The sequence below is a fragment of the Dermacentor variabilis genome, chromosome 1, assembly GCF_050947875.1.
Source record: "Dermacentor variabilis isolate Ectoservices chromosome 1, ASM5094787v1, whole genome shotgun sequence".
NCBI classification, from domain to species: domain Eukaryota; kingdom Metazoa; phylum Arthropoda; class Arachnida; order Ixodida; family Ixodidae; genus Dermacentor; species Dermacentor variabilis.
In genome coordinates, this window is record NC_134568.1 from 220580340 (window position 1) to 220641201 (window position 60862).

General features: G+C 46.9%; 1 protein-coding gene across 2 annotated transcripts; it reads left to right on the forward strand.

Annotated features, from left to right (window-relative positions):
* The first annotated feature begins 6822 nt into the window (after positions 1-6822).
* Positions 6823-56071, forward strand: LOC142557539 (protein singles bar-like). Of its 2 annotated transcripts, none has more exons than XM_075669462.1 (4): positions 6823-7179; positions 50309-50500; positions 52277-52402; positions 53092-56071. In XM_075669462.1, exons 1-4 carry the CDS (start codon positions 7069-7071, stop codon positions 53164-53166), a joined length of 504 nt encoding a protein of 167 aa, XP_075525577.1. In that variant the 5' UTR covers positions 6823-7068; the 3' UTR covers positions 53167-56071. The 2 variants fall into 2 exon arrangements, with proteins under 2 accessions (XP_075525577.1, XP_075525586.1); XM_075669471.1 differs by lacking the exon at positions 6823-7179 and adding an exon at positions 33748-34217.
* The last annotated feature ends 4791 nt before the right edge of the window (positions 56072-60862 follow it).

Genomic DNA, 60862 nt, shown 5'->3' on the forward strand with positions numbered 1-60862 from the left:
GTCCTTAATTTGTTTTCGAGCTTTTTTAACCTACAAGTTTGTGCCCTGTATGTCAGCACTGGTAGAATGCAATAATTGTACACATTTCTTTTCGACGACAGTGGTAAGCTCCCAGTCGGGATTTGGTAATGTCTGCCGTATACGCACTCCAACCCATTTTTCTTCTACTGTAATTTTCCTTCTGATGATCACGGTCCCTTGTGAGTAACTGACCTAGATAAACTTACTCCTGCACAGACTCTAGGTGCTGACTGGCGATAACAAATTTGTGTTCCCTTGCCAGGCCATTGAGCATTACTTTCGTTTTATGCATATTAGTTTTCAACCCTACTCTTGCACTTTCTCTGTTAAGGTCCTCAATCATTTGTTGTAATTCGTCCCCAGTGTTGCTGAACAGGACAATGTCATCTGCAAACCGATGGTCGCTGAGATATTTGCCGTTACTCCTCACTAGTAACATTCCCAGTTCAATATAGCTTGAATACTTCTTCCAAGCACGCAGTGAATGCATTGGAGAGGTTGTGTCTCCTTGCCTGACCCCTTTCTTGATAGGTAATTCTCTACTTTTCTTGTGGAGAAACAAGGCAGCTGCAAAATCTTTGTAGATATTTTCCAAGGTATTCACGTATGCCTCCTGTACTCCTTGATTACGCAGTGACTCCGTGACTGCTGGTATCTGTGTGTCACGATACATTGTGACACATCACGGTACACAGCATTGTGTGGATTTCAGAGTTTCAACGACGGGTAAAGTGCTTACCTAAACTTAGGATTTTCGTTAACTCGCAGCGACTTTTATGCGATAGTCAAAGCTTTTCTAAAAGCGAAACAAACGATCGGCAATGTGACTGACCAACTTTTTTCCATGTATGGGCACCGGGAAGCGAAAGGCGTTTTTGCATGTACAGACACCTCGTGCGATTCACACGATATCCGCTGCTGGACAACATTATTTTTAGCGCACGACCTATTCAGAAGCGCTGCGCCGAGCGTTGGTGTTTCTTGGCATCCGGATCACAATCGCCCGTTGACTCACTACACCGTGTATCATTTCGGAATGTGAGCAAGGATGTCGTTATCAGGTAATAAATAACCTGATAGCTGCTATTGTTGAAAAAAAATAACGTCGTTTGAACGCTACTCGAGCTTGGTGCGCCCGCGTTTACGAAAGCGAATCATAGCTTTTTTTTTTTTCAGCGTGTACATAGTGGTCGCAGCGTACAGTCGCGCTCTTGCATACTGCGGCCTACCTGTTGTAGGGAGCGTCGAGGTCGGCAGACTGACGTGCTACGCCAGATACAATTCGGTACTGCAGTGGGAGAAAACTCCCTCCGCCAGATATGTGTGTGTGTGTGTGTGTGTGTGTGTGTGTGTGTGTGTGTGTGTCACAGCGCGTTTATTTGCTGTGTTCGTCTGAACTTTGCTAATAAAAATAATTGCTTAAAATTAAGCAGATAAAATCGCCACTCTCCCCTTCGTGCAATGCAAGGAAGGGCATGTCCCATTTTTTCTGCTATTTCAGCCTTTTCACATTGCAAACGCCGGCTCTAATATCCATGCTGAATGTACTTCAGGAATCGCGCCTTGAGCTATGCAACGCATACATTAGACCATGGAATATTGCCGCCTTATGCGTACCTGATTCCTGATGCGCACTGGTGTCAACTCTTAATTACGTACGTTGTGTGCGTATTTTGTATATGTTGTGTGTCTGTGAAGTGCGTTATAGGGGGCTGCGCGCATAATTTCATTTCTGCTCATGCCCATATGGAGTAACACGCTAGGGCTGCTGTTCAGTTTTTATTAAAGTCACTCTTTGTCTTTTTCTTACTTCAGATTTAGCTTCGAGAAGATGACGAGAACCGAAGAGGAACTTGCGCAGAGTTCCGCAAGCGAGCTTCGCCTCGCCCTTTAGTATAACCGATATGGTCGTTCTCTCGCGTGGAAGAAAAGCCGCGAACGCATGGTCTAGTGCCACCAAGGGCCGAGCGATGACGCGCGATGCACCTTGACGTTAAATTAACTCTGACTCGATCCGCTGGCACCCTATTTCACTAAAAGACTCTATATTTTAGCCGTGTCAGTTAAATTCTGTTGGAAAGGCCGCCTGCGAAATTCTGCTCATGACCTACTGACATGAGCGGATCCAGTGGGGATGTCCGGACCCCCCTCCCCCCTTAGAATTTGTTTACGCAGTGCCAGCGTGCGGCACGTGACAAACTCTTTCTTCCCAGCTGCTACTGTTCTTTTGCTCTGGAGAGACAAGAAATGTTAAATAATTATTGATGAGAGCCCGCCAGCACGGAAAAAGACTCATCGCCAGCAATCATCTCACTGGGATTTGATCCCGTGCCCTCGGGCTTAGCAGCGCAGCATCAAAGCCACTACACCACCATGGCGGATGTCTCGTTTGTGGTAATGCTATATTTCTTTCGCGATGTAGTACTCATCGTAGTTGTACGATGTATACTAGAGTCAAGGAGGCGAAAACACTCTCCACCTTTACTATAGAGCGCTTACGGATGCACTTCCGAATTCCACCGGCCGGTCAGAGGCGCTCTTTTCCAAGAATGCGATATATGAGTCGTGATCCCCCTTATAGAGGCGTTTGCAGAGATTCCGAAAAAAGCGGAATTCTTCTCTCCACTCATTAGGCACAGGACTTCTAGATTTTTTGTGCGCGCGATCATTATGCTTTGGGGCATAAAGTTCACATGAGAACTAGTGGGGATATCTAGAGTGTTTAGGTCTGTACTGGGGAATATATTTGCTCATACTGCTCAAAACAAGCACCGTAAACTGATCTACTTGGTCATGGATATTGGTTTTGTCTGTAATCAGTGACCAATCGGTTGTGGGCAAGAAATAATATAAACCAACATAATCACCACTCTTGAAAGCAAAGCGAGAGGTTTCATTTATGCCACTGGAAGAGCTCTGCCTCAGGGCTGACACAGAGGCAGTTATCTTTAGTGATGGATGAAACTCATCGGGAGGCACATGGGAAATGTCAGAGCGAGAGACATCTATAACTTGAGCATTCGAGATGCAAAGGTCCAAGACGTTGCCACATGAATTGGCGATCAAGTTATGCTGCTGAAGGGAACAGAAGTCTAGAAAGTCCAACAACTGGCTGCATTTCTTCTCTATGTAGTGACTGAAGTGAAAATTTCTAAGCGTATTCCAATCAATTCCAGGTGTATTAAAATCACCAGGAAGGATTACTCTGCGCTTGCTGTGAGAAGATATTACACTTTCACTGGAAGAGATGACCTCATCGAATTTATTATTATTATTATTATTATTATTATTATTATTATTATTATTATTATTATTATTATTATTATTATTATTATTATTATTATTATTATTATTATGTTGTTGTTGTTGTTGTTGTTGTTCCATGATAGCTTGCAGTGATATAACCAAAATGCTTAATTTTTCCCTGCCTCCAGTTTTATTTTGGCAGATGCGTCTTCTCTCGGCGTCACCATGTTTACTTCACTGACGTGACGAATGGAGTTGTGCGATAATTCTCAGCCTTGTAGCGGCAGGTAACTAAGTATAATATGTAACTGTTTTAGGAGTGATATAACATAAACTATTCCAAACTCTTTCTATTCCATTTCTGCAATTAGCCCTCCACGCTTGATCAAAATATTTCAGGCCACCCCCACTTCGCCTGTCGGTCATGCGACGTCACGAAAACCGCGAAATCTTCCCATCAGATATGACGTGTACTCACTGATTATGCATTATTGGACTGAACAAAAGAAAACGAATTAATTCCGATTATGTGCCTTTTTCGTCATTGGCCCTCCGCTATTAGTTAAAAGCTTTTAGACCACGCTCACTTTACTTGCCTATCACGTGGCGTCCCCAAACCGCGAAAATTTACTACGTCAAAGTGGCGCTTAGGCATTAAAGATGCAATAATAGCCACAGACTGCCCCGTTCCGAAAGGAATAGAAGATGGCTGCCCGCCGATCGCTCAGGCACTATCTAGTCGGAGCTGCCGGGTAAAAAGGGTTTATTTGCGTATAATAAAAATATGATGTAGTAGTATAACGTTGTCGAGCCCTTTCGGCACGTATACGACGTCGCTCTAACTTTCCTTCGGTGAGAATCCATTTTAGCGGTATTAATGCGAAGCTTTTTTGCCGAGTTCCAGGCACCTTTTTGTACGTGTCTGACCTCTAACGCCGAACGCGTGCAGCTAAGGAACGGTGCAGCTAAGTAGTGTGCGAGTTTATCGTTTCGAGCATAAGAGTTTCATACAATAATTTCTAGAGCGAGCTGTGGCGCTAATGTCTACGTGAGCTGTAAGCAGGGCGACTCATCCAGCTTGTAATTGGCCGTTAGGTTAGTACATGGATTTGCCTAAACTTTGTCCTTTTGGCTTCAATCGGCTTTGTCACTTTGTAAGCGCATTATGTTCAACAAAGTACCCTGTTATAAATAATTAATTAAGCATTAATAAAATCGTCCGACGACAGGATTTGAAAACATGATCTTTAGAACATAAGCCTGATATACGTGTGCGTCGACAAGCTGCATAGAATCCCCCTTTCTCGCGGGTGCAAGCCTGCGCGTTGAGACGCTTGGCGCGCTTCGGTCCGCAGTTGCACCAGAAGAAACCACGAAGAAACCGGACCCGTGCATCCGGGGCCAGTAGGGGGGGTGTCATATACGTCTGAAGACACCCGAAAGTTGTCGATATCTTCGCCTTCCTCGGCTACACCCGGGGGGGGGGGGGGGAGGTGACAGAAGAGCTATCGGCCCCGGGTTCCAGACGACCTAGCTACGCTACTGTGGATATCCGAAGTAATTTTGCCTCGCGAGGAAATTTTGGCGCTTTGGTACTTTTATTATCTGCTACTAAACGGAAGCGGAAATACAGTATTGCAATAGGATCATGTGTAACTAACATTGCATTCGCTAGACAGAAGACGTCGTAAAACTGAGTTAAACTGCTTGACGGAAGGTAGCAGGCATTATTTTCACAAATGAATAAATAAATAAAGCCTTTATTATAACAAATATAGAATGCAACGCAATATGTTTGGCTCCAGAAATAATTTCAAAGTTCTCGCACCATTCCCATGCACGTAATCATGCGAGAACACCCTTGTGTTAAAATGCTGTTTTTACTGTTTCCGCGAAAAAAAAAAAAAAATGGGGAGTGAAGCCACACGCCGATCCTGTCACCGCGTTGTCACTCTATAGTGCCTTACCTTGTTTAACTAAACTTTGCAACGATTTTGCTTTTGACAGAGAATCCAGTCTTCCTCCTCCCCCTTCCCCCCCCCCACCCTTTTAAAGCGGGCGCTTTCGGCTGCACGCTGGAAGATACAACAAAACAGCAGCTGATGCCAATTTTCTTTTCGAATGCATTAACAACGTAAGTAATGCTTTTCTTTATTACGTATACTGTCTAATTGTCTAATTGTCTAAGACGCCGACACCATCCTTCTCATCCGGTTATCATCTACTTTCTCTGCGCTCGGCCCCAGCGAAGCCCTCTCCACTATACTTCGTGCTCCTCGCCTCTTGTCAGACAATTAGGGAAGAAAAGCCTGTCAAGGTAGGCATGCTAGGCAATGTCAAGGTAGGCAAAACAAAGAAAAGGGACCTATAAACTAGGTCAGCGTTTGACTGGGCTCTTCAAACAACGATGCGATTCACCGCCCAATGCTTGCGTCTTACGTAAGTTTGACCTGAGGAGATCGGAATAAACAGATTGGAATAGTTTTACATTATAGGGCCCTTGGTCGACTAACGCTGCCCATGCATTCAGTCAAGTGATCTTATTTTCTGTTCCTACCGTTCTTGCGAGCATACGAGTCATGATTGTATTTCGCACTTTACTCATTTATGAGATGTGGTGTAGGATGAATTTGTATAGAGCATCGCGTCCATTGGAAGATATACCTGTTCTGTCTCGATGCAGTATCCTGTTTGGCGTCATGTCCGACATCCAACAGCCGTATTTCTCGAAAATTCGTACTTGATTCGAATAAAAAAATCCTCTACAGAGGAATTTATCTTTATTCGAACAGGCTAGAATAAAAAAGCCTCTGTTCATGCACCCTAAACGAGAAGCTTTGTGAACCTGGCTGCCAGATTTTACCGCAACTTGTCTGCACTCTATTCGCAGGACTTGGGTTCTCACATGAAGCGTGATCTGAACAAAAAATCTTTCCCTTTGCTAAATTAATGCACGCCCCGCATCATTCGTTTTCTCGCACAACTTTGTTTTGTTACATGGCGGCTCAAATTGCTTATGCAAATGCCTCCTAACAAAACGCGGAACCTTCCGAGCACTTCCGTCTGTACGACGAATCTCTCTCGCGCCTTCATGCTGCGCAAAGCCGGCTGCAGCTGCGCCAGCGATGGCGCACGCATTCCTACGGAAGAGTGCGGACGCCTGCGCGCCTCGTGCATTTCCCGCTGGCATGCACAGGTGTGTCGCAAGTGCCGCTAGTGTCGTTGTCGCTGGGCTGTGGTCGGTGACGTAACGCGGCGGACCGCGCCGGCTGTTCGCGTCGTGAGTCACACCGAGACGGGACGCACGATCGCGGAAGAACAAAGTGGGGCCATCTAGCAATTGCAGCGCGAGTCTGCGGCCTGGTTTGCCGATGCGGTTTCGCCCCTGCGTGGGCGGTATCTCGTTCTGCCCAGAGAGGGCCACACAGGCGCGCGGAAACGCTCGCTGCGTTCAGAAACTACAGCGGTGATATGAAAAAAAAAAGAGAGAGAAAGGAAAACCTGAGGAGGAGTGTCCCAGAGCGCTCGGAAACGCACGCGCGCGCAGGAAAAAAAGAAAAAGAAACTCGAGGAGAGCCTCCGGAGAGCACGCAGGGTAACCAGTCGCCGGCCGGCGCGCAGTTTTCTGGGAGCGACAGACCGTCTCTAGAGGCTAAAATCGCACTTGTGAGAATTTCGAACCGAGGCTGAATCGCAGGCAGCACCGATACGCTACTTCGCCTGAGGTCCGCGCAACGCTGCTAGCCCATCAGCTTTCCATTTTAAAGCGAGGTCGCCCAGTTTTCACGTCTTTCAATCAAGATGTCGCACACTGTGACGGTGACGAGAGTGACGACCACAGGCAGCTCGCCGATGGTGATCAACACGGGTTACGCCTGTAATATCCAGGGAGCCCTCAAGGTCCTCGAAACAGTGAGTGTTGGTCACCGCTCAAGCATATGATCGCTCAAATATCAAGGTGCCGAAACATTTCACTTTGTACGTGAACGCTGAAACCAAAGTGAAATACATTCGGACGAAACGTCGCTATGACTTGCTTAAGTAGGGAATTCAGGACATTTCTTTCGCTTTAACCGCGGCACCGTGTAGTTACCAAAATATGCGTAAACAGCGAAAGCTGTAGGAACGGTGCTCGGTAAACAGGTAAACGTTAAGCGATATGAAATCCGAAACCAATTGCGCGGGAAGAACAGTGGTCACGTGTCGGGGCGTGGTTCTGAGTTCTGCGTGCTTGTCAAAGCGGGTCTGCATGTCGACATTTATCCGTTAGGTCTGGTGCTACTGAACTCTGCGCATCTGCAATGCAGTGAGCCCACTGTGGCAAATTAGATCGCCGTGAGTTGTAGTATACTGGGCGCGGCATGGTGGCACAGAAAAGGTCAAGCGAAGCGTCAGACGCAACGGAGCGGCCGCTCGTCTGCTTCCATTTTTAGCAGACGAAAAGTGGAGCGCGCAGGCTTTCGGACAGATGCAATTGATTCGCGATGCTCCCGGGTCCTAAACTGGCAGCGCGCCCATAGGCTTGTCAGAAAGAAGTACTGGCTCCCCGGTGGCAGTTTGAGCTCGTTGCACGGGGAGCTTCGCGGTTCAGCTTGAATTCAGTGCAACACTTGCATTCCTATTGCACCTCGCGCTTATTTTCTACAAATGTGCAGCGGCAAGCGCTGTCGTATGATCTCAATCCCGGTTAGGGATAGTCAAATCAGGGCTTTGGCGGTGACAGCGCCGAAAGGACGGAGGGAGAAACACAGTCAAAGAGACACGCTTGCTGTTTGAACCGTGACTTATCGTCCTTTTAGCGCTCGCTTAATTGTAATCACTGAGGGGGTGGCAACGGGGTCATCTTTCGTAGTTGTTCACGCATAACTGCTTTTATCATCTCCAGCAGGCCGTTGGAGAAGGTAAGCGTTATCTGTTTATATGCGGGAGCAGTGCTGTCCTTATACGGCCACTCATTTTGTGGCGCGCTCGCCGGCTCGTGCTTTATGGCATTCCAGCATGATAGGCGCGTTGCCGGTGTTTTGATGAGGGTATGACGCATAGCGCAGGAAAAACAAAATCGCGGTTACTTTTACGTCACTGAGAGAGCCGCGTTAAGGAAACAGCTGTGTGCCGGCTCAAACAACTGTTTTCTTTACTTTCATGTATACATAACGGGCATGTGTTCACGATTCCAAGCAGGCTGATAGCTGTAATGGCGGTTGATTGAAACGAAAGGTTGGACATCGAGTGCCATTACTTTATCTTAACTATATCAGCTACTATAATGTACGCCTTCTAAATGGGCCTAATTAGCCAAATAAGGCAACTCGCCGCAATTGTTCTTTGGAAAGAGGGAACTAGCTGCCATCTTGTGCACTGGTGGTGGGCGTGCCATGTTTTGCAATAGTTTCGTAGGCGTTGGCTTATTTTCGTCGCGGTTTCTGCTTCAGAGTTACGTCATTTCCTTTTTTGAGCGAGACCGGATACCCATGATAGGGGTCGAGCCCCGACGGAGTAGATAAGAGAGCGATGTTTCTCAACGCTGACTCTTCAAGTGGCTAGGGTGTCTGCGACTTAGGAACAATTTCTTTATTTTTGTCCTTTTTTTCTTTTGTCCTTGAAGGAAATATACAGAAACGAGAAGCAGTCAATACAGACGTGCAGACGGATGTGAAATCGTTCCATGAATATTCTGTGGACGATAAACGTAAGACACAGCATGCAGCTAGGATGAGTGTCCCAGAATATGTGTAAAACGTGGGGGAGCGCTCTTTTGGCGATGTGGACCAGCGCACCCGACGGAAAGCGAAGTTTTAAAGAAAATAGGCCAGCCGTTTAGATGTTTTACCAAGCCTTGTACTACATAGTTTCTCAATACTTTCATGGTTTCGCGGGGGTTAAAATGTGACATCTGACATATTATCATTATTGTTACATAGTCCAGTGACTGCCATAAAACCGGTTCAAGTGCGTTTATTCCAATCGCATGGTAACATTATGGGAGGTGGTGACAAAATGATCGTTTGCTGAATTTCGGGCCCAACTCTGACGCGGCCTATTCAAATACATGTAAAACGCAAAAATGTTTTTCTGAGAGAACCCCTGTGCCGATTTTAATGAAATTTGTTGCATTTGAGAGAGAATGTTAGATTCTAATGACTGTTGGAAGCGAAATTTCGATTTAGATCCTGAATTTACTTTAAAAGATTTTCAAAAATTCGACAGTTTGGAAAAAAATAGAAGCACGCAGTTTCCAAATTCATAGCTATGCATCAAGAAAAATATCGCGGTTCTGTAACGGCATCCATTAGATCATTCAAAGCGGACAAATTCGATATGTCATTTTACTTCTTACGTGAATTTGTTACTTTGGTTACAAGGGTTCTGCAAAATCTGTATTTCCATATTACTACATTTTTTATATTCATGTGTAACATATCAATTTTGACCGCTTTAGATGTACTATTAGATGCAATTCACAGAATTGTATTATCGTTTTTCGTTGTTGAGTTACAGAGTTGTAAACTTGATAGTTTCATTTTCCGAAAATTTTCAATTTTTGCCAATTTTTAATAAATAATTGACGACCTAACTCAAAAATTCGAAACCAACAGTCACTATATTTTAAGTTTTTCCTTTAAATGCAACAAACCTCGCCAGATTTGGTGCAGCGGTTGCCGAGAAAAACGAACTTTCATTTTACATGTATTTGTATAGGAGCACGCGAGCTAAAGCTTCCTCTTAAGTGCCTTCCGTAAGATTTCTATTGCACTAGTGAAGAAATAACGGAATATTTGGTCTGTCCGCCGCGGTAGCCCAGTGAATATGGCATTGACTTGCTGAGCTCGTGGCCGCGCGTGCGATGGGGCGAAATGCAAATTTCTAGGGGGGGGGGGCGAAATGCAAAATTCTCTCGTAGTTCGATTTAGAAGCACGTATAAGCACCTCAGGTGGTAAAAATTATTTCAAAATTTCCCACTACGGAGTGCCTCCAAAATCAACTTGTGGCTAACTTGACCCGTATGACGCCAGAATCTAATTTAATTTTAGCATTTGTTCTCTAAAAAACACTAAAATGGTGGCGCCGGACGATGATCTTATCAGCGTGTTTCAAGTTGATGAAGATACCGATGCATTTTATCAGCAATAATCAAAACCTAATGTGTCACGTGAAAAACCTTACATATATACAGGGTGTCCCAACTATCATGAACCAAGATTTAAACATATGCAAATGCCACGTAGCTGGACAGAACAGGGTAATTTTGTTTGCCGTCGCTTGGAGATACTCTGATCTTTTTTCCATTCCGCCTAATTAGATCATTAGCCTTAATTAGTTAATACACTTCTTAAATATTGTAATTAGATGAAAAGGGTCAATGAGAAAATTGTAGAGTGCCATGAAAAACTGCCGATACAGCTTTCTGTTACTTAATACGTGCTACATAAACGTGTTTTTCCGAGCCTGAAAGAAGCCGTCGAATACGCGTAAAAATTGCCGCGCGACTGGCCGCTCGAGGCACTTTGCGTGCATTCGCAGGCTTCTTTCAAGCTCAGAAAAACGCTTTTATGTAGCACGTATTGAGGAACAGAAAGCTGTATCGGCAGTTTTTCATGTCGCTCTACAATTTTCTCATAGACACTTTTCGTGTAGTTTAATACTTGAGGAGTTGATTAATTCATTAAGACTAATTATGCAATTAAGCGGAATTAAATATATAATCTGAGTATCTCCAAGCGACGGCAAAAAACATTACCTTGATTCTGTCCAGCTACGTGGAATTCGCATATTTTTTATTTCTCGGTGCATGATAGTTGGGGCACCCTGTGTATTACTTTGGTTGAGCGAATACTTCAAGTAATCCTTAAAAACAGTGCAGCATAGCGTTAAATATGATTAAATTTTCCGCGACGCATTATTCGTGCCAGTGTACATAATAAACTTTGCTATAATTACTTTTAAAAAATTCTTATTAACCTACTTTAATTACTTTGACATTCAGTTTGCGGCGGTCAGCGCTCAAGGCATGTCCAGTCGGTAGCAGTCCTACTGCCTACTTCGAGGTATTCGTTCCTAAAATCTGCCAGGAAAGACATCGGTGTTCCACGTGATTTTGTCAAAGAAAGCTTCCCGGAAGAATGCGTTTCTCCGCCAGTTAGGGGATGAATCTCTCGCCTCTGTATCTTGTAATTGTTTGCAGTTCTTAATTGAATTAAAGAAATGATAAATATTTGTAGTTCAATTAAGAACTACAAATAATTACCCCTATGCTGTCCTTCGTTTCATTGTTTGTTGGCTTTCTTTATCAGTTTCCTTTCTTCTCGTTCATTACACAGCAAAGGTCTCGAATCCGGCAGCTTTGATGCCTTCAGGTAGCATGTGTGGGTTTATTCACCAGTTGCCTCCACTCTAAAAGATCACGTACTGCATGACGCCAACGGTAGATAGAACGTTTTACACGCACTGCCAGGATCGTGAGTGGTGGCGAGAGAGAGAGAGAGAGAGAAGATAGTGGTGGCGCTGCCTAACAATCTAAGTGGTTAGTTCTAGCAGACAGACATGGGTATACCCCAGAAAGTGGATCGGAAAACAGCGCCGCGGTAGCCCAACCGGCAAAGGAATCGCAGGGGTAACGTGAAGACGGGGGTTCGTATGCCACCTGCGGCCAGCTGCTTTTTCATACACATTAGTTACATTTTTTTATCATTTCATTAATTTCTTAAAAAATTGCAATTTCCCCTATGCATGCTGTCCTTCGTGGTGTCATTGTTTGTCGGCTTATGATTTGAATATATATATATATATATATATATATATATATATATATATATATATATATATATATATATATATATATATATATATAACGTGCAGCGTTGTGAGCCAGCACACTGAAAGTAGACAACCGGATGAGCGCTGCAGGGTGTTGCCGGCGTTTGCGATTGGTCCATTTCCCCTTACTTAGGTTGCGCTGGTCGAAAATGGCGGCGGCGTGCAAAGGAAGGTTAAAATGCTTGACAACGGATCTTTAGCAAAGAATAGTTGGAAAAGTGATGTATATGTGCCGAGAGCGCTCGATAACGTTATACTGCCAGGCAAAAAGTTTATTATGCGCAACTAAATTGACGCTTTCCGGCAGCTCCGAGCAGCCAGTGACACAGCGATCGGCGGGCAGCCGTCTTCTGTTCCTTTCGAAACGGCGGTCGCCGGTTATCACAAACAATTCAGTTTTGTTCGGCATAATAGTGCGTATTGAACGCGTGCAGGCCACTTCCACGCGGTGAGTTTTTTCGGCTTTGTGACATTGCGTAACAGACAGGCGAAGTGGGGGTGGCCCGAAAATTGCTTCAGCAATCGCGGAGGGCTGATTACAGAATTGGAATAGAAAACTTTGGAATAGCTTTACGTTGTAGCACCCCAGCCTTCGACGTAGTCTTCCAAAAAGTTAGTCGTTCTTTTTCTGCGTTCGATTAATAGAAACCTACAGCTATGGCGGCGTCTGTGCTCTGCAATCACGATATTCTGCATTCCTAACAATATGCTTATTCCAGAAAGCGTCTCGCATAGCTTGGTACTAATAACTGAATTAAAATTTAAATTGTAGGGTTTTACGTGCCAAAACCCCGTCTGACTAGGAAGCACGCCGTAGTGGACGACTCCGGATTAATTTTGACAGCCCTTGGGTTTCTTAAATGTGCACCTAAATTTAAGTACACGAGCGCTTTTTTTTTTTTTTTGCGTTTTGACCCCATCGAAATGTGGCCGCCGCGGTATAGATCGAACCTGTGACCTCGAGCTGAGCGGCGCCATAGCCACTATAGCTAACGCGGCGGGTAATAATAGAACCACGGTATCCTCAAAAATGCGAAACAGTGACAGCAATGGTGTCAACGATAGTGTCATCTGCAGTTAACTTTAGCAGCGGCTCGCAAACAACTCGCACACAGCTATTGGGCTGAAGTCGGGCATTGCACTGTAGGTGGCCCGTCTGACGCAAAGGCACGGTGGTACCAGCCACGGCCTAAAGGCCGCAAGATAAATGAGCTCGGGTGATCGGAGCCCGGCAGGGGCAGCCCGTATCCTGGCTTGACACTAATAAAGTTTGCGTGGCTAAACAGTAATAGAATACTGGTCGAGTTCGTGATCTGTAGCACAAGAAAATACGCACGCATGGGAAAAATGGGGACGGCAAATGAGTGTTGTCTCTCAACTTCGCATACTTTTTTTTTGTGTTATGAGTTCTCGTGGCTTACGCATTGTCATCTTATCAACACTATCTTGCATAACTCTAGTTGTTCAAATAATTTATGCGATTTTTGGTCCATTGTTTCTTCATAAATTGTGAGAGACGCGGCGGATTTGTACTTGTATTCTTTTCGGTATGTCTTTTAGCATGGTTTTACCCTTCGTGATTCACTGTGCAGCTTTGGGACGTTAAACCTTCTACCCGGTTTTGTTATACCGCAAAGATGTGCGAACATCGAGGCTGTAAGTGTTTCTTCTCGTTCTCATTTTGTATGCGCTCAAGATTTGGAATAACGTCTTCAAATTTCTTCTTTCAATTATTTTTGACAATACGGTGTCGCAAAGTATGTCGCGACGGCATCCCCGAAGTCCTGTATAGTGCCATTCCGAAGGGCTGGATCCTGTATAGTGCCATTCCGAAGGGCTGGAGTTGACGCGACAGCGCCATCAGTCGCACTGCGGGGTCAAACTCCTTGTATTCCAGATATATAGCGTGGCTCGTTGCGGGCAGGCGGCGATCCGTCGTCGAAGGAGGGAACACAGGCTGATATCGCGTCGCTCGCTCTTTCCTCGCGACCCGATCGATACAGCATACAGGCAACACATGCGCGATGCCTGTCCGTTGGGAACAGCGATCGACTACGGCGTCTCGGAAGAAGCTTCTTGTGCAGGACTCCTGCCCGCGTTGTCTGCCATTATGCGTTTGTGCTTGCCTGTGCTGCTCAATGCAAATGCACTCTGTATAATGCTTTGCAGACTGCGAATATTGGCAGGTCCACATTTCACATTTCGTTACCTGGCTGTTGACCGCTATTACGGCTATATTATTATTATTATTATTATTATTATTATTATTATTATTATTATTATTATTATTATTATTATTATTATTATTATGTCATATGGCCGACCTTGTTTTTGTTGTATTTACCCTGTTTTCTACATGCTGTTATTTTGGAGTATGATAGACTGATTGATCGATTGATTGATCGGTTGATTTCTGTTCGCGGTGTTCGCGTCGCGCACCCGCTCCCCTAGTCTGGGTCACCATGCGTAGGCACCAGTAGTTTTACCCATCGACCTCTCCTGGCTCTACATGCGAATAAGGCGCGCCATAGAGGAGGCGGTTGCTTGGCAGCGAGTGAGTGAGAGTTGCTCGGGGAAAAAAAAAATAGTCGGGTAGCACCGTGCCGGCGGACACCGTATAACTACCGTACGTAACTTCCTCGTGTTGGAATCATTTCGTTAGATGGTTGGTCCGCAGCGGCCGAGCGAGGCGACAGGTTCAGCTGGTCGTTGCAAGGCCTGCGGCACGTATACGTAGCACAGCTCAACTCTGACGCAAGCGGCGTTCCTTCCCTCCGTGCATATAGAAAGTTCGAGGCTAAAGCGTGTGGGAACGGAAATCGCGGACGGCGGCTGGCGCGGATGCACAGCGCAGCCGCCGCCCGCGCATCCCACGCGTGGCCCGTCCACGCTTGGCGGCGCCGGCTCGCGCGTGGGCCCCTTGCCGCCGAGGGTCCCGCGCGCGACTCGTTGGGCGCGGCTACAGCGAAAGTCGGTCTCGGGGTGCCCGCGCGCCCATCGCAGTCCCCCGCTCTCACTGTCGTTCGAACCCGCGCTGTGGTCCCTGTTCGAACGTCGGAGACGCTCAAGGGGCCACGAAACGCTTTTCATCTGCGCTGTGCATTTGTCATGTGGTTCCGTCGTGTTTTCCCTTCTCTCGTCGTTTGCAAGTCCTTTGCATAGTGCGGATCAATCTAGCTCGTGCAACATCCACTATGCACGGCCAGTCAGACTTGACCACACAGCTCTCTCTCTCTCCCTGTCTCTCTCTGTTGCTTTTCTCGGTAAATGGCTTGTTAATGTGCTTTACGCCGCCTCACTAAAAAACACTGCCAGTGATGGTTTTTACCGTCCGTGAAAAAAGAGCAGATGTTCTGGCGCAACAGAAGCGGGAAATGGAATATTGAGACGAACTAAATTAAAACAAAACATAACAAAAAATTTCCATTCCGCTCCCATCTAATTTCGGCCGTCGCGACCGGGAATCAAACGCGCGACCTCGTGCTGGCAGCAGCAGAACTCCACGGCCACTGAGCCACCGTGGCGGATAATATTGCAATGAATTGAAACGGCCGGCACTGGAGGAGTGCCAGTATAATTCGTGGCTTCCTTGATTACTTTTGCGTTTTACAGAATTAGTGTATATCTATTTTACGCGTTGTTGAACTTGTACACGTACCGTGCAGCCGCGTGTTTGATAAAGTGGAAGCTTGGACGAGTTGGTCATTCCATATCGACATGTCTGCACAGCGCAAAAGACTGGGAAAAGAAGAAAGGACACAACACTGGCGCTGACTTCAACAAAGCTTTATTTGCGAAACCTCCAGAACTTAATACGTTAAACATGTGCAAGAAGTAATACACACTTTTGCATGATGTCACAGATATCAGAAACCCCTATCGCATCACAGCGGGAAATGGGGTGACATTTTTCTTGCTTACCATGACCGACTTCTTGCTAGCTGCCTTGATAGCACAGTGGTTGTAAATGTTTTCCGGTTTTTGGATGGCTTTTTGTTATTTCGTGCTTGTGAAGGTCAAGATTTTGAGCCTGCTGTTTCAGATGTACTTTGCCAATTGAACCAGTGTTTGTCGCCACTTATCCAGACGCATGAACTATACCGGTGGATGCCTCGTTAACGTTTTTAGATTTCCGACTTAGTATCTCTAGAGGTCACATGTGCTGGATGTATGAACCCCGCGGGAACAAGCCACTTTTGTCTTTATCCGTCGGCCCATTCCAAGCTGGTTAAACGGGGCATTGTAACTATTTGCTTCACAAATGCCCTAAATAAGGCTTGCTTCCACTCTTTAGCGCACAGTCTCATTACGCAGGCCTCGCATCTGACATGTGCTAGGTAACCCCAAGCTTCGGTTAGTTTCAGTAGCAGAAAATATATTAAAGAAAATCAAGCTTGTAGACGAGGCACCAGCAGACTGCGCTGCCAGAGACAACAAGCGAGTCACGGTGCTATCGTATACTTGCACAAATGTCGCACAGCTTGAAGAAGATAGGCAATAAACTAGGGGCCCTATAACGTAAAACTATTCCAATATATTTTTATTCCATTCTCCTGACGTCAAATTTGCGTAACCGCCGACGCAAGCATCGGGTGGTCACCAGCAGGGTTGTCTGAACAGACCAATCAAACGCTGTCCTCGTTAATAGGAGGTCACTTTTGGTTGCGTGAAAAACGAATCTGAGCGAGTCTACACTGAGCGGCTTATCTTATCTAATTGGCTGACAAAAAGTGAGGAGCACGCTCAAGTGGAGATGGATTCGATGGGGCCGAGCCACCGCACTGAAAGTCGATAACCGGATGAAAGAGGTGGTGCCGGCGTCTGCGATTGGTCCGCCTTCCCTGAGACTTGGCTTGCGGTGGCTGGTCGAAAATCGCGGCGGCATGTAACGGAAGCTTACGAATGACGCTGAAATGGATCCTCAGCAAAGGGGAGTTGGCAGAACAAAGGTGTAAACGTGCCGAAAGTGCTCGAAAACGTTACACGGCCACGCAAGAAGTTATCCATGCTCTCCGGCAGGTGCGAGTAGCCAGTGCCTGAGCGATCGGCGGCAGCCATCTTTTATTCCTTTCAGGATGGGGCAGCCTGCGGCTATTCAGAAGAAAATTCAGTTTTGTTCGGCCTATTAATGCATCTTTAACGCGTACACGTCACATTGACGGGGTTAGTTTTCGCGGTTTTGGGACGTCGCGTGACAGGCAGGTGAAGCGGCTGCAGCCCTAAAACGTTTGACCAATAGCCGAGGTCTAACGGCGAAAAGGCGTCGAATCTGACATAACTATTTTTCTTTTGTTCAGTCCAATCATGCATAATCAGTGTGTACAAGTCATATCAGATGGAAAGCTATCGCGGTTTTCGTGACGTCGCGGGACAGAGAGGCGAAGTGGGGTTGTTTCAAAAAAGTTTTTCACCAATCGTGGAAGCCTGATTGCATAATTGAAATAGAAAAGTTTGGAATAGTTTTACGTTATAGCGCCATAGATGTTAAAGTTGTTGTTTCTGCTCCGGAAAAATTATCAATGCTCTGCAGGCATGTAAATGCTCAGTCCACGCGACGAAATATTTGCAACACTACCCATGGGAGGCGTTTTGGAGCATGCGCACTGGGTGCGGTTTACTTGTTTCTGCTGGCTTACGGACATAATTACGTTGGTCAAACGGGCAGATGTTTAAATGAGAAATTGAAAAAGCATTTTCACAATGGTCAGGGAGCCGTTCAAGGTGATCTTGTGATTACCTGCCCTTGGGTGCTTGAATTTGAAAAAAAAAAAAACTGCGTCGTAATCTCCAAATACCGAGAACAGCTTACCCGTGAAATCATAGAGGCTGAAAAGATCCAGCGGCTGGGTGACCTATGCATCAGCATGTCGCCTATTGTCCTCACCAAAAACGATATCAAGTATTTGGCTGTGATGCAGTAGGGGATCATGAGATGTGTGACATCATGCAAAAGTTTTTATTGCATTTTGCGCATATCTAACGTATTTAGTTCTTGCGGTTTCGCAAATAAAGTTTAGTTCAAGTCAGCGTCTGTGTTGTGCCTTTTCTTCTGTCCTAGTCTTTTGCGCTGTGCAGACATGTCGCGTATTGTTAATAGAACTTTGAAACGAAAAAAAAATGATAAAGTGGGAAAGACAGAGGGAAGGAGCGTTGTCATATGCGCATTTTTCTCCACTCTTGCGACCCATTCACGTGGTTGACTAAACGAAGAAAAATATCCGTGGCAGGCATATTCGACTTGTTTTCTTGGTGATACGTGGCGTGACCTGTTCTGTGACGTACATGTATGTGGTGGCTGGAAAAGTGACGCCTAGTAATTCGACCGTACGTTACGAGCGCGCTGTGAAACCCGCTTCGGTCCTTTCCTCTTGTGACTCACTAGTGCAAGCTGACCCCCATGTGTGTTTTCATACTTGACAACTGAGTAAGCAGCTTCTTTTGTAATAAACAGGTGATAAGATATAAGCCGAAAAGGGCGTAAGGAGAGGTCCCCGCAACTCAGTGCAGCCAGAAGGACGCGTTCCTTCGTTGCTCAGAAGAGCGCAAGTGCTACGACTTTCCAGGAAGCGAGCCAAGCATCCGCGTGCGCTCATTGAATTTATAGCCTCAAGAAGTTAGATGAGAACGGGTCGAATTCGTACTTGTACATATATACTTACTTACTAGCGCCTGTCCTCAGCTTCACTCCCGCTGTAGTACAGTATGCGTCCTCTGAGTAATTAGACGGGCGTGAGTTGAAACGTATAGCTGCATCTGATTGTTTTAAATTATTTGTACGGTTAAATTGCTTTCAGCATTATCTGTGCAATTTTGATCTTAAATATAAATTTGCACCATTCGAAGCGCACTGAAAGTAAGTCAGAGTTTTCGACCGTCAGGACGACAAAAAGTAAATGCAAGCACCGAAATTTGGTCACGAAAATAACTGTAGAAAATTATCTTTAAATTTTCACCCAAGTTTTCGCCAAGGAGAGATAAATGAGGACACTGATCCCCCGGTAACTCTGCAAGACTAGAACTAAGCGCTGCTGTGGTATTCGGCTGCAAAGTGCATAATGAGAAAGTAAGCATAAACACAATACGTTTGGTGCGCTTTTGAGATTTGAGCGATGATCGTGAATGCGCGTTAATTGCCTTATAGACGGCTTGCAGTGACGTTATCCTAGCCGCCATGTTGGAGGACCAGCGCGGTGAGAAGCTGTGTCCGTAAGGCGACGTCACATGCAAGCTAAGTGTAGCGGATACCTTCGCTGAGTGCGCACACTTCTTGTGGAGCACAGTAACCATACACGGTACACACAATGGTTACGTCGGTTGACACGACCTTTGGTGTTAGCAAAAGTAACCAACACTTGAAAATATGTGCGGTGTAGCTTCTATACGGGGGGGAGGGGGGAGCTGTGATGTGAGAGAAGGTGAAAATCTGCGTGCTCACTCAAAATGTTACCGCGATGGCATTTACGGGGAACACACGCGCCGACAACCTGTAACAGCACGATTGTAGCTCACGGCCTCAATTAAGTGACGGACACCCGCGAGCGCACGGCAGGTTGGTCTTTACGAGACACCCAGACGAGAAGCCGCACGCGGCCGCATCCTATCGGCCTTCCCACCGGCCGCGATGACGCTTCGCTCGTCGTCATCACTTCGTTCCTCGATGGAAGCGTCATGCGACGTGCGTGCCACTGTCCTTGAGAGCGGAGCGAAAGGTCAAGGGAGGCAGAAGCGCCGCGCAACACGCAACGGCAGCGGGCCCCTTCGAAGAGCGAAAACACACGCAACACAAAAGTAAACACGCACATCGTCCCGGAACGGGGCTGACAGCAGGTGTGGCCGCGCGCGCGAGATTGCGATGGCCGCGCCCTTCTTGGGCGAATCGCCGGCTTCGTCGCGCGGCGAGCGCGGACGGCTGCTGTTGCTCGCTGGGACGGGCCGACGCCCTGGAATCGTGCTTCCCTTTAGGGAAAAGGGCATCGCGGTCGATAAGGCCGCTGCTGCGATTGTTGCCACGGGGTCTTCGCGGCGGATACGGCGGCGAGTTGTTGGGCGATGTCGCGCCGTGAAGCGACGTCGGGACGCTTTTTCCTAATTTTACCTCTGCCTTTCACTTCGTCGATGAAAGGCTTCAGTCTGAAAGGCCAACGCTCGCGGGTCAACATTTAGGGCAACGAACAAGAACTTCTTATGCGAGGGTAACCTGTACGTTGCTTTTGAGCGCAAGCGGATGCACTCGCCCGCTCATTGCAGTGGGAACGGATAGGGGTTTCATATTTTGATGCGAAAACATCAAATAGCCCATTGAGCGAGAAAGCCGGCATTTGTAGCAGGGAAACGGCACCTAAATTCCCATTGGCTGCGACGCAACGTCACGTGCGCTCCTCGACGGAGCAGAGCAGGAGAAGGGGCCGACACCTTGTAGGGCGCTGGCGCGCCAGGTGTTACGTGATGGGAGAGAGTATTGTTGTGACACCCTTAATATCGCTTTCCGAAACCTGTATTATCCGCGCGTTCCTTGTCCGTGCGTGCTCTCGCCTGCGTTCCAATTGCGTCTTGGTAATCGCTATGAAGAAATGAATGTTAAAAAAAAGAAATTTGAAAAGAAAAACATTGGTGGTAGCGGGTTCCAAACCTACGACCCCACGCTCAGAAGCTGAGTGCCTTACCCACTGGGCTAAACCAGCGCCACCCACATAGCAGGCCTGTGCACACTGCTGATGTCGTGCTACTTGGACCGAAATTTGCACTGCCAAGCCCGGCGTGACGAAACCGGTGACGTCAAAATCACCGCGGCTAGCTTGCTCGGGGGCGTCCTCATTACATTTCATGGCAGCCGAGCAAGGTAGCGTGACGTCACGAATCGAAGTGCACTGGCTTTGTGCCATCTAGGAGGCATTGGCCAAGCGTCTCAACGCGCTCGCTTGTCAGCGAGGAGTTCATTACTCGAAGGACCGTTCAGCAGCGTTCAGTAGGACGTTAATGTCCAATTGTGAAGTTGTGAATGCGAAAGTCGTAAGATGTGCTTAGGTGTCCTCGTATTTTCTTTTTTTCTAATGGTATGAGTTTCCCATATGGCGGTCGGCGAAACCTCGATTTCTGGCGTTTTACGACTGCCGAATTCGCGGTTGCATTGTGAAAATTAAGGCCTGAAAACTAACTTTTGCGAAGGGAAAGCTTGCGGGAATATCAATAACCCATAGACGCTGATGAATACGCGACAACGCGTGCACATATTTTTTAATTTTTTTGTCCGCTCAGGTTCTTAACCATTTATTTAATTGGTAATTCTTTTTATTTGGGGCCTAGCGCTAACGTTGATTTCGGGGGAATAATAATGTCTATATCGGTAAAAAGTTTCTGGAAGACCTAAACAACGTTGATATGATGTCAAAAAGAAAAAGAACGAACATTCTCAGCCTGAACGTGCTTCTTTATTAATGCACTCACTGCACTAGCTAGGAAGACGCTACTGTCGCAAGAAAAGAGAGAAAAAAACTGACAACCCGTTTTCTGCTTTCGAGTCATTTGTGACATCTGGTGACGCCAAAGACTTTTACCAGGTTGACCATGCAAAACGGACGCAGACCGTTGGCAATCTCGTCACGGCCGATGTGCCATCTCTAGCGCATTTAAAACGACATCTCTGACTCTAGTCGGGCTCATTGTGACGAAATCGCAATAGTTTCGAAGGGTCAGGCTTCCGCACCCCTCCCCCTTCGCATTAATCGGTGAGTGTAGTGACTACTCTTCTTTATGACACCTGACCAGGCGAACGTTCGTAGGATGCTTGACTATATTACATCCGTTCTATGCAAAGAAGGAAGCCCTTGTCCTGCAGATGCTCTGAAAAATATGAGAATCAGCAATAAATAAATAAATAAATAAATAAATAAATAAATAAATAAATAAATAAATAAATAAATAGGCGATATAAGTACTCTGAGCTTCTGAGCAGGCTGAATATATTTCGACATGACGCAAGAACGTTTCCCTATTATAAATCGGCGAGTGTTTAGAACAATGGCATCGGATGGCCTCTTTGGTACTACGACACCCTTTCGGCTTACAAAGGTTCCCATCTTATTTTAATTTATACGTTTTTGTCTTTGCTCAAAATAGTGAGCTTTGATTTAATTGAATGTGTGCCAAGCTCTTTTATTGATTTTTCATGGCAAACTGGCCACCGTATGTTATTTGAAACTCTGTGCTGAGTTCGATTTCAATCTGTGTCGAGTTTTTGTAAGGGCTGTACGACGTAAATCAGCCAAATGAAATTGCAGGAGCAGTAATTTGAGTACATTCTACACTAACAGCCTCCAATGGATGAAATCGCAACACGAAGACACTTTGCGCGCAAAGTAGTGATAAATAATATTGTTACGGTTAATGTTGAACCGGCTTTATTTAAGGGACGGGGTTGATGGTTACTTCAAGATGGCGTCCCGAGGCTGCGCCAGCTAACGTCTTCCTCCTCTTCTCCTCGCCCGGCTCAAGCCGTAACAATCCCCGGTTGCCAGACGAAGCCCGCTGGGCAAGTTCAAATCACTCGGAAAGTGTAGGGTGAAACCGCTTAAGACGAGGAACATGTACTAACTGGGTCCGGCTAGACCGACGACCAGCGGACGTCAAGCGTGCCACCACGTACGTCAAGTCACTCAAGCGATCTGCAAGGATGAATGGGCCCGTGTGCTGGGGTAAAAACTTTTCGCATAATCCACGTTTACGTTCCGGAATCCACAACCACACAAAGTCTCCTTTAGTGTAGGAGACAGACAGGTGTCGGCTGTCATAGCGCTCTTTCGATCGGTGTTGCGAGGCCGCAGTACGAAGACGAGCGATACGCCGGGCTTCTTCGGCAAGACAAAGCATCTTGGCAACAGAGTACTCGCTGTGAAAGTCAAACGGTAGTATAGTGTCAATGAAGCTTAGCGGTGGACGTGCGTAAAGGAGATAAAAAGGACTGTAATCAGTCGTCTCATGCTTTGCAGTATTATAAGCATAGGCGATGAAGGGGAGTACGTCATCCCATTCTCTGTGATCGGAAGATACGTACATGGCCAGCATGTTAGTTAGAGTTCTGTTCGTACGTTCGACAAGCCCATTTGTCTGAGGGTGATAAGGCGTTGAATGGCGGAACTGCGAACTGCAGAGACGAAGCAGTTCTTCTACGGCGTCCGCAACGAACTGACGACCGCGATCGCTAATGATGACACGGGAGGGACCATGTCGAAGAATAATGAATCGAAGCAAAAACGTTGCAACGGACGCAGCTGTTGAAGATGGTACGGCCGCCGTTTCCGCGTAACGGGTCAGATGGTCGACACATACGATCACCCATCCGTTGTCGTTGGAAGATCGATACCCACTTGTTCAAATGGCAGGCGAGGCGGCGGCAGAGGTTGGAGAAGACCTGGCGGAGCGGTCGTAGGGCGCTTGTAGCGTTGACATTGTTCGCAAACTGGCGACATAGTGCTTGACTGTGTCCCGCATTCTGGGCCAGTAAAAACGCTCCTGTGTCAGGTTCAAAGTTCTGGTGAATCCTAGATGGCCAGAGGTCCCATCGTCGTGAATGGCACTCAGTATGTCCGTTCGCAGACTCTGCGGCACCACCAGAAGGAAGCGTGCGCCTTTAGCCGAATAATTGATTTTGTAAAGCAGGCCGTCACAGACACAAAATCGACCGGTGGCTCCAGGACGCGATGCGGCTACCAATAGTGGTTCCAAACTAATATCATTTTCCTGCACTACTTTGAAAGTCATCGAGTCTGGGAATGTAGAAGAAATGGGAGCAAAACAGTCATCAAAATTGTCTTCGTCACACTCCGTCGTCGTCAGAGGAAGGCGGGAGAGACAGTCCGCATCTGCGTGGCGACGCCCAGACTTGTAGGAAATAACGAAGTGGTACTCCTGCAGTCGAAGAGCCCAACGTGCCAGTCGTCCACTCGGATCACGGAGATTCACCAACCAGCACAACGCGTGGTGGTCAGTAAAGATAGTGAAGGGGCGTCCGTAGATATAGGGCCGAAATTTGTAGACAGCGAAAACAGCTGCCAAGCATTCTTGCTCGGTAACAGTGTAATTGCGTTCCGCCTTAGCCAAAGAGCGGCTAGCATAAGCCACAACGTGTTCAGCTCCTTGATGACGTTGCACTAGCACGGCACCGATGCCGATGCCACTGGCATCAGCGTGCACTTCCGTAGGTGAGGATGCATCGAAGTGACGCAATATGGGCCCTGACGTTAGTAGAAATTTTAGCTGGCGGAACGCGTCGTCGCAAGCCGATGTCCAGTTGAAAGGGGCGGCTTTTTGGAGAAGGCATGCTAGGGGGTACACCACGTCGGCAAATCTTGGGACGAAGCGACGAAAATACGAGCACAGGCCCAAGAAACTCCTCAACTCCCGCACTGACTTCGGTGCTTCGAAGGAGCTGACTGCCTCAATCTTCCGTGGATCTGGCCTCACACCGTTTTTGTCGACCAGATACCCAAGTACTAACGTCTCGGTCTCCCCGAAACGACATTTCTTGGAATTTAGGATTAAGCCGGCTTGTTTGACACAATCCAGAACAAGACTGAGATGGCTGTTATGCTCACTCAATGTTCTGCCAAAAATCACCACATCGTCAAGGTAGCACAAATAAATTTCCCATTTAAGTCCTCGGATGATAGTATCCATGAATCGTTCGAATGTTGCTGGCGCGTTAGAAAGGCCGAACGGCATAACGTTAAATTCATAAAGACAGTCTGGTGTCACGAAGGCCGTTTTCTCCTTATCGTCTGGGTGCATGGGTATCTGCCAATACCCTGATCGCAAATCCAGTGATGAAAAGTCGACAGCGGAATGTAGACAATCGATGACATCATCAATTCTAGGAAGCGGATACACATCCTTTTTGGTGACCGCATTCTGTTTCCTGTAATCCGAAAGGCAAAACCGCCACGATCCATTCTTATTCTTTACTAAGATTACTGGCGCTGCCCACGGACTAGAGGACTCTTGAACAACACTTTTCCGCAGCATGTCTTTCACCTGTTCAGCAATAACTGTCCTCTCTGTTGAAGAAACGCGGTAAGGCTTTTGCCGAATGGGGTGTGCAGATCCGGTGTCAATTCTGTGGCGAGCATGAGAACGCGGGAGTGAAGCCTGCTTGTCGCCTTGTGTGAAATCGAACATAGAAAGATGTGCCCACAAAACTTGTGCGAGAGCGTAGCGCTCATGTGAGGGCAGCGCCTTGTTGATCATCCGTAGGATCTGCTCTTCAGAAATGCTTCGGTGGGGATCGCTATAGTATGAGACTGCTCCTCCTCGCTTAGAACTGTAATGGAGCTGTAAGTAATCTCGTCAAATTCAGCGAGCTTCATATCACGCGGGAGAACAGCAGGGACGCAAGAACAATTGAAAGCGCACAAATTTGAGGCGCCATTCACTACTCTCACGAGAGAGCGTGGTACAAGTACATCTTTCTTTGCGCAGCTCGACGTAAGTGGCTGGACTTGCGCGTCAAACAATGAAAGATCGGCAGCAGCGTCATTGACAGAGATACGTGACAGCGACCAAGGCGGTAGCAGCAAATCATTCGAAACAACACAATAGTTTTTCTCTGGTAAGGATGTGTCGGCAAGGGTGGCGAGAAGCGCGCTATTCAAAGTAATTTCGCCTGTGCCACAGTTAACAGATACACCACAATCCTGAAGAAAGTCAATCCCGAGAATCACATCATGAGTGCACCGCGGGAGTACGAGAAATTCTGTTTTAAGATCTACTCCTCCGAATAAAAGACTTGCAGCACAAATACCAAGGGTAACTAGGCACTCTCCACTGACACCACGAAATGTCACACCATCATTCCACGGGAACGTAACTTTCCGACCCAGCCTCTCCTTGAAAGTCACACTCATGACGGAAACGGTAGCACCAGTATCCACTAATGTTGTTGCAGGTATACTATCAATTAACACGCGCACTTTGTTCTCCACCATCATAATAGGCAGAGGACTATTTCGCAGAGGCGCAGACTGTCCGGCGACCTTACCTCCATCGGCCGCGCCGGCTAGTTTCTCGACGGCGGTGGTGGCGTAGCACGTCGCCGTGGTGACGGTGAACGGCGTTGGCGACTGGTTGGGCGCGTCAGGCTGCGGTCTGAAGCTGGCGAGCCACTCGTACTACATTGGCGGAAGGTATTCCCGGGTGGCGCGCCTGTGGTGTTTGCAGTATCAGGGTCTGTCGGCCAACGGTCGTCATAACTGTCAGGTTGAAAATTAGGCCAAGTTGGTGGTGGGCCATATGTTGTTGTCTGTCGGCGCCGGCGACAAAAACGAGCAATGTGTCCTGAGGCGCCACAGCTGTAACACACAGGCGATGCGCGACCGACGTGGTAAGCCTCGGGGTCAACCCTGGGACGCTGCGAATAATAAACGCGATCTTCTGAATTCCGATTCGTGGTGGTAGCTCGATGAGTTCGGTGATCGTGCATCATGTCATCGGGAAAGGTACGTCGGTGCTGTCGCAGCTGATCGACTCGACAGTCTGCAACGCCTGGCATGGCCGACAATGCGGACACAGCAGATGCATGTTCTTGAGGTTGGTTGGAAGCGCAACCAAGCTGTTCGACATCCGCCCCTTTGGTGTGTCGTTCAAGTTCTTCGCGGACAATTTGCCTCATAGTTGCCGCAAGGTCAAATTGAATATTGTAGTTGTCGTTTTCGTCAACGCTTGCCACCGTTGTGACATTCGCTAACCTGCCGAAATTTGGCGTGATACGGCGCAGCTTCAAGGCCTCAAATGTGCGGCAATGCTTGATGAGTCGGCGACCGAGGTGAGACTCTCCTTTCCGATTAAATAATTGTCAACATCCTCGGCTATGCCTTTGAGAAGGTGTCCAACTTTGTCCTCTTCGGACATTCGAGGATTGACCGTTTTGCAAAGCTTCAGGATCGCCTCTATGTACGTAGTACAGGTCTCACCTGGGACTTGAGCGCGCTGAAGCAATGTCTGCTCCGCCCGCTTTCTTTTCGTGGTGGAATCTCCAAAGCACTCTGTGAGGTGAGTAACGAAGCTGTCCCACGTTGTGAAGGTATCTTCATGGTTCTCGAACCACACTAGCGCAGTGTCTGTGAGGAACAGAACCACATTGTCGAGCTGAGCCGTGGAGTTCCAGCCGTTGTACTTGCTCAAACGCTTGTAGTGGGTGAGCCATTCCTCCACGTCCTCGCCGAATTTTCCTGAGAAAGGACGGGGCTCCATCTGATGCATCCAGGCGCCGGTTGTTCGCACTGGAGCAGCCAGAGAAGGCTGTTGGTCGCCACTGTGGAACATCGGGATCTCAAGTGGTGTCGGAAGCAGTCGAGCGAGGTGTCAGAAGCAGTCGAGCGAGGCGTCGGCTCCGGCGTGGCACTTGCTGCAGCAGCTCCGTCGCCTTGGTCGAAGTACCCCGCACCTCCACCACAAAACTGTTACGGTTAATGTTGAACCGGCTTTATTTAAGGGATGGGGTTGATGGTGAAGTCTTGTCTTGTCTTGTCTCGTGTCCCAGACAGTGGCGCATACCCACTATGGGGGATTGGCCAAGAAGCAGGCGGTTTTTCGTATGCTTAGCAGTAAAGCCAAACTAGATTTAAATTGTTGAGCGTGAGACTAGAACTGTAATTTAGACGTGTGATGAAAATATTGTGAAGAATTTTGATAAAATAAGTTAACGTAAATAAATGAAATAATAGAAAATATTGATAATTTGAGAAAGTCAGCAAGGTACTCTTTTGGTATCTCTAATAAAATTGTAAATTGCAAGAAAAGCATCCCTGTGGCTTGATCTCAGTGAGGTCGCACCAAAAGAAAGACTGGTTGGTGAGGTTAGCGATAGCCCAAGTTTGATGAATGAGTGTACTAATAATTTTCTTTGTCTTACAAAGCGGCGGCAGGATGGAAAATAATGTTCGATAGTTTCAGGTGCACTGCAAAAAGAACATAGAGGGGACAAAGCGAGACCAGACCTGTGTAAGTAAAAATTTAGAGGAGGTATACAACATCTCAATTTCGTAAAAGAAACTTCCAATTGTCTTGAATGACGCCAATTATTATTCCATGGGAAGCCAAGATGGTGGAAATCAGAAGACGGTGTTAGTATGGATGTTGCAGAGTTTTGGGATATAGCGAAATTTCTGTACCTAGCCGCGGTGACATAAGCTGATGTCGGCAAAACAGATATGATAGGGCCGTTGAGGGATGCTCGTGCGAGTGAATCGGCCATTTCATTCAAGTGTAACCCATGATGTCCCGGTACCCAAAGCAAACATACTTTCCGTAAGTACGGAGGTACCATCGAACGAAAGGTTCTTTGAATTCTTGTATCTAAAGATACAGGCCGCCATTGGAATCTGAACCTGGCAACGTTTAACGTTAGAACGCTATCTAGTGAGGCGAGTCTAGCAGTGTTATTGGAGGAATTAGAGGGTAGTAAATGGGATATAATAGGGCTCAGTGAGGTTAGGAGGACAAAAGAAGCATATACAGTGCTAAAAAGCGGGCATGTACTGTGTTACCGGGGCTTAGCGGAGAGACGAGAACTAGGAGTCGGATTCCTGATTAATAAGGAAATAGCTGGTAACATACAGGAATTCTATAGCATTAACGAGAGGGTGGCAGGTCTTGTTGTGAAACTTAATAAGAGGTACAAATTGAAGGTGGTACAAGTCTATGCCCCTACATGCAGTCATGATGACCAGGAAGCCGAAAGCTTTTATGAAGACGTGGAATCGGCGATGGGTAAAGTCAAAACAAAATACACTATACTGATGGGCGACTTCAATGCCAGGGTAGGCAAGAAGCAGGCTGGAGACAAGTCAGTGGGGGAATATGGCATAGGCTCTAGGAATAGCAGAGGAGAATTATTAGTAGAGTTTGCAGAACAGAATAATATGCGGATAATGAACACCTTTTTCCGCAAGCGGGTTAGTCGAAAGTGGACGTGGAGGAGCCCGAATGGTGAGACTAGAAATGAAATCGACTTCATACTCTGCGCGAACCCTGGCATCATACAAGATGTAGACGTACTCGGCAAGGTACGCTGCAGTGACCATAGGATGGTAAGAACTCGAATTAGCCTAGACTTGAGGAGGGAACGGAAGAAACTGGTACACAAGAAGCCAATCAATGAGTTAGCGGTAAGAGGGAAACTAGAGGAATTCCGGATCAAGCTACAGGACAGGTATTCGGCTTTAACTCAGGAAGAGGACCTTAGTGTTGAAGCAATGAACGACTATCTCATGGGAACCATTAAGGAGTGCGCAATAGAAGTCGGTGGTAACTCCGTTAGACAGGAAACCAGTAAGCTATCGCAGGAGACGAAAGATCTGATCAAGAAACGCCAATGTATGAAAGCCTCTAACCCTACAGCTAGAATAGAACTGGCAGAACTTTCTAAGTTAATCAACAAGCGTAAGACAGCGGACATCAGGAACTATAATATGGATAGAATTGAACAGGCTCTCAGGAACGGAGGAAGCCTAAAAACAGTGAAGAAGAAACTAGGAATAGGCAAGAATCAAATGTGTGCGTTAAGAGACAAAGCCGGCAATATCGTTACTAATATGGATGAGATAGTTCAAGTGGCTGAGGAGTTCTATAGAGATTTATATAGTACCAGTGGCACCCACGACGATAGTGGAAGAGAGAATAGCCTAGAGGAATTTGAAATCCCACAGGTAACGCCAGAAGAAGTAAAGAAAGCCTTAGGAGCTATGCAAAGGGGGAAGGCAGCTGGGGAGGATCAGGTAACAGCAGATTTGTTGAAGGATGGTGGTCAGATTGTTCTAGAGAAACTGGCCACGCTGTATACGCAATGCCTCATAACCTCGAGCGTACCGGAATCTTGGAAGAACGCTAACATAATCCTAATCCATAAGAAAGGGGACGCCAAAGACTTGAAAAATTATAGACCGATCAGCTTACTGTCCGTTGCCTACAAAGTATTTACTAAGGTAATCGCAAATAGAATCAGGAACACCTTAGACTTCTGTCAACCAAAGGACCAGGCAGGATTCCGCAAAGGCTACTCAACAATAGACCATATTCACACTATCAATCAAGTGATAGAGAAATGTGCAGAATATAACCAACCGTTATATATAGCTTTCATTGATTACGAGAAAGCGTTTGATTCAGTCGAAACCTCAGCAGTCATGGAGGCATTACGGAATCAGGGTGTAGATGAGCCATATGTAAAGATACTGGAAGATATCTATAGCGGCTCCACAGCCACCGTAGTCCTCCACAAAGAAAGCAACAAAATCCCTATAAAGAAAGGCGTCAGACAGGGAGATACGATATCTCCAATGCTATTCACAGCATGTTTACAGGAGGTATTCAGAGGCCTGGAGTGGGAAGAATTGGGGATAAAAGTTGATGGAGAATACCTTAGCAACTTGCGATTCGCTGATGATATTGCCTTGCTTAGTAACTCAGGAGACCAATTGCAATGCATGCTCACTGACCTGGAGAGGCAAAGCAGAAGGGTGGGTCTGAAAATTAATCTGCAGAAAACTAAAGTAATGTTTAACAGGCTCGGAAGAGAACAGCAGTTTACGATAGGTAGCGAAGCACTGGAAGGGGTAAGGGACTACATCTACTTAGGGCAGGTAGTGACCACGGATCCGGATCATGAGACTGAAATAACCAGAAGAATAAGAATGGGCTGGGGTGCGTTTGGCAGGCATTCTCAAATCATGAACAGCAGGATGCCACTATCCCTCAAAAGGAAAGTGTATAACAGCTGTGTGTTACCAGTACTCACATATGGGGCAGAAACCTGGAGACTTACGAAAAGGGTTCTGCTGAAATTGAGGACGACGCAACGAGCTATGGAAAGAAGAATGATGGGTGTGACATTAAGGGATAAGAAAAGAGCAGATTGGGTGAGGCAACAAACGCGGGTAAACGACATCTTAGTTGAAATCAAGAAAAAGAAATGGGCATGGGCCGGACATGTAATGAGGAGGGAAGATAACCGATGGTCACTAAGGGTTACGGACTGGATTCCAAGGGAAGGGATGCGTAGCAGGGGGCGGCAGAAAGTTAGGTGGGCGGATGACATTAAGACGTTTGCAGGGACAACATGGCCACAATTAGTACATGACCGGGGTAGTTGGAGAAGTATGGGAGAGGCCTTTGCCCTGCAGTGGGCGTAACTAGGCTGATGATGATGATGATGATGATCTAAAGATGCAGTCAGTGCTGCACATACAGATAGCGAGTCGGTCACAATAACAGCTAATGGGTCGTTTTGTGGAAGTTTTCGTAACGCTAGTATAATCGCTAATAATTCTGCTTGAAATATAGGTGTGAAATCGGGAAGGCGAAGCGAGTAAGACCACTGTAGAGATTCAGGAAAGATCCCCACTCCCGCCTTCTCATTGCACACAGAAGCGTCAGTGGCTATTACATTTTCAGTGGTTAGTTGGTATAGGTGGTCGTGTAAGATATTAATTAAATCTCGCCTTGGTAACAGTTTAGCATGATTCAGAAATATGTCCTCGAACTCAATTTGGAGGTCTGTTAAGTCAAGATGGCGTCCCGAGGCTGCGCCAGCTAACGTCTTCCTCCTCTTCTCGCCCGGATCATGTCGTAGCAATATGATAATCGTTTCCCCGTTTCAGACGCATTAATTTCGCATATATCAATTACACGGGAAAAAAATTAAGAACGCCGCTCAAAGAATAAGCTTTCATTGGCATCCGCAGCAGTGATAGCTGACCTGACGACATCAACGACGACGATGACGAATACGGCGTGACAACGGCGGTGAGGACGACACGGAGGACGACACGACGGAATCGGGATCGAATCCCGGTTATTCGGCCCGGGAAAAAAGATGGTGATACCAGGGTCCTTCAATGAAAAGTATTAAGAAACCTGGTGATATTGTAAGTTTCAGTGGAGACTATAGTCCAGGCTTCATTGTTTCTCAGTACACGTTAAAGATACTGATTCTGCACAAAACCAGTGCAATTCAGCAGGCATACCCTCAAATGTCCTTTCATTGGAGTGATGCAGGACTGCAAGAACAACAACGATAAAACGTTGAACGTAGTTATACATGTCGACAAGGATGGAAACTGGGGCTGGTTGGTTCGACATTGTGAATCGTAACGCAGTGCGAAGGACATGTCTTCCTTTCGTTCGTGTCTTTCATGTATGCTTTACCATTCGTAATATACTTCATCGAGCCCTATACCTCTGATGTCTCCTTCTGATATCACTGAACAGATGGTGTGACACCAACAATATATGATATTTATCGGCACCATGTCGAACCTTCATAGATGGGTTATGTATCAAACATAACTGCTGAGGAGACTGTAAACACTCCAGATTGATGATACGGTTCGAATTACAGCTGACTTGGGAATGAGAAGACACAAGGCATTACTTTACTCGATACATGGCTGTAAGTTTGGATACTTACTTGAGCCACTTCATTACTCAGTAGCGCCGGGTCAATTGAAAAGTTTTGGTTATTGAGCATTTTGTAATCGAGTATGGAATTAATCTTAAAAGAAGAGAGAGAGAGATGAAAAAGGCGAAGACACAGTAAAAAAAATGCGACAAGGAAAGCGCAACAGTTGGCCATGGCTTCTTTGTCGCATTCCTAGTCGCTGGCCCCGTCTCTCTCTCTCTCTCTCTCTCTCTCTCTCTCTCTCATCTTCTTCTTCTTCTTCTTCTTCTTCACTCTGATTTTACATTTTATAACATGGTACACCAACTCCCTACACATCAGCACTTAATAGAATGGAACTCGGGTGCGTTAAAGTCAGTTGACTAATTATGAACCTTAATGACATTCTTCGCACAAACCAATTTTTGCGTGTGCATGTTTGTCTGCTTCTTTATATGTAAACCGTAAGTATTGATCACCATTATAGTCAACATTGTTATCCCTCACTCCTCAGTTTTATCGTTACAAACCATGCCTTTCACCTGTGCTGTATGGGACTGAAAACACTTCATGTGGCTAAATCTCCTCTACGTGGATGGGACCAGTGGTTTCCAGACTGCGGAAATATGAGACGTCTGCGCTGGCCGCCTCTTGCATATAGTTCGTGCACGTGCAGAAACATTAGGTGACGTGTACGCTATCAAGGCGCAGGCCAGTAGCTTACAATGTCGGACGATCTGCGCGATTGACCTCGGGGATTTCTTCGTGACCCGCGGTGTCTCGCGCCCTCTATAGACGGCGGTTATTCGCCTGCTGCAAGAAGCATTTTCTGTGGCGTGTGCGGATGCCATCATAGAGGCGGCCCGGTCCGTTCGCGCAATAATCCCTCCTTGCTAGCCCGTTGCTGAGCGCAGTCGCTGGGCGCCGCTCAACCTGGGCCACTTTGCGCGGGCCCGAGTCGAAGCTGGCCGCTGCGTCGTCGTTGGCGGCGCCAGGTGCGCCGCAGATGTCCAGGCGCTGTCAGGCCTCCGCGGTCCCATGCAAACAACGAAAGCGAAAGCTGCCGAGGCGCGCTCTTATTCTGTGAAGCAGAAACAATAAGCGTAGCTCATTCCGCCCTCGCTGTTGGCGGGGTGAGGAGGCGACATAGCGTCGAGTTTCGCAAGCTGCATGCACGCATGAAGTGGCGGAGCGGCGCTCCGACGTTTGACCTTCTTGCGCCGTATACGGCGGGATGGGGGCCCTCCCGCGGGTGGGAAAGCAAAAAGCGCATACTCATCCCTTGAATGGCTGCCCTGTTGCGAAATGCCCGCAGCCAGAGAGGGGAAGTGATGGCGGGAGGGGGGCAAGTATGCACCGCTCTCAAGTGCGCCACACGCGGGCACCGGGCGAGGCGTTGCCGCTTGGCCTCCTCGCGCCTCGCGCGCTCCATACCGGACCTGCTTGCGGAAGTGGGCGCAGTGTGTTTTGTTCGCCGTTCGTTTCGAACGTTCTCGTTGTCGGGACGCTTGTGCATCGTTGATCCCCATTCGCCGCAACGATTCCACCGCTCGGTTCGCGTAGAGCGAGGAAGAAAGAACTGTCCCCACTCGTTTAAGCTGAGTCAAGCCGTCATCCGCCGACATGTCGCACACGCGCACCGTGACCAGGATCAGCGTCAAGAATGAAGACTGCTGCAGCATTCCCGGACTGCTGCGCGTCTCCGAGACCGTGAGCGGCCGCTCTCTCTTTTCTGTTCCTCTTACGGGGCCTCGCAGCCGCGGGACCCACATGCGCGCTGGGTCCAGTGGTCGCGGCTGTGACCGCGAGTCGCGCGAGGGATTTCTGACCGCACGAAAGAAATCGCTCACCGGCTCGCGTTCTGGGCCGTGCTTCTGCCAATGTCTTTTCCTCTTCTTCGCTTCAGTCCTTTGTTCTTATAGTTCAACAAGGGTAGCAGAGGCCATTGGACGAGTATGCAGGATCAATGTATCGATGCTTTCTAGGAACCAATGAAGCTCTTTCCTAGCGAGGCTTATGTTACTGCATTTCTTTGAAGATTGGTCGCCTTCGAGCGAATGTTCTTTGTTCTGTCGCGAGCTGTCACTTTCGCCCGCCTCCTCCACTTCTCCAATATGGGCGAGAGGGAGGCTGCTGTTCGTTATAAAGTTTCGATTTCTCTATTGACTGCTCTCCTACATGGTTTAGAGGTTAAAAAAAATGTCGGGCTATTTAACTCAATTACCAAATGTATTTTTGTGCTTCTTTCTAGATAAGCTTCTGTCTAGCAAACTTGGTACGTTTTTTTTTCTTTTCGGAACGTACGCGATGAACCCATTGATGGTGCAAACGCAATGAACCTGAAGGCTCAAACGAACCAAACAGTCGCATTCAATCGGGGTAAAATTTCAGCTGTTCGCGCACATACAACCATCTTCAAAAGTATAAGAGGCCGCTCCTCGGGTGACACGATCTGTCGTCAGGCCCTATCGTCGGAGTCTTCTAGCGAGCTTGGCACTCCAGAGTTTACGAGGTTGTCGAGTCTCGTCACTCTACGAGCCTGGCGCTCCAAAGTTTAGGAGGTTGACGAGTCCCGTCACTCTTTAGTCTCGGGCCAGTGCTTCGCACCAATGAACGATCTGCCTGGCGCAGCCCCCGCATGCAGCCAGACGAAAGATCTGGTCACAGGTAAAATAGCTTCAAAACTCTTGGCAAAGGCTGCATTTTTGTCCTCACATCTTCTCCGTTTTAGGAGAGGCATTAGCCAGAGGGAGGGAGGGAGTTTAACTAGCGCGGTCGGCTACGCTCTACACTGGATGAGGGTGAAAGGGAAATATAAGGTTAAGCAGGGGGGGACAGGGCTTAATCCAATAAGCAGAGCAAGTGGAATCGGTGTACGTGGGGCCACCGTGATGGCCGCTTCCTGTGATGCTCGGGAAGAGTTCACCAGGAATCACCTTTGTTTGCAACATTAAGTTGGAGGCTCCGAAGCGCAACTATGTAATAGACATTTTGAGAGGGCCGATACTAGAGGCCAATACAATCAACAGCAGCAGGTGAGTACTGGTACACGAAATACAAGCAGCCAAGGTAATATATATGGAGACAACGAAGTGATCGTGCTAGGGGTTAGGCAAATGCCGTTGCAAGTACGGCGGGTGAACGAATCAGTAAAAACGCGGTTTACAGTGTTAGTTACTGGGTGCATGTATGCAATTGCAATACGTACAGGGCCATCATACTTAACATGCTTCTGACTCGGCAACAGAAGCTAGAACATATAGCGCATATGGTACTTGCGTGCTTACAACAACGAGGAAAAATAAAGACATAGGAGAATACAAGTCAAGAAATCAGTGTTTCACCTGCACGTATGCTACACATATATTTGAATTGGTAAGGAGGAAGTTGAAAATTAACATGTGGATCTAGTTGATAAATATTTTAGTTAGGTCAGCGAGTATAACAGACACATCTTTTAATAAATCCTGGATTGGTTTGCCTGCAGTGGTGGCACGCCTAGCATCGTATTCCAGATGGGAACGATGAAAAATGAAATTATTTGCACAGTGAACGCCAAAGATACGCAAGACACGCACCAAAAAACACGACAAACTATCTCATTGAAACAAGTTTATCTAAGTAAGTTTAAAAGTGCGTTCGTTGCTCGCGATGCGCAGGCAGCGTTAGCTCATGGGCCAAGTGAGTACGTGGCGTAAGTCAAGGGATGATGACATTCTTTGTCGAATATTCAGCGTGGACATTAGGGATGTTCTTCCTAATGTAAATAGCTTGCAAGCGCAGATTAAGTGGCCGATGTCTACCCGTCGTTTCACGCAGGCCACAATGGCGGTGGATCTTTTATTTTAGTATTTAGTATTTGCAACATTTAGCCGAATGCGGTGTAAATATGCCCGATTGCGCCTGTGAAGGCCACACGGCACACGAAAGTGGTGCATTGGATCGTAATTGCGAATTGATCCGTGCTGCTGCTCTGAGTGGGTCCAGATACCACGATGTGTGCGCCGCAAGTACTGCACTTTAGTCCTTACGGAAAAGAGGTACGGACCTTTGGGGTTCGCGCAAAGTGTAATTGGTTAATACGTTAATTGTAGCACAATTAAAACTATATCCTCCGATACGTGAAGCGAGGGCGTGTACTTATAGGTGCAAGGGGTCATGGTCTGATAAGGTAAAGTGCAATAATAGAGGTTGTACTGGAAATACCGAAGGTTACGTGTCTCCGTAAAAACGTCCGAATCTTGTCAACGCTGCCTTTTGCAGTTCTCGTTTCTTGTAGTTGCTAGCAGACGTTCATCATAGTAGCGCACCCCCCCCCCCCCCCAGTACGTTAAATAAATAAATAAATAAATAAATAAATAAATAAATAAATAGTTCATGAGCAATGGCACTGGCTAACACTCCCGTGGTTAGTTCTAGTAGATACACATAAGTACCCCAGGAAATGGATGGGAAAACGGCGCTGCGGTAGCTCTATTGGTAAGATCATCGCACACGTAATGCGAAGACATGGGTTCGTATCCCACCTGCGGCCAGTTGTTTTTCCATCCACTTTCATTTCCATTTATTTGTCATTTCTTCAGTTAAGTACTGCAATTAATTTCTTCTATGCTCTCCTTGGTGTCATTGTTTGTTGGCTTCTCATGATATGACTAATAAAAATCAGGCCCCTCGGTTTCCTTTCTTCTCGTTCATCTATATATAAAATATAAAATTCGGTAATGCGATATTCCACTCACTGTGCTATCGTTTTACACAGTACATACGATAGCAATCTCAAGGTCAAAAATGAAAACGCCGCTGCAATCGCCACGCTGGAGCGCCAGGCCAACTCCAATGTTAAGCGTTGCCTCACAAACGACTACTCACGCCCCCCCCCCCCCCTACCCTCTCCCTCCCCCCAATGTTCTAAACAACCTCTCTTGCAGTGTCCCTCGTGGTGCTGTATATCACTGCGCGTTCTGATAGGTATAGTGAGCCAGAACAGAAAAAGGTGCCGACTCAATGTTCGGGCGCTCATTGGACCGCAATGAGAAATCGTTTCCCCGTAGAGCCTAAAAAAAAAAAAAAAAATACCACCGAAATGTCGTGCACCCTACGCCTAGGCAGCTGCTGTAGTCACGCGCAACTAGGCCTGCGCACTTTTGACAAAGGCTGTGCGTCAGGTTCCACAGAGTTGACCTTTTCTCTGTTTCTTCATTTGCAACCGTTGCCTACATTTGTCTTTATCGCGATTTAATGCAATCTTATTTTTGGCGACACAGCTCTGAAATAATATTTTGTTGAAACCACTGCTGGCAGCTCGTGAAATCCCACTTTCTAAGCTGATGGCTGGTTGCAGGTGTTTTGTAGACGCCTTTCGAGTGGTTAAGAGAAACCCTCATTCCAAAGGAGCTTGGAAACTTAAAGAGTGTTGCTATTGAGGTATTAATGCTATATACGGGCACTTTGCGTTCGTATTCTTTGCTTTGTATGACCCTGCGCTTGTGTTCCCCAGTCCTCGTTCCAAGTGGTGCGCAAATAACATTCATCATGAATTGTAACGAACTAGCCCAAACCAGTACCCTGCTGTATATTATACTGCAGATATATTGTATAACAACCAATGTGAACGACATAGGTTTTGTACATGTTTCTTTACATTTTTCTCATTGCCCTAGGTTTGCGCGGTCTCTGCTCTCATCCGTGTCCTTAGCGCCGTTTTGAGCGCGGAACTTAACCAACTAGCCGAAGCTAACACTTTATTGGTTTTTGAATATATCAAGTGCCTCGTCCGAGGTAACATAACAACTGGGCAGACATACACGTATGTAGTGTAAATACTGAGCAAGTCCAGTGAACTGGGAGTTTCGAGGCTGTCTATACCTTTTACTTTTCTGAGTTGTTTCTTTCCTGCGTAGCAAGCGCTAGTATAGCATACCTAGTAAAGATTAGAAAATATCTTCGACTGGATTTTTGGTGCTGCAAAAATAGCCGACTTCTGACCATTTTCTTCGTCGAGGTCGCAGCGTCCCGGCATAAAATTAGGTTAACTCTGACCCGGCGTCTCGCCATTGCAAAAATACTTCTCTTCGAACGATGTTTCGTCTTCAGAGGCAATTCTGCAAGCCGCGGTACGATTTATGGCTCGTTCAAGCGCTTTAAACAAACACAAATTCTGGCTGCGTGTCTGTGTGCTGTGGGCACCCGCGAACCGAGCACGGGTGCCCGCGACCTAGGTCAGTCGCCGCGCTTAACGCCGCTACGTCCTCCTCGGTTCGCGCAATGCCCGGTACGCGTAGACTGCTGCTAAGCCGCAGGGTTTGGCGGCAGCGCCTGGGCCCGCCACCAAAATGGAGCTGCGCCACGCATCCGGCCGCCCGTCTTGTTCCGCTTTCAGAATAAACAGGCCCTGGTGGCCTCGCGCTGCCGTCGTACTTTCCTGACTGATAAAAAAAAGGAAGAAGTACAACAACATCAGTGTTGGCGCGGCCGCTTCCACTGTCCGTGCCTCTGTGCCGGCTCCGCTGGCTTATTCATCTTCCACGCAGTGACTGGGCTGCATCCTCGATCGCCGCTCTCCGCGCGCATAAACAAACCGGCGTGCTATATTCATCAGGGAGTTAGCACTAAGTGCACGGTGTTTTAACCGAGCTTTACCTTTACGTCGCTTCGCATAAACTTGAGAAAATGCTCTAGTCGCAGCCGAAGATGGCGGTATCTATGCATGATCCGAAAATTGAAAAAAAATAAAAAATAGGAAGGAAAGAAAGAAAGAAAGAAAGAAAGAAAGAAAGAAAGAAAGAAAGAAAGAAAGAAAGAAAGAAAGAAGGCTGTTGAAACAACAATACCTTGATTTGGGTGAGTTGTGAGCAAGAGTGTTGAGCACTGTACGGTTGACAGGAACTACGTCACGAATATCATTTCTGCTTTTATCTTTGCCGTCCAAGACCGCGTTTATGTCTACACCCGTGTAAGTAATTAAGTAAGTAAAATAAGTAAGTACGCAAAGTAAGGTAAGTAAAGTAAGTAAGATAATGTAAATGAATATACGGCAAAATCTGTCCTCTTTCAGCGTATATGCTTTTTTATTTCTCTCAGGCTCGCTCTTTCCCCCCTTCATTAGCGATTTCGGTCAGGCCAGCGCACGCCCACGAGGCACGGATGTTTGCATGCTGGAGCCCTCGGGCTGCGGGCAGCCGCTGTGCCCGAATGCCTCGTTGCTTCTCTGTCACCCGGAAACAGCCCAGAGGGCCCCGTAGAATGACTTGTCAACGGTAATCAATTACTATAGGGAGACGCAAAACGGTTACATTTTCCGCGGCCACGTAAGTGACTGGCGCCAGCCGTCGTAAAAGTGGGGAGGGGAATGTGTAATTGACCTCGTTGCCCGTGCGTGGCCAGCTTAATGCCGTTCCTTCTACCGAGACGGGCCAGCCTATCTCGGGTGGGCCCCGAGGCGGGCACAACACGGTCACATCGCCGGGCTACGCCGAATGTGTCGCGTTCTGGAGCGCCTGCAGGTGCGGCCATTTAGTTGTACTCCTCACAGCAGCCGATCGCTCGAAATCTATGCTTGCCACCCTTTGCGTTTGCATGAGCACTTTCCAGGCCATGCTGTTGTCTCGTGCGGCCTGACCAGCTGCATAGAACACAACGGCAAGGCAATCCACGCGAATGCTCCTATGCGCGTATACTTCCTCGTCAAAAGTTGTCATACCACTGCGCGCGTGACCGGGGCTGGTTCTGGACCTCGCAGTGGGGCTCTTAATGGATCTCCAGCACTCCGAAGATCCGGAGTACTAGAAGTGGTGTTGCCAGAAGTGGATGGCAGCCAGAGGGGAGCCGATGTCGGTACATTTGGGCCTTTTGCGGGTTTAACATGCTGATGGGGGAAGGCGCGAGCCGGGTTTGTCCTCTACCCATCCAATCTAATACCTTTGACGAGAGTTAACTGCAATATGGACTTGTTGGAATGACTTCGTAGCTATTCTGGTAGCGCATACACACACGCGGACACCGTGTATGCATATTCGTGTCTTCTAGTGTCCGCCGTTCCGGCTTGCGCTATCAGAAGACCTAATACGGTCTATTTACCGAGCTTCTATAGGCAGCGAAAAGTGGAAATCTCTTTTATTTATTTTTTATTCAGCCATATATCCAGCCGGTTTGGCTAATGAATGTTAGCTGGGCATTCTTACACCCTGCGTATTTGCATGCGACCAGCAGGCACGCTTATTGATATCTGTGTCGTCATCTTTCGTGTCCCTACAGTCAAGAAGACTCCATGCAATATTCTTTGGCTTCGCTGTTTCATGTCTTGTCAGCTCCCCTCGGTGTTTATTTGACGTGTTTCAATGATGGACATATTACCAAGAATCTGCTGCAAACTCTCCGGCCAACTGGAAGCAAAAAATAAAAGTTAAATATAGTGATTCCTATCCACGATTACGTTACTTGCAGCATTCACTGCCTTTAGCGCTTGGTGAAAGAGAAAAAGAAGAAGAAAAAAAGAAAGGAAAAAAAATCATCGACGATTGCGATATTCTCTAATGCGAAATTTGAGCTCAGATTATAGTGTTTTCATTTCGCAATATATTGGCTGGCGTGGACAATCTGTCTCGTGCGGCATTTTGCAAACGGGGCGAAGTGTGGTGCGACTGCATCGCTAATCGGGAGATCGCGAGAGGCAGCGCGTGGGTGACGCGTGGGCGCGATTCACAGCAGTTGCCGCAGACACCTCCCAGATGACGCGCGCTACTCTGGTGCCATCTCGTATCCATCGTATCCACAGATCCCGTCTTGCGCGGGACTACGTCTTTCTTCTCACGCTTTCACACTGTTCTCCTCCTCCGCTTTCCTCTTCGCACTCTCTTCGCTATCGCCGTCTCTCATCCACCGCTGCTCTCCGCATTCACTTTTTCATTCTTCGCTGTGCTCGTTCGCTCAGTCACGCCGACGCTCGCCTCAGGAACGGGTGCCTAGAGCTGCGCTTTAAAGGAACTGGGTGGATTTGTGAATTTCCTGGTGGCAGCGTCTGCACCTAGGTCTTGAACCACATCCCTAATCTTGCGGTGCAGCCCTTGGATCGTGTTACCTCCGAAAAAAAAAGACAATGCTATAGGTGCCTTTTGTTTCCCCCTCAGTGTATCATTGAGAGGAAGCTTTAGCTCGGGTGCTCCTATCTAAATACATGTAAAAGGAGAATTCGTTTTTCTCGGCAACCACTGCACCAACTTTGGCGAAGTTTGTTGCATTTAAAAGAAAATCTTAAAATCTAGTGACTGTTGGTTCTGAATTTATGATTTAGGTCGTCAATGTTTTAATAAAAATTGACAAAAATCGAGTCAATTTTTTATTAAAAATTGACAAAAATCGAAAATTTTCAGAAAACGAAACTATCAAGGTTACAACTCTGTAACTCAGCAAGAAAACATTATATCACAATTCTGTGAATTGTATATGATAGTACATCTAAAGCGGACAAAATTGATATGTTACACATGAATCTGAAAAAATTCAATCATATGGAAATACATCTTTTGCAGAACCCTTGTACACAACGAAACAAATTCACGTAAGATATAAATTGACGTATCGAATTTGGCTGCATTGAATGATCTAATGGTTGCCGTTTACAGAACCGCGCTATAGGCTCTTGATGGATATCTATTAATTTATAAACTTCGTTCGTCTATTTTTTTTTTTCGAAGTTGCGAATTCTTTAAAAAATTTTTGAACAAAATTCAAACCCTAAATAGAAATTTCGCTTCCAACAGTCACTAGAATTTAACTTTCTCTCTCAAATGCAACACATTTCATTAAAATCGGTCTAGGGGTTAGCTCACAAAAGCGTTTTTGTGTTTTTCATGTATTTGAATAGGCCGCATCGGAGTTGGGCCCCATCTAAAGCTTCCTCTTATGATTATAATGTTACGATTCGCAAACCCATAGGTGGCGAACGTCACTGTCACCAATAAAGTAAATTAAATGCTCTGCTTCTTTGTGTAATATGTAATGATGGAGACAGACAGACAGACTCGTCACCAATAAAGTAAATTAAATGCTCTGCTTCTTTGTGTAATATCTGATGATGGAGACAGACAGACAGACTCACTCACTCACTCACTCACTCACTCACTCACTCACTCACTCACTCACTCACTCACTCACTCACTCACTCACTCACTCACTCACTCACTCACTCACTCACTCACTCACTCACTCACTCACTCACTCACTCACTCACTCACTCATTCACTCACTCACTCGCTCGCTCGCTCACTTACTTACTTACTTACTTACTACTTACTTACTTACTTACTTACTTACTTACTTACTTACTTACTTACTTACTTGCGCGGTATATTTATATACCTACTGCCAGAGAAAGCCGTATGAATTCCCTTTGCAGAACAATGCACTGCTTCAACCGTAGATAGCATCGCTCGAAGTTTGGGCACCTTCGGTCTTGCTCTGCCAATTCCGCCAAGTGTCCCTTCCCCGTAAGAGCGATGCAAAGGGCCGACTGGAAGGGGCGACCAGAGCACCTATACCGTGCGGATGCTTTATTGCCCGCGTGGCCGTGTTTGCTAACGCAGCGCCCGTAAAGCGCCATTCATGGGCATGTCGGCCGGTTCCGCGTTTCTGTGCGGCGAGCGTGAGCCGGTCATCGGAGTGTTTCTTTTCTGTCTGTCGTCCATTCTCTCGTGTTGGAAATATGTGTTGGTGCACCGTCCTCTGACCAGGTCAAGGATCACTACTGCGTAGAGTGTTCGCGCTGCCTGTCCCGTGCGAGCGCGCATTAGGCAGGACGTGTTCCCGAGGAAACTCGTGTAGAGCTCCGCAGAACGCGACTGCCACCGTCGCCCGCAAGGGAATCCGGAAAATGCACGCTTTTGGCATGCCAGGCCTGCATCCGCTCCTTTGGCAGTCAACTGCTGGTTTCCTTACGCATAACCTTTGAACTGCACTGACTCCTTTGCAGCTCGAATACCTTGGTCGGTGGGACATCGCAGTCCTTTTCACGCTCACGTCTCACAAACGCGTAATAATTAAAACAAAACAGATTTAGGAGGGTAATAAAGTGTTTTTAATAATAATATTTGGAGTTTTACGTGCCAAAACCACTTTCTGATTATGAGGCACGCCTTAGTGTAGGACTCCAGAAATTTTGACCACCTGGGGTTCTTTAACGTGCACCTAAATCTAAGCACACGGGTGTTTTCGCATTTCGCCCCCATCGAAATGCGGCCGCCGTGGCCGGGATTCGATCCCGCGACCTCGTGCTCAGCAGCCCAACACCATAGTCACTGAGCAACCACGGCGGGTAAAGTGTTTAATAAGCCGTTTATTTTAACAGGTTTAAGTATATTGTGCCGTAGAGTAGACAAAGGAATGTTTCCAGTACGGCTCGCTGTATCGACCAAGATTCTAGCCTTTGCAGTTTCACATCGTTTACAGCAACATGTGTTATACCGACTATGGAGCTCTTTCAGCCGCTGGAACTGTTCACGTCTGCAATCGTCTCTATAATTGAAAATTATGTAGGTGCTTTTCTTCCGAATAAAACTAGCTTTATTGATATAAACGGAAATTTAGCGATATAATTAGAAATTCAACACAGGCACTGACGACAGCTTGTATATTGTGGGTAAAAAACTCCCACTTCAACTGCGACATCGAGCCCAGCAACTTCCGTTGCCGTAACCTATCGCCTACAATCACGACGGCTGGTTTTCTGCTGCTGCCGTCTGGAAATATATCAATATTTCATGATGCTTTCGGTCGTGGATGAAGGTACGCGCACGTATACACATGCACCGGCATGGGACCGGAATAACGCGTGTACTCACTTCCTGCTATCTCGAACGCCCATATAATCTGCCCCTATTTTTTGTACTTACGTAACGTCGCGCCTGTGCCTGTCTCCGGCTGTCACAACCGCCAGCGCTTGCTAGCAGGTTAATCGCGACGCGAGACCCGTGTCGCCTCTTACGCCATGCATGACGGCCCGAGCCGCTGGTTACGTTTCTGTGTGCGCGCGCTGAGGGCGCGTTGTTGGGCGCAACAGCAACTCCTGTTGCTACGGCAACTTTTAATCGAAAGCGCGGTGCCTTCGGGATTAGTCACGTCTATTGTTAGCGCTCCGGTGTCGCGGGTGGTGTGGGGGTGGCGGCGCGTCGCCGTGCAGCGGACAACCTTGAATGTTGCGTCCCCGGGTGCTGCGCCGAAGTGCGCTGCGGGCCCCGCTGGTTACGCAAGGGGCCGCTGTGCGCGCCACGTGCGCACGGAGATTGGTGGGACCCGCTGTCGGCGTTACGCACAACAGTTGTGTCGAGTGCGCCCAATAACAGGCAGCGAGCGATCGCACCTCACACACGAATTGCGCACGCATTGGCTGCAGGTGTACAATCAGTGCATTTTACCGGTGCTGACATATGGGGCAGAGACTTGGAGACTGACAAAGGAGCTTGATAACAGCGATGGAATGAAAAATTCTAGACATGGCCTTGAGAAAGAGAGTGGTTTGGATCAGAGAGCAAACGGGTATAGCCGATATTCTAATTGACGGTAAGAGAAAAAAAGAATGGCGCTGGGCAGCTCATGTAATGCGCAGGTTAGATAACCGTTGGATCATTAGGGTTACAGAATGGGTACGAAGAGAAGGGAAGCACAGTCGAGGACGGCAGAAGACTAGGTGGTGCGATGAAATTAGGAAATTCGCGGTTGCGAGTTGGAACAGGGTTGGTGCAGGACAGGGGTAATTGGAGATCGCAGGGAGAGGCCTTCGTCCTGCAGTGGACATAAAATAAGATGATGATGATGATGATGATGATGATGATGATGATGACGACGGCGACTGCCCTCGGCATAAGCTGAAACATGACAAAGTCACTATATGGTCGCCAGTGTGCGAGGAGGTAACATGGTTCCGACACTGAGCTCAGCGGCCACAGTGCGCTCCGAAAATACATAAAAAGAAATGTCTTTGGGCAAATCACGCATAAGCAGCGAACAGATAGCGTGGGAGCTACTTTTGCTGCTTTCGTAAGTCCTCTAATTTCGTAGCGTTCTACGCCGGACTTGATGCAGCGCTTAAAACAAATTAACATGCACTTAGACACTTATGCGGGTGCCATGTCGAGTGCTTACTGAAGGTGTCAGCGTCGCGTCATGCCTGCATTGTGCTTACACGTAGTTCGTACCGGCGTAAAAGTTCTTTGGAGTCCCCCCGTTTATATTTGCTTGTTGCGCCATTCACTCTTGCCGACAGCGCGAATATTCCATCGATCCCCTATAGTTGGTTGCGTCATTACAATGAGGAACAAGGAAGCAAGGAAGCAAGAAAGTAAGGCGTGAGAGAGAACACCCACTGTGCGCAGGCACGCACGGTTGTACAAATCATGGCACCTTACGCTAGAACTGTCCGTAAGAGAAAATTATAGTGAATCCGGATGCTGGCATTGGTCCTCCGCCAATCGCGATGGCGGACGACCAATTCCAAAGAGCATCATACGAACTAAAAGATTTGTGAATGCGGCCCGTGTCAATACAACCGTGGTGGCCACCGCAGCATAGGCATAAAAAATGTACATGCAAAACTTTCGTGAGGACACGTCAGTTTGCTTAATATCCAGGTCAAATTAATGAAAGTTTGGAATTAATTGACTAAGAAACTTCCTGTATTAGTCGCCAAGTCTAAAAATATAGTGCGCTACTAGCAAGCTTTTCACTTGCTGGAGCAGCAGCACAATGCTCGCTAATACATGAGGCACGCAGCAGTCAAGATTTGATGAATGTATCGAGGAACAAAGAGCCTCCCTTCAGGCGCGAACAAAGCGTGGAGCCGCAGTGCGTTATACGAGGCTAGGCATGTCTTCGACGTAAACAACGCGGCCTGTCGTTTTGAAGCTTATTACTATATATTTAGGTACTTGTATAAAATAAGCACTTTCACGCTTCGGAAACCTATCAGGAAGGAAATCATTTGGCGCGCCATTATAATTTGTTTGCTCTTTGGCGAGCGTGATACATTCTGTCCGCTCGCGTTTGCGGCCAGGGCTCATAAAACAAACGCGTATGCGCAAATAAAAAAACAAAGTGCTCTGGCTTCCATCAAACATCAATACCTCCGCAGCTGCAGTTATAGTAACAATAACCGAGTGCATTGCCTTTAGATATTTGCTGCATGGTTTAGCGTTAATCGGGCACTTTCGTGGCTTATATGTGCACTCGCTGCGCGCAGCTAGGCAAGAGTCGGGTCGTCCACTCACGCTTACTAAGCGTTACTAAAACTACCAAACGCTGCTCACATGTGAGCCCCGCGCACAATCGTTGTTTCTAGCAATTGTATGGCCTATAGAAAAACAGGAGAAATATCCCAAGGCGAAAAGCAAGACGCAGAAACGCAGCTGCAGCGGAAGAGACAGAAAGAACATACAGTAACAAATAACGAGTTTGTTAAGCTTTAAGTTTCTAACGTACACTGTGGGTAAAAAAAAAACTGAACAAATAGTTGTCTTTCTGACTATAGGCATCCACCAACTCCCTTTAAGAACGTTACCGTCGCTGACGCTCTTGCGAGCTGGCGGCAACCGTGCTGCGTCAGCGGCTGCATGTATGGTGAAGCACCACTTGAGGAGACACCGTTTCAGCCAATTCGGACGACGCCCATTTCCCAAGTGCCATTGTTATTCCTTAAAATAAATCGTGAGGTCATCGAACTTCTGCTATAAGCACAAATTTCGTTTGTGCGAGCTTGTTTCCCGGCATGCCCTAATCGGTAGTGCCGGTGGTAGCGGCCTATATTCCACTTTTTCTCCAAATTTCTTCTTTCATAAGTGCCGGGACGACCCGCACCATCCGTCACGTACTGTGTGTTGTGACTGCCAATTTTCCTTTCAAATGTATTGTCGACATTCGGCACTTTCTAACCGCAGCTGCAGCCAAATTCAGCTTGGGTTGCTATTATTAGACTGCTTCCAATTTCGCCGTGCTTCTAGAGTTGTCTTTTCTTTTTAATGAGCCAATCAAAGAGGACATAGCCACCCTTTCCGCCAATCAAAGTAGGCAACGTGGGAATTTGACAGCGGCGAATTGCCCAAGAGAGTGCCCTAGGCCCTTATTTTTTACGTTACATTTCATTTTTCATGCTCTTTCGCCGTTCTTAATTGGCTCGGATGTGGCTCACACGGCGCCGTTATTGGGTCGGCCACTCTGCGAGCCGCCTGATAAGAAAAGAAGATTTGAAAATTAAATGGAACTTTACAAAACAACGGTCCTGACTTCTAAATCAATCCCTTGCCACAGCTGCAGCCAGAACGCGATAGTCTGCCTGAGGTCCACGGAATCCGCCTATTTCGAGTTATCAAGCATTGCCCATGGGTCCGCTGTTCCACGGAGGACGAGTTCATTGCGTGAGATAACCACTTGCCCGATGCTCAATATATACAAGCAGCAGACGATAGCGTGTTTCTTTTTCTTTTTTTTCAGGCCGCGAAAGGATTGTGCACCTTCTGAGCAATGCCAAGTAAATGTCTTTTAACAACATTATCTGGATATTTTATGCCTATTTCAGGACAGAGGCCTGTCCCAGGGGTCGTCCACTTCAGCAAACACCATCTTAAGAGGAAGCTTTAGCTCGGGTACTCCTATCCAAATACATGTAAAAGGAGAATTCGTTTTTCTCGGCAACCACTGCACCAAATTTGACGAAGTTTGTTGCATTTGAAAGAAAAACTTAAAATCTAGTGACTGTTGGTGTCGAATTTTTTATTTAGGTCGTCAATTCTTTTTAAAAATTGGTAAAAATCGCAAATTTTCAGAAAACGAAATTATCAAGTTTACAACTCCATAACTCAGCAAGAAAAAATGGTATCGCAATTCTGTGAATTGTACCTAATAGCACATCTAAAGCGGACAAATTTGACTTCTTACACATGAATCTCAAAAAATTGATTAATATGTAATTACAACTTTTGCAGAACCCTCGTAAACAGCGTAACAAATTCACGTAAGATGTAAAATGACTTATTAAATTTGTCCGCTTTGAATGATATAATGGATTCCATTTACAGAACCGCGCTATCTGTTCTTGATGCAGAGGTATTAGTTTGTAAACTTCGTGCTTCTATTTTTTTCAGACTTCTGAATTTTTGAAAATCTTTTTAAAAAAATTCAAGCCCTAAATCGAAATTCCACCTCCAACAGTCACTAGAATTTAGCTTTCTCTCTTTAAAATGCAACAACATTCATTAAAATCGGTCCAGGGGTTATTTCAGAAAAACGTTTTTGCGTTTTACATGTATTTGAATAGGCCGCGTTGGAGTTGTGCCCGATCTAAAGCTTCCTCTTAAGGTCCGCTAAATTTTGCCTAAAAGAAAATTACTCTACACTTATTGCTGGCGACGATGTCAGGGTCATGTCTTCCAGCACAATATAAGCTCTAGCAATAATAAAACATGTATAAAGCACCAACTGAAACCTTAGTAAAGGATTAATTCAACCAATTAATATTACACAAATATTACACTCTGTCCTGGAAGGACTTTCGATCGATTGTATTTTTCGTCGGAACACACAAACATGTGCGCAAAAAGAATAAAAAAACCTGCCGTTCTGAAAAACAAAATAAAGACAAAATAGTATATGTTCCCGGTTCCGAAGTATTGTTCATAGCGCATGCGATATTTACAAAGCGAAAGAAAATCTAGAGCACGGTGAAAAATACGTCGCTTTATTAATGCACGCGATTCCACGTACATGTATGAAGAAGTTCAGTTTTTGACGGAAGCCCGTCTGGTCGGGATGGAACATGCTGAAAAGGTAGACAGAAAGCCGGGGCGCTACGCTGACCAAAGTAAAATTCATGCATGTATGAAAGGAGGAAGCAAACAAGGGAAATAGAAAGACAGCATTGATTGCCTCGTGAGGGTATTCAAGTATTTTGACGAGCTCACTGTAAGCTAAAGAATACAATCGTATAGCATCAGTATTTAAATTTATACCCAACTGCATTCATAACATGTGCGTTTTCATCATTACTTGCGCAAGAAGTACCGGGGTAGCTTGAAGGGGTTTGGTTTTCAGGGAACGCTACTATGTAAGCAAACCTCAGTGTGTGGCTAGGGGTGGCCTTCACCAAGTCTTTTGCTTTCCGAATCGGATAGGCCGACGAGCCTCGTGTGATGACTGTGGTAACGAGGAGACACTTCAACACCTTCTCTGTGACTGTCGTCGCTATAATTTACAGAGACGATCGCTCGCAATCGCGATAGCGCGCTTTGACCGATCGAATACCTCTAACAGAGGATCTTATTTTAAAATGCCGCCATCACAAGCCATCGCAGCAGAGGGCGACAAGGGCACTGTTGCAGTTTTTAAAGGCATCAGAATTGGACAAGCGACTGTAGCCTGAACAGATATTTATAGTGCTCCAAGTGCTACTGTGCTATGCGGTGACAGTATGCGGCGACAGTATGCGGCGACAATGACCGACTGTGATTGTATGTCTGTGCTCCTTTCTTTCTTTCTTTGTTTGTTATCACTTTACCTCCCCCTACCCTCTCTCCCCAGCGTAGTGTAGCAAACCGGATCTTCCCCTCTGGTTAACCTCCCTGCCTTCCCCCTCTCTCCATCTCTCTCTCTCTCTATCTCTCTCGCTCTCTCTTTTAGTGTGTGTCGACGCTTAAGTCGTGAGCTCTCGTATCGCAAGGGGCAAAGGCCCTTCTGAATCTGCTCCTGGGGTTCAGTTCATGGCGCTCAATAATCAGGATCAATAATCAACAAGAATCAATAATGTCAAACGTGTACCGCTGCAGGTGTTCGGGACCATCTGCCTGGGCCTGATGCTGCACTACACGAAACACAGCCGTGTGGACTTGTACGGCATGCCGGGCCACGAGCTCTACTTCCTCCTGACGGCGTTCGGCTGCCTGCTCTGCACCTTCCTGCTGCTGGTCTCCTCCTGCTGGTCATTCACATCATCGTCACTCCTGTCGCGCACCTCCTTTGTGAGTGTCGCCGCATCGGCGCGCTGTTTTCAGGTCGACCGTGTTGGCGGTGCTAAGATTTTTATACCGCGAATGAACCGAGAAAAACCTGGGCGCAGTGACTCAGAAGATAACATTTACTGCTGAAGTGAAGATGGGGAAAACCAAGGAAACGTTCTTTCGGGCTAGGGGTGGACGAATATCGAAATTTCTTTTCGAGTACGAATGGAATACGCATGTCGAATCGAATACCGAATAGCCAAACGCAGACATTTATGTTTAGATCAGGAATATTTATTTCGTTATAATTAGGCACGGCGCCTCTACTGTTAGTACAACGAAGACAAGATCACTTTTTGAATCCAAGAATACAAATCGTCATTAAGAGACTGCACGAATAGCCTAAAGTTCAGCAACATTAGAGTCTTATCGCAAATAGGCTTTCATAGGCTGACTGGTTCCTGTGTGACTTGGTTTCCAAGAACGCCAGATAAATGTTTGCTGAAAAAAAAAAAAGAAAGTTGTGTGTGTGGGGGGGGGGGGAGCTTCTGAAGCACTCGTGTGCCGTAGACACGTGTAGAAGGGACCGTTCCAAAGGAAACAACACTGGTTGTAGCGTAAAACATAAAACTCCTGCATGACTGGACTGCCAAAAATACTAAATGGCAGACTAAAAGCAAAAATCATGGGTTGTCATGTGGACTTCCACCGCAAAATGGAAAACGAAGCTTGCACTACCCATTTTGTTTCTGCATTGCTTCGAAAACATTTGTCGTTCTTACGCTTCTGATAATTCCCGATACTCTGTTTAGCTGACGGAGAACAGTAACCAGACTTCCACAGTCTGTTGCAAAATATTTGGCTAGTTTCGACTATTCGAAAAATACCGAATAGCTCCTTTTCGAATATGAATATGACTAGTTTCTGTGTAATACTCGATACGTATTCGCAACTTGGAATATTCGCCCACCCCTACTTCGTGCCTTTCCGCGATCTTCTCGGTTTCTCCTTTGAGACGCTCTCCTTCGCACTTATCGCGCTCAGAACGTAGACAGTCTCGAGGAAGTTCCATGATTTCGAACCAAACATCCTCAGGGATGACTGCCATGGTTTTCCTGCTTTGCAGTTCGCAGACGTGTCGGGGATCTTTTCTCTTAAAGATCGTCCACTTTTTGTGCTCAACCCAACCAGACAGGCTTTTCTGTCGGATGGCTCCGTTCGCCATCATGCTGACGCCCGTGGAGAGCGCAGGACCATGAGCCAGTCCGTCCACGCACTAACGCGCACAAAGCACGCGCGAATCCCGTCGTACGCGCTCATCGCATGCAATGTCCCTGTATGTGCTCCCCGCAGGAGAGAAGAGAGGTGGGCGTTTGCTTTCGCGCTTAGCTCGCGCCCCGATTTGCCAAAACGTGGCCAGTTCTTCTGAAAGCAGTTCTCCTCGCAGCAAAGCCAACTAGCGAGCGAAAGCAATTATAGCGATAGAGCTTAGCACTAATTACGTTCGCATACCTTCATAGTACAATCATAAAAGGCGTGTTAATGCAATTGTCGCTATAGTTGGTTGGCTGATTGAGTGACGTTATAACAGAAGTTCCAACATAATAAACAAGCACATGCGCTATGAGCGCGCAGAAAGTTTTCTCTCTATTGCAACTATACTTTTGTAGTAAAAAAGCACAATTGATTGATTGATTGATTGATTGATTGATTGATTGATTGATTGATTGATTGATTGATTGATTGATTGATTGATTGATTGATTGATTGAGTGATTGATTCTGTGTGCCTTCGCAGGAGATCCTGTTCCACCTGGTGGCGTGCGCGCTGTACCTGGCGGCAGGCATCACGCTGCTGACCAAAACGCTCGACTATCACGCCAGCTTCCGCGGCGAGCAGTACGACGCCCGCATAGCGGCAGCCGTAAGTGTGCCGTCGCCCTGTCGCCTCACAGTGCGCGCGCGATGACGACTCGCAGTGAACGTGCGGGAGTCGTTACTACAGCAAACTTCGTATGCAGAGCTATGAATGATCATTGCTAACGCCCAGACGCATTTTTTCTCCGCGCCTGAGGCTTTCAAACAAAACTGTGGCTGGGTTTTTTTTTCTTGTTTATTTCACGAATGGGCTAATAGAAATTGGAGGGGGGGGGGGTTGCAGAAGGAGGCATCATGGCCGATGCCTCCCTATGCCCACGCCTAGTGAAACTCCCATATGTATCGCAGCAAGTTACAACGTGGCGACGTATGGCTTGTGAACTGTTCGACATGTACGGCTTCATCTCTGCTCACATTTGGGGAAGGACCGCGAGCTTTAACGGTAATAGTATTTGCACTGCGCGAATTCTCTTGGCGCATCTAAGGTTTCTCCTTGGATCTGCCAGCTCACCACCTGATATGGGAGGTAAAATAACAAGTGATGGAAAGAAAATCCTACGAATCTTTCTTTATGCGCATCGTTCATTAAACGTCTCTTGGAACCGCGTTTCCGTGCCGTCCTGCCCTTCGAGAAGCTCTCTTGATTGCGTGTAGCCGGCACAACCACTTTGTTCATGCGCGTTGTTGCTCTGGGCGACTGGTGCGCTCTGACGTCGTGTCTCCTCTGCCTCGCAGGTTTTCGGCATCATGAACGGGGCCCTGTACCTGATCGGCGCCGTCCTGTCCTTCCGGATCTTCCGACAGGGCTGACCATGCACGACGGGTCTGGGCGTGGCCCGACTGCCACGAGCTTCTCTTGGCTTTGACGTTGAACGCACTAGCCGCTCTCTGTTCACTCATACTCATCTCGGCATCACTGTTGCTATGTGTACCCGAGCGTGGCGGAGTCATTCTCCTCACCGCGTATGTTTCATGTATCGTTTGTGCTTAGAGGCCAGTTTGCGTTGCACGTGTTTCGGCTGCACCGCGTAGAGCGTATAGCGTCCGTGCAGCACTCGGTGTCGCTTCCTCTTTTCGTGTTCGATGATGAACGGAAAAGCTCCCTCGGCTTGCTCCGGCTCTCTGAGTCGCTCGCACACGCACACACACAGACCATGCTGTGTTTCGGTGTTCACTGCCAGCTTTAAGTAATGGATTTTGGTGCAGACGCGAACCGAGAAGTCATTACGAACGCATTTTTTTAAGAGTCTGCAACCCGGCTATGTTCGGTTTTGCCACAGGCCGAGACGGCAGAGCAGTCTTCTCTCCTTGGTGCTTAAAAAGTGCCAAAGTTGTACGCTCTGTACCAACTGCCCAATCAGGTAGACATTTTTACAGTTTCACACACAGGTGTCAATTACGTCGTTATACGCATATTTGTAAGAGCACAAAGGGATGTACAGCTTGTGTACTCTGTCGGAAGGAAAACCCAAGTAATATAATCTCTGTAACAGGGCAACATGCAATAAGGGAGTAGACTCGCACACATTCAGCGAACGCAGAAAAGATTAAAATTTGCTTGTCACGCAGAGATTTATCAGTACGGTCTCCGCCGGTAGAACCTCTCCTATTTTCTGTGGCAGTCCTTCCGTTTACTTCTATAGTATCGGTTTTATTTACATGTACTATTAAAAAATCCCTTAATACGCTTACAATCTCTTTGTTGCTGTTTACTTTAAGTGCCAGTAAAGGGCAAGTGGCGGCCACGATGGCGAAAAAAGAAATCCTGCGTTAGTGCAGTTTATGATTAAAAAAAAAAAAAATAAAGCTGTCCACAAACTCTTGCGGTAGATTTTTCGGCCATTTTGTCCTTCAAATTCTGATCACACTGTTTTTCAGTTACGCTCACGGCACTTCGCACGTAAATGAAGAACAAAGCGCTCATTTCTCACCTGTTGCGTGCCCGCCCGACACTTAGCTTTCAAAGTGCGCACATCGGAGACAATGGCAATTACCCACCAGGAGATAACGAACGCGATTCCGGACATTCTCGTATCTCTGGCATCCGGCGACAGCGATTCATGTGGCAACTCGGGTTTGAACGCAGCTCCTGATGCTGCGCAAAGTGCGAATGAGATCTGCATTTGTTAATTATTGTTATTGTCGTTATTGTTTTCGTCAAATGATTTTGTTTTGAAAGCCGGCGCGGCACGAGCCCAAAGCTGTTCTCTTGCTCTGTTCGCGGACACAAAATGAACCGCATTTCGTGCCTTCTGCCAAGTGAGATTCTGGTAAAAAAAAGCTTTACGGATCACTCGTTTGGCAACTGAACTGCCTTCTCCATTCATCTCGACCACCTAAAACTTTCTGCGCTTGTAGTTTGCTACTTTCTGTAGACAAATCATGGCGCTCCAGTACTTGCCGTTGGTCAAAATCCGTCCACACGTGAAACACTGCCTAATTGGAGGGGACGTTCAATGTGCCGGTTGTAACTTTTATAGGACATGTTTATCCTGCTTGTGTTTTCTGGGCAGGGCCTGTTGTTGGTTATGTTATAGGATGCGCTGCGTCATCAGGATGACCCGGCACAGATTCGAGCTGTTCTCACAGAATTGTATAAAATGATTTAAGGCATTCACGTTAGGCATTTCTGTGGTGTTCAGAACGCGTTGGAATTCCCCGTGCAATTTCTCGCGTTTGTAATGCGTCTGCCTTTTTCCCAAGTGTGCCGCGATAAATTTCGGGTGATGGTTTGTCGAACTGTTCAGTTTTCGCTACTTTGATAAAAAAAATTATGTCGCTATATAAGATGCGGCGTTTGAATTTATTCTGAGGAATGAGAACGGCATGAATACTGCGATTGGGGTAAATTTCAGCGCATAGTTCTCTGTCAGCCTCAGGAGCGAATTTATTACGGGTCTTTCTGCGTCATAAATAAGGAAAAAAATTTAATTGCGAGGATTTGGCCATATGTTGAATAAAATGTGTGTAAAACGCACAGGAAACCAACTATAGCAGCTAGAAAGTTATTGATGCAGCGGACGTAAAATTTAGGAAGAGAGAGAGAGAGAGAGAGGGAGCGAGACCCCATGCTCGACACGGGTATGGCCATTCCCAAAATGAAGGCAATATCAAAACAAAGTGAAATAAGACAGATCTTTTTGGAACGAGAATAGTTATCGACGATCCAAAGTCGATTTTTGGTCGTGCATGACAACGGGCAGAAACCATTTAACGTCGTCGACGTCCTAACCCAAATCTAAAGAGACAGTAATAAATGTAGCTCATGGCGACCGCACTCTGCGTTGAAAGCAAGCAGAACGACACTCTTTGGTGAACCGAACTTGGACAATCTGAATGCGCCTGTCCATTAAAGCAATCTCCAGAAACGGGTTCAGTACTTTGGCGGCAGTTTCTTTCAGCTGTGATTACAACCGACGAACGCAGTCCCAATATTCTGCGCAATAAACCTTTTAATGTGCCCTAGTTTTAACAGTCACTGTGTTGTAAGTTTCCGCCCCATCCGCTTTTACATTTCTCCTTCCCATCGCCACCACCGTCGCGGCAGAAAAAAAAAAAAAAGCGCGCTGGCCATATATGTATACTTCTTTTCTTTTTCTATGTAGCTAACAGTAACCGACGTATACTGGGTGCAATCACTGTACAAGCTTTCGTCGACTTCTCATGTATCGCCGATGTGCCTAATAAACTTGGACGTGTTGTCTGCCTGCCCGCATCTTCCCTCCTCATCCTCATGCTTTGTTTGCCGTGGGACGCGGCTCTGCGTTGTTATTCTTTCCTGTTGCCGCAAATAGGCTAGGTGGCCTAAGAAGACCAGGGGTCAGTGGAGAGAGCGTCGGCCAGCTGTCCGGGACGCGAGCGGTCGACCATCACGCGCCGCCCTTGACTAGCGGACAGTTTCTCGGCGTGCTATATCACGCGCCGCGTCAGTCTTTCGTTCGGCAACCCCCACCTCCAGCCGCCGCGCCTGCTCGCTTTTCCTTTGTGAACTCGAGCGATGTCAGTCACCGGTGGAGTGCATTGTCGAACGGCGCGGAAAGACGCCTCGTAAGCCGTAGGGCTTGATTTTTTTTTTTTTTTTTTGCGACCTGACGGACTGAGCTGGCAACGTTCTTTCGGCTGTGTACACTTTTACCGCGTAAGCGCAGCTTTTTGGCGTAGATGCAGACGCGCCTCTGAGTCGCCTCTGAAGTGTCTACCCACTGCTCTCGCCACACGACGCTAAGGCTACCGCCGCGACTAACGGGAAATCGGACAGTTATGGGAGATTTGCAGAGGTGCCAACGACCAAGTGCGCTTCGTCTTTGGAGTATACGCAGAAACAAATGGCGAAGCTGCAGCATAATGGTGCTTCTTTGTATACGCGCTCGGCGAACACTCGTCGCCGTTTCTTGAACTAGCACCGTGGCTTTGGTGGGGGAGCGCCCTATAGAGCCTTTACCAGGTATTTCATGGCGCTTGTTGGTGCCCAAAAGCTGGCTTAGACTACACTTATAGTGTTCAACGCGCTCCGCCATAGCTTGGTGGAACCACAGCTTGCTGCGTGCTCGCGCGCCCCGCGCCTAAGTTTTATGTTTACTCTTTGCGCGCTGTGAACAGCAGTTGTTATGTGCAAGTGCTCTGTTTTCTCTCTCTCTGTATTTCCTTCTTATCTTTCTACGTATCTCCCCTCCCCCTTCATTCAGTGTACGGTACGTAGCATATGCCGGGTTTTTCTTCTGGTTAACCTCCCTGCCTTTCCTTTCTCTCATTTCTCTCGCTTCCGGGAGTCGTAATCGCCTCGAAACGCGCCGTAACTCTCGGGGAGGGCAGTTCGTGTCTAATGACAGCGTGCAAGACAGCTCATTCGAAGTCGTGGCGTTCTAGGGAACCTTTTCGCAACGGCAATATTGGTTACGGGTCACTCCCGCACGTTGAAGAAGAAGGCACGCAGCGAGAGGACGATTGGCAAGGCCCCCAGCGCTGTCTTTGCTGATCCACCATCTTGGCTGCGACATTTCCCACACTGTGTATTCTGCGCTTGTTCCGTAAACATATTCGGCCTATTTCTTATTCCCGTCACACTTTGGAGGAGACTCGTAGTAGCAATGTCATATACAACGGAGCACCATACCGCATATATATGTAGATGCCTTATTTACGCCGGAATTGGCTTAATAAGGGAAGTATTAGGTGGCTAGTAAAAAGCGGCATTTTTTCACTCCTTTTTCTGCAATAACCGTTGATTTAGTATATTTCTCCAGGAAACGAATATTACAAAATTTTGAGTAGTAAATTCTCGTGTCATATATGAATCCAATAAGAAAGACATTTCGGTACGTGTTTGAAATTTCGAATATTCCCACAGCCCTACTTTTATTTGAGAGCCCATTGCCTAACTGGATGCGTTAGATGTTTTCTTTTGGTGGTTTGAATCCCTGAAAGATGTGGGTTCAACATCTCAAAAGAAATAGAAAAAGAGATAAAAGAAGTTGTCTAGTAGGCGAGACAAGATAGAACAAACTCCATGCTGCATGAATGTGCGCCATGTGTGCGAATTCAGTACATATATTTTATACATACAGGGTGATCATTTTTAAGTATTACGGAATTTAAAAAAAGGTTGTCTGTCGCAGATTTACACGTGTAGTGATTTCCACGTTTTCGCTCCGCTGAAGAAGTTCCTGGCAGGACAGCGATTCACGTGCAACGATGAAGCCAAGACAGCAGTCCGACGGTGGTTCCACAGTCAGCCGGACGAATTCTACGATAGGGGCATCTCAAATTTAGTGCGGCGATGGCACAAATGTCTGAACCGGTGTGGGGACTATCTGGGAAAATAGTGTAAGACACGTAGAATAATACGTATATTTCTGACTATACCTTATTTTGGATAACAAAAAATAGGGTCACATACTTTCTGATTCGCTCTCGTACTTCGTCAAGCGCACCATTCATTTAATAAAGCGAATAGCTTTATTGAAGAGTCCGGCTATTCGCTTAAGTTGACCGTCATGGTCGATGGTTTCTGTAGAAGTTTTTGTTAACGGGAGTTGTTGTTTGCTCGGGCATTTCTTTTTTTTTTAATTTGCAATGCGAAAGTCTTGCTGCCGACAACGGCATGGAATTAACGAGCGCTCACTGTCGCCGCTGGGCCAAGCATTTGTCCTGGAATCCAGAGAAGTGGCTTTGCTGCACACCTTGGGTGCTTCGGTGCGGAACACGGCGGACCCACACCGCGGGGAGCATATGCAGGGACCCTGTAGTCACACGCCCCACGCGTCGTCAGGACCCTGCTAACAGCTATTGTAGCGATCGATCTTAGTACTAATTACTTTCGCATACCTTCATAGTACACGCATATAACATAATTGCATAATAACATGATAGTTGCAGATAACATAGTTCAAGTCCTTGAGCTGGATTATTCAGAGGGGCGGACATTACTTGCTCGAGAAATCAAAACCCACATGCAAGTAATTAACAAAAATCTATTAATTATGTTTCGAATTTATTACCTTACAGCGCATATTGCAATTTGCGAATTGTAGCCGGTGAGTTTGCCAGGCATCTCCGCTTGAATTTTCCGAATGACGCCAGTTTAAAGACATGTGCCGTCAAACTTGCTGTAAGAATGCGCTGTTGTTCCACTTTCTTTTTTAACAAAATGCTCTTTTGTGCATTGAAGTACAAAAGTAACTGGAATGCCCACGTATTTCGTTCCGCATTTCCGGAAATAATATTTCGAAACGGGCGTCATCCTGTACATTAATTTCAGGTGCTACAATTCGTAAATTGCAATATGTACCGTAAAGTAATTATTTAAGAAGTTTGTTAGTGCATTTTTCTTAATTAGCTGAATATGTGTTTTGATATCTCGTGCTCGTAATGTACGCCTCTTCGAATAATTCAGCTCAAGGACAAGAATTATGCGGTCTGCCACAGGTGATTTCTTCAAAATTCCATAAAACATAAAAATGATCACCCTGTACATGTTTGCCAAAGGATGTTGTTTATTAAATGATGAAACGTTGAATAAATTAACCACCGAAGAACCGGCTACTCCAATCGCCAAAAATAAAGTTTAGCGACTGAGAAATGTAGGAGAAAAAAAATTATGAGGTTTTACGTGCCAAAACCACTTTCTGATTATGAGGTACGCCGTAGTGGAGGACTCCGGATATTTCGACCACCTGGGGTTTTTTAACGTGGACCTAAATCTAAGTACTACTGCGACGCCTGTTTCTCGCAGCTCGACCGGCGTTACTATTGGGTAGCGTGGCGTTGTCGGCGGGCTGCAGGCGTCCGGTAGACCATGGCGACCAGGCAGGGACGAGACGATTTCTATTGTGAAACTTGCACTTTTTATTCAATGGTTGATGAAGGATATAGAAGAAGAGAATGAATGAAATGAAAAAAAGTACATTGCGGGGCCCCTTAAATAGGCCCACTAAAATTGTAGGCAGGATCTTGCTCACGTCAACGTCGCGTGACATGCACTGAGTCTGGGCTGGGATAGGCGGCTGACCCCTGCTCCCAGGTGAGTTTGCACGGGCTTGCCTCCTCTGGCGGCAACCCGCGGGTCCCGTTTGGTTTGCGGAAAGCGTTCTCCCCTAGAGCTGGACAGTTCGTGAAAAGGGTTCTCCCCTTGGTCGCACACGCAATGGGGCCTGTCATCACTGCGGGGTGCCTGCCAGACCGGTAACCACCCGAGACAACCATAGCAAATTAGGAATCCATCCTACGTTTCGGTTAAGCAGGGTCGTTCGAGCATCCCGTTTGCCCGGGGCGTTACATGCCAACCGTAACAGTACACGGTTGTTTTCACTTTTCGTCCCCATTAAAATGCGGCCGCCGTGGCTGGGAAAACATACAAAAGCAGAAGGGACATATATCGGAGGAATAGACCTTCACAATTAACTCTGGCTTAGACTGCCATACAATATACATAGACAGAACGCTCTGTATCAGCGACATGCGAACATTCAGTCGCAGCGTGCGTTACCAGAAAGTGTCACGGCTTTAAAGGCAAAACACAGCGAAGAACAAAGCTCATAAAAATTAGTGCAACTTCACGTAAACGTGCAAGAAGTCATACTGAGGACAACCACAATGTAACGTCTTACAGAGAGAGTGCATCAAGTCACTATACATCGGAAAGACACGAAAGACTGTGACGACATGTCCTTGTCTGGGCACGACCGCGGCCTATATATAGGAACCTTCTCCACAGTTAAAGGAAGCCCATCCAGCCGTTTCAAGCGGCCGCGTATATGGGGTCTCTCGCTGGCGCGGACACTCGATGAGACGTTGAAAAAACGGCATAGAGAGAGAGAGAGAGCGAGATTGTTATGGGGAGTAATAATGCAGTTACTTATACACACACACGGTCGTCGCTTCTACGCTGTCAGAATCATATATACAACCAGAGGAAGCTCCTACCTACAAATACGATGGAACGGAGAAATCGTCTTTCTCGGCAACCACTACTATGTTTTTAATACAGTTTGCTGCATTTATAATGAAA

Coding starts and splice junctions, on each gene's coding strand:
- LOC142557539 (XM_075669462.1), top strand. CDS start 7,069: ATGTCGCACACTGTGACGGTGACGAGAGTGACGACCACAGGCAGCTCG. Junction 7,180..50,308: donor CCCTCAAGGTCCTCGAAACA/GTGAGTGTTGGT, acceptor GTACCGCTGCAG/GTGTTCGGGACCATCTGCCT. Junction 52,403..53,091: donor ACGCCCGCATAGCGGCAGCC/GTAAGTGTGCCG, acceptor TCTGCCTCGCAG/GTTTTCGGCATCATGAACGG.